The 60,948-nt window shown below is 41.7% G+C and overlaps 1 protein-coding gene across 5 annotated transcripts; it reads left to right on the top strand.

Moving 5' to 3' along the window:
• The first annotated feature begins 13,699 nt into the window (after nt 1-13,699).
• On the top strand, nt 13,700-37,233 carry alas1 (aminolevulinate, delta-, synthase 1). Of its 5 annotated transcripts, none has more exons than XM_068051857.1 (12): nt 13,700-13,831; nt 20,935-21,098; nt 22,974-23,053; nt 24,002-24,202; nt 24,632-24,778; nt 24,916-25,138; nt 25,629-25,813; nt 28,960-29,139; nt 30,675-30,839; nt 34,122-34,390; nt 34,975-35,137; nt 36,925-37,233. In XM_068051857.1, exons 2-12 carry the CDS (start codon nt 21,034-21,036, stop codon nt 37,083-37,085), a joined length of 1,839 nt encoding a protein of 612 aa, XP_067907958.1. In that variant the 5' UTR covers nt 13,700-13,831; nt 20,935-21,033; the 3' UTR covers nt 37,086-37,233. The 5 variants fall into 5 exon arrangements, with proteins under 5 accessions (XP_067907958.1, XP_067907955.1, XP_067907957.1 ...); XM_068051854.1 differs by having other exon boundaries at nt 22,974-23,218; XM_068051855.1 differs by having other exon boundaries at nt 13,701-13,831; nt 22,974-23,188.
• The last annotated feature ends 23,715 nt before the right edge of the window (nt 37,234-60,948 follow it).

Raw genomic sequence — 60,948 nt, 5'->3', positions numbered from 1 at the left:
AAAATGTGGGCATCAGCACAGGAGTGTGTGTTGATATGGCAAGCTGGAAGCTCAGGTTATGCTTTCAGACTAAGCGGAGGTGTTCCACAAGGCAGTCACCCAATCTGCATTTGGTCTCCCCAAAGCAGCGATACAGTATACTAAATTGAAGGAAGTAAAAGTAAATCGCTGCTTCACCTGGAAGGAGTGTTTGGGGCCTTGGATGGTGAGGAGAGAGGAGCTAAAAGGGCAGGTATTACACCTCCTGCAATTGCATGGGAAGGGGACAAGGGGTGATGGAGGAGTGGACCAGGGTGTCGCAGAGGGAATAATCCCTTCGGAATGCTGACGGGGAGGGGAAGGGAAGATGTTTGGTGGAGGCATTACGCTGGAGGTAGCAGAAATGGCTGAGGATGATCCTTTGGATGGGGAGGCTGGTGAGGTGGAAAGTGAGGACAAGGGAAACCCTGTCATGGTTCTGGGAGAGAGGGGAAGGGGTGAGGGCAGATGAGCGGGAAATGGGTTGGACACAGTTGAGGGCCCTGTCAACCACAGTGAGGGGAAATCCTTGGTTGAGCAAAAAGGAAGAGATATCAGAAGCGCTGTTGTGGAAGGTTGCATCATTAGAACAGATGCATCAGAGAGGGAGAAACTGGGAGAAGGGGATGGAGTCCTTACAGGAAACAGGGTGTGAGGAAGTGTAGTCAAGGTAGCCGTGGGAGTCAGTGGGCTCTGTATTTGTGGTGCCCTATTGTGTCTGTGGCCATGGGTTCTGCTTTGTAACATTTACACCAAGGAGCATACCCACCAGAACTTTTGTCCTAAATGTATAAACCTTTAAGCTTATTTCTATTATGTAAATATTGTGTTCATCGATGCTGCTATTTTCTGATCCTGGTGAGTTTCTTTCCTTCTTTATACTTTTCTTTGAAGCTGACTGTGAAGAGAAGTGAGGCAGAAAGCGATGTGCACTAGTTGTATGATATTTATATTTTAGTTAGATGGAGAACAGCGCATTACCTTTTAATTCACCATAGTTATGAACCCAGGGTTGAGTTTCTGTTAGTTATATTAGCACAATCTGGGTGGAATTGGCCAAGCCTGCGTAAAAGATTTGTGAATTTACAGTATAAGTTAATGCTTCCGTCTACTACACAATCTTCTTGTCACGCTCTGGAACTCTTCCCCTTAAACCTCTCGACTTTATTTCTTCCAATATTTGAAAACTTCATTAAAATCTATCGCTTCAACCCTGCTTTAATTCAGCTCCTCTAACTTCATTTGACTCTTGCTTGGGTCTGACCCCAACTGTGAATCACCTTGGATGATTTGCTTCATCAAAGATTACCACTGTTGGTTGCAGTTGATGTTCTGATTGTTTAAAGTCACATAGTGAATCATTCATACTGTGATTGCACTGTACTATATACAATTCCTATAAAGAACTTGCATTTTTATAGCAACTTTTATGACATCCCAAAGTGGTTCACTGCCAATGAAGTACTGTTGAATTGTGATCACTGCTTGTGCGTATGAAAATATGGCAGCTAATTTGCACGAAGCAAGATCTCACAAACAACCATGAGATACAATACTCAAAATATGTTTTACCCTATTCGTTTTCAAATAGTGACATGGAACCTTTTACATCCACTTGAGAGGACAGATAGGACCTTGGTTTAACATCCTTCCAAAAGATTGTCCCTCCACCAGTATAATATGCCCTCTGTACTGAACTGAAGTCTAAGGAGAAAGGGGGTTGAATCCACAATTTTCGAACAGAGATAAGAATGTTATCTTTCGTGTGGCTTTCGTTGGTATTCTTAAGGCCTTCTGTGACCATCATAGTTGACACAGGTGAAATAATGTATTTAACTTTTGTGTTTCCTTTATTTTTACAGTTTAGTTCTTTATTAGCTGTTGCCCTCTAAAAGGGGGCACCTTTGTATTTTTATTTGGTGACATAGGGCAACACAGTGTCTCCTTATAATTCTATTAAGAACAGAGAAACTTGATAAGAGCTAGAGTATAAATGCTTTCTTTGAACTCTCAACCCATCATATAGTTGAATGGTATGTTCTGCCCTTCAAACAAAATGCCTAATTTCAATGAGCATTTCATGCTGAGTTTAGATTTTAAATTGGTTGGAGAGGCTTGGGTTAGTTATAAGTGGAACAATTAATTAGATCAAAGTAACTCCTGATAACGCAGTGGCCCGCTGACGTCATCAGAGCGCTCCAAGCTGCGCACATGCACAGCCTACATCTTGCCAGGACTAAGTGATGCTTGCGCGGGATAACGTCATCTTGTATCCGCGCCTGGTCGGTCTTCACGCATGTGCCTGATCTTCATGCGATAAAGCATCATCGGGTATCCAGCCCCCCACTCGACTGGAGGGAGCAGCTGACTGGGAGACTTTGAGGCTGGTGCTCAATCCCCGCCACTCGCTCCCCCAACTCAACTATTCGGTCCCGCCCCACTAGCTGCTGTCCTCCCTTGGCAACTCGCTCCAGGTCTTGATGCTTCCCCCTCCTCATCCACTCGCTCCAGACCTCACCGCTCCCCCCCCCCCCCCCCCCACTCTCCTGGCTGACTGTTCCCCGGTCCTCGCATCGCGCCACCCCACTCTCTGGCCACTCGCTCCCACTCACCCCCCCCCCCCCCCCCCGCCCCCACAGCCGCTAGCTCTAGGCCGCACCGCTTCCCTGCGTTCGGCCACTCGCTCCCCGTCACCCTTCGCGGTCCACCTTGCTTCTTTGAGGGGCATACAGAGAACGATCAAACGTGGAAGTGAAGCGAGGAGCAGGGAACAATTGGCCAAGGGAGCTGGGGGAGCAGCGAGATCTGAGCAAGCAGCTGAGGGGGAAGAGCAGCCAGTGAGGCAGGAGCGAATAGCTGAGTTGGGGTGTCCTGGTCACTCATATAAAATGTGAATAACGAATTGGCAGCACATTTTATCCTCTTCTTCTCCATCGATTGGGGTGCCAATTCACTATCTCCCAAAAGAATCCGAACATGGAAATTCCATTATAAAATTCCTTTTGTATTTAATAGGATTACTGGAATATTAAATGGATCTGAGGATTACAGTTACTATTCTATACTACATACTAGTATATTACTGGGTTTCCATCCAACTTAATGTAAGGTTAGTTTGCTAGAACTAACTAGCCATCAGCGTTTCTTGTAATAAATTGAGCAGCACCATCTTTAACCCTGGCAGCTGCCTGAAAACCGCAGACAGTGATGTTTCAATGGAAGAGGCTGCATTTGTGCATGTGCTACTACTGCGCCATCTAGTGGCTACATTGTCAGCAAACACAACCTAATTTGATTGGTGTATATAATCTAGGAAAGACCATTCTTTTTTCCTAGTTCCCAATAGAATTTGTTCACAGCTTTAGTCACTAACCTTAACTCCATGCCCTTTATGGGAAGCATTTATTGTAGTTGTAATTAATGATCAGTATAATAAAAATGTACTGCAAATCCAGGTGTAATAGTGACTTAATCCAAGGACCTTGAAGCTGATTTGAATTCTAAATGAGTGCATACATTGAAACAGCTGTCTATTTGAAATGCTGATTGGCTCCTTTGTCGAATTTTAAATGGCAAGTTTTATTCTGGTCTTCTAAATTGGGCTAAATTACTTGGCAAATGCATCAAGAAAATGCCTCAAACTGCTAAGATGTCACATTGAAGTGCCACACATCATTGCCATGGTGCTGTAATGAAGGTAATGGAGAATTGTATGAAAGTGATGGAAGATTGTGCATTTCCTTAGAGAAAAAGGTTATTTTCTTCCTGGGAAACTGAGGAAATAGACGAGTAACCTTTTCTCTTTTATTAGATATAAGGAGGAAGGTGTTCAGTAGTTAGTGGTGCTGTACATAGTGAACTACAGTTGATTTAATGACTATTGCTTATTTTTTTATTATTCATTTCTTGGGATGTGGCCATTGTTGGCAAGGTCAATGTTTGTTTGTTTTTCCCAAAAATATACTTTATTCATACAAAACAGTTCCAAGTTGACATTCCAGAAAGTGTATTTTCTTCAATACAGAATGTGAGTTGCCTCACCAGCCTTCCATTCCATTTTACATGCAATGTACATTTGCATTACACAGAAAAACCATATTTGGTGCATACAGACTGAGGGATTTTACACAGGTTCCAGCCCCTCGGTATACTATGGAGGGAGGACCTTACAATGTGGCCTTTCCCCATTGAACCTTTGCGGCAGCTGCCCCAAGCTTTAGTGCATCCCTCAGCACGTAGTCCTGGACCTTGGAATGTGACAGTCTGCAACACTCGGTCGTGGACAACTCTTTGCACTGGAAGACCAGCAAGTTTCGGGCAGAGCAAAGAGCGTCTTTCACTGAGTTGATAGTCCTCCAGCAGCAGTTAATATTTATCTCAGTATGCTTCCCTGAGAACAGGCCATAGAGCACAGAGTCCTGTGTTACAGATCTGCTCAGAATGAACATCGACAAAAACCACAGCATCTCTTTCCACAGCTGGGGTGGGCAACAGTCTCTTCCCCACCACAGCCACCTCAAGGGTAGTGTGCGGAGGCGGTGAGACTCCGGGCGTACAGGAAGGATCTGACGGGGAGGGCCCTTCTCGCCACCAGCCAAGCTACGGCTTGGTGCTTGTTTGAAAGTTCTGGTGTTGCGGCATTCTGCCAAATGACTTTGGCGGTCTGCTTGGGGAATCATCCGACAGGATCCACCATCTCCTTTTCCCGTAGGGCCTTGAGGACATTCCGTGCAGACCATTGCCTGATGGGTTGGTGGTCAAAGGTGTTTTTCTGCACAAACCTTTCCTCAAAGGACAGGTGGTACAGCACGGTCCAACTGGATGGAGCATTCTGTGGTAATGTGGCCATACCCATCCTTTGCAACACCGGGGACAGATAAAACCTCAGCACATAGTGACACTTGGTGTTTGCGTACAGGGGTTCTATGCACAGTTTGATGCAGCCACACACAAAGGTGGCCATCAAGATGAGGGCAACATTGGGTACATTTTTTCTCCCTTTATCCAGAGGTTTGAACATCGTGTCCCTCCGGACAAGGTCCATTTTGGATCTCCAGATAAAGCGGAAAATGACTTGGGTGACCACCACAGCGTAGGAGTGGGGTATGGGCCAGACCTGCGCCAAGTACAGCAACAACGTGAGCGCCTCGCACCTGATGACCAGGTTCTTACCCACAATGGAAAGAGAACGCTGCTCCCACATGCTCAGTTTTTGGTGTACCATGGCTACTCGCTCCGTCCAGGTTTTGGCACACGCCCCGGCCCCTCCGAACCATATCCCCAGCACCTTCAGGTAGTCTGACCTGATGGTGAAGGGGACAAAGGATCGGTCAGCCCAGTTCCCAAAGAACATGGCCTCGCTCTTGCCGCGATTTACTTTGGCTCCCGAGGCCAGTTCGAACTGGTCGCAGATGCTCATCAGCCTGCGCACAGACAGCGGATCCGAGCAGAAGACAGTGACGTCGTCCATATACAGGGAGGCTTTGACCTGTGTGCCTCCGCTGCCTGGGATTGTCACTCCTCTTATGTCTGCATCCTACCTAATAGACTCAGTAAAAGGTTTGATACAGCAAACAAACAAGACAGGAGAGAGAGAACAGCCCTGTCTGACTCCAGATTTGATCGGGAAACTTTCTGATTCCCACCCATTGATTGAGACTGCTACTGATGTTTGTGTAGAGCAGTTGGATCCAGTTGTGGATTCCCTCCCCAAACCCCCATTTTGGAGAGCTTCCATCATGTATGTATACGATATCCTGTCAAAGGCCAGCATTTTTTTAAATTTCCAAAATATACTTTATTCATAAAAATCTGTAAAAGAAAAAATACATTACAAAACAGTTCCAAACAGCACCAAGTCAGACAATACAAGGAGTGCAGAGGAGATCAATTTCCTTCAATACAGGAGTGAGTTGCCTCACAACCCTTCCATTTCATTTTACAGCAAACAAATATTTTCCAGATACAGTTTGAGGGGTTTTCCATGGATCCAGCCCCTCAGTTCACCTTGGTGGGGGGACCTTACACTGTGGTCTTTCCCCATTGAGCCTTTGCCACAGTTGCCCCAAGCTTTAGTGCGTCCCTCAGCATATAGTCCTGGAACCTGGAATGTGCCAGTCTGAAACATTCGGTCGTGGACAATTCTTTGCGCTGGAAGACCAGCAAGTTTCGGGCAGATGAGGGCGTCTTTCACTGAATTGATAGTCCTCCAGCAGCAGTTGATGTTTATCTCTGTGTCCGTCCCTGGGAACAGCCCGTAGAGCACAGACTCGTGTGTTACAGAGCTGCTTGGGATGAACCTCGACAAAAACCACTGCATCTCTTTCCACACCTGCTTTGCAAAGACACATTCCAGAAGGAGGTGGGCAACCATCTCTTCCCCACCACAGCCACCTCGAGGGCATTGTGCGGAGGGGGTGAGACTTCGAGCGTGCAGGAAGGATCTGACGTGGAGGGCTCTTCTCACCACCAGCCAAGCTACATCTTGGTGCTTGTTTGAAAGTTCTGGTGATGAGGCATTCTGCCAAATGACTTTGGCAGTCTGCTCGGGGAACCATCCGACAGGATCCACCGTCTCCTTTTCCCCTAGGGCCTTGAGGACATTCCGTGCAGACCACTGCCTGATGGATTGGTGGTCAAAGGTGTTTTTCTGCAGAAACTTTCCCACGAAGGATAGGTGGTCTGGCACAGTCCAACTGGATGGAGCATTCCGCGGCAATGTGACCAGGCCCATCCTTCTCGACACCGGGAGCAGATAGAACCTCAGCACATAGTGACACTTGATGTTTGCGTACTGGGGATCGCCACACAGCTTGATGCACACGAAGGTAGTCATCAGGATGAGGGCGATGTTGGGTACATTTTTTCCACCCTTATCCAGAGGTTTGAACATCGTGTCCCTCCGGACCCGGTCCATTTTGGATCCCCAGATGAAGCGGAAAATGGCTCAGGTGACCGCCACAGCGCAGGAGTGGGGTATGGGCCAGACCTGCGCCACGTACAGCAACAACATGAGCGCCTCGCACCTGATGACCAGGTTCTTACCCATAATGGAGAGAGATCGCTGCTCCCACAGGCTCAGCTTGTGTTGTACCCTGGCTACTCGCTTCTTCCAGGTTTTGGTGCACGCCCTGGCCCTTCCGAACCCTATCCCCAGCACCTTCAGGTTGTCTGACCTGACGGTGAAGGGGACAAAGGATCGATCAGCCCAGTTCCCAAAGAACATGGCCTCGCTCTTACCGTGGTTAACTTTGGCTCCCGAGGCCAGTTCGAGCTGGTTGCAGATGCTCATCAGTCTGTGCACAGACAGCGGGTTCGAGCAGAAGACTGCGATGTCATCCATGTACAGGGAGGTTTTAACTTGAGTACCTCCATTGCCTGGGATTGTCAGCCCTCTTATGCTCACATCCTTCCTAATAGACTCAGCAAACGGTTCAATACAGCAAACAAAACAGAGAGGACAAATTTGTTGCCCATCCCTAATTGCCTTTGAGAAGGTGGTGATGAGCTGCCTTCTTGAATCGCCGTTGTCCATCTGCTGTGGGTGCACCTTACAGTGCTGGTAGGGAGGGATTTGACCATTGAGTGTAAGTGTTGAAGGAATGAAATTTTTACCAATGCCTTTCCTTTACACTTTTCAATTTGACATACTGGAATTTGAAACCACTGTGGACCTGCTAATTCAATGGAACACATAAATAACTGAATCTGGAAAGGACCACGAGAACGTAAATAATTAATTACTGATAATTAAAGTTAAGAATATAGAATTCAAGAAAGGGGATATAAATACTATGAGCTTTAAATGCTGTTTTGTTTTCTTTCAGTAGCTCTCAGCTATTTTGATAAAAGCAATGAGCCACCTGTTTTAGTTGTGGTTAACTCCTAATTTGAGGCCAAGAGACTTGATCAATGTAACCTGGCAATTGTTATGTGAAAGTAGTCCTCTGCAACTTAATTACATTGAAACATATTCAATTTGCATTGTTAGGTTGCTATTACCTCTAGTGTCAGTGGGGAATCTGATTTAAGCTAGTTGTTGACTAGTTGATCAATCAGTTGATTTGTCTATAAATACATATAACTAAAAGGACATGAGGTAGGAGTTAGTGTACTGGATTGTAAAGCTGTAAGAAGCAATTAGTTTGGTTTCTAATTGACACAATGTTTCAGGAATCCTTTTAGGAAAGTATTGTTTATAGGTAAATGATGGTTCCTGCTGACATAACCTCACCACTTTCCAATTGCTCTTCTCTCCTGAAGGGCTATTTTGTGAGAAATGCCAAGCAATTTTATCTTGTTTTGCTCGAGTAGCTGTACCTTAAAGTTGGGTACCATACCTGAAGACTTTAAACAGCCATCAGAGTAGCTGCAAACCTATTTTTGTTGTACATGTTATCAGCTTATTAATCTTCCTGGTGGCTTGAGAAGGGGTCTAAAATATGACTTCTATGTAGACTTTCCAGAGAACCATAGAAAAGTTACAGCGCAGAAAGAGGCCATTCATCCCATCGTGTCTGCACTGGCTGAAAAATCCTGACTCCCAATCTAATCCCACCTTCCAGCACCTGGTCTGTAGACTTGCAGGTTACAGCATTTCAGGTGCAGGTCCAGGTACCTCTTAAATGAGTTGAGGGGTTTCTGCCTCCACCATTGATCCAGGCACCCACCACCCTTCAGGTGAAGAGGTTTTTCCTCCTGTCTCCTTCTACCAATCACCTTAAATCTGTGCCCCCTGATAATTGACCTCTCTGCTAGGAGAAATAGGTCCTTCCTGTCTACTCTATCTGGGCCCCTCATAATTTTGTATGCCTCAATTAAGTCACCCCTCAGCCTCCTCTTCTAAGGAAAACAAGCCTAGTCGATCCAACCTTTCCTCATAGCTGCAATTTTCAAGCCCTGGCAACATTCTTGTAATTCTTCTCTGTACTCTCTCCAGAGCAATTATATCCTTCCTGTAATGTTACCAGAACTGTACACAATACTCCAGCTATGGTTTAACCAGTGTTTTATACCATTCCAGCATTACACTCCTGCTTTTGTATTCCACACCTTGGCCAATAAAGGCAAGCATTCCACATGCCTTCTTTGCTTTATCTACCTGTCCTGCCACCTTCAAGGACCTGTAGACATGTACTCTGAGGTCTCTCACTTCCTCTACCTCTTTCAATATCCTCTCATTTATTGTGTATTCCCTTGCTTTGTTTACCCTTCCCCAAATGTATTACCTTACACTTCTCTGGATTGAATTCCATTTGCCACTTTTCTGCCCACTCAACCAAACCATTGATGTCATTCTGGAGTCTACAGCTATCCTCGTCACTATCAACGACATAACCAATTTTTGTGTCATCTGCAAATTTCCCAATCATGCATCCCATATTTAAGTCCAGATCATTAATATGTACCACAAATAGCAAGGGACCCAACCCTGTGGACTGCCACTGGAAACCACCTACCATTTGCAAAGACATCCGTTGACTACTACTCTCTGTTTCCTGTCACTGAGCCAATTTTGGATCCAACTTGCCACATTCCCCTGTATTCCATGGGCTTTCATTTTTCTGACAAGTCTGCTATGTGGGACCTTGTCAAATGCCTTAATAGAAATCCATATAGACCACATTAACTGCACTACCCTCATCAATCCTCCTTGTTACTTCCTCAAAAAATTCAATTAAGTTAGTAAGACACGACCTCCCCGTAACAAATCCATGCTGACTATCCTTGATTAATTCGTGCCTTCCTAAGTGACAGTTTATCATATCTCTCAGAATTGATTCTAATAATTTGCCCACCACCGAGTTCAGAGTGATTGGCCTATAATTATTTGACCTATCCCTCTCACTCTTTTTTTTAAACAATGGTACAATGTTCACAGACCTCCAATTCCTCTGGTACCTCGCCTGTATCTAGTGAGGATTTGAAGATCATCCTGGGATACAATCCATCTGGCCCTGATAATTTATCCACTTTCAAGGATGTCAGACCCTCTAGTACTTCCTCTCTCATTATGCTTATCGTATCTAATATTCCATACTCCTCCTCTTTAACTACAATGTTTGCATCATCCCTCTCCTTTGTGAAGACCGAGACAAAGTGCTCATTAAGAACCCTGCCCACATCTTCTGCATCCACACTTATGTTCCCTTGTACATCTTTGATAGGCCCTACCCTTTCCTTACTTATCCTCTTGCTCTTGATGTATTGATAAAATATCTTTAGGTTTACCTTTATTTTCCCTGCCAATATTTTTTCATGTCCTCTCTTTGCTTTCCTAATTTCCTTTTCTACTTTACCTTTGCACTTTTTATACTCCTCTAAGCTTTTTAAAGTATTACCTTTACCTTTTTTTGACTGACATAAGCTTTCTTTTTCTGCTTTATTTTACCCTGTATGCTTCTAGATAACCAGGGGGCTCTAGATTTGGCAGTACCAGCCTTTTTCTTTGTGGGGACATGTCTCCACTGTGCTCGTAGAATCTCGCTGTTGAATGCCTCCCACTGGTTTGCCACTGATTTTCCTTTAAGTAGCTGTATCCAGTCCACTTTTGCCAGATCACCTTTCAGCTTCGTAAAATTTGCCTTCCCCCAATTTAGAAATTTTAGCTCCTGTTCTATCTTTGTCCTTTTCCATGATAATGCTAAAACTAACTGCATGATGTTTACTATCTCCAAAATGGTCTCCCACTGTTACTTCATCCACTTTCCCAGCTTCATTTCCTAAGACTAAATCTAGAATTGCACCCCCTCTTGTTGGGCTTGTTAAATGCTGGTTAAGAAAGTTCTCTTGAAAGAATTTTGTGCCCTTCACACTGTTTGTATGCCAGTTGATATTAGGATAGTTGAAATCCCCAACTATTATTACCCTATTGTTTTTGCACTCAGAAATTTGCCGACATATTTGTTCTTCTATCTCCCTCTCACTATTCACTATATAACTGCTTTCATTCAGTTATGAATATAATAGGTTATAATAAATGAAGCTAGTTGTCAGAAATTTCTAATCAACTTTGGCAATGTTTTGTGAGCTATAATGGGAGCGAGTTAAATAGATATGTGTAGCTGAATAGAATAAACAGAACTTTGCAGAGAAGTGGTGAGATATTTCCTATCTACAATTCTTAAGGAGGCCAGAAAGAGGGAAGCTGTGTAAAAAGAAAAATTGGTTAGCGTTTAATTATGCTGTTTTACTTTCTTTTTGAAGAAGCAAATTGGTTTTTACTGGAAATATGGTACTCTGTTGCTCAGTTGCTTGTTTGTTTAAATTTTGCTTAAGGTTAAAAGTAGAATAAAGTCTGACTTGATGTTCCAAGATTGACAGGACCAGAGATACATTTTGTGGGGGCGTAACAGGAATTCTAGTAGGTTTAAAAAAGTTTGGATTGTAAGGCTAGTGAAGACATTCTCATAAGTTTAGAAAGTTGGGACATAGCAATGAGAGTGATTAAAGGGGTGAGTCAAAAAACCTGGAGAACAAAGGGTTTAAAAAACCCCATAAAAGTAATGCTAATTCTACAGGGTACTATATGGGTAGGAAAGTTAAGTGGTGGAAACAACTGACTAGTCAGTGCTAGTGAATGGACATAACAATGTTTCCTATGGGAAACAAAGGTGGCTGACTGTAATAATTGAAAAACTTGTTTGTTGTCAGAGGGAATTATCGACGAAGGAGAAACATATTAATTTTGTTACATGGACATTAAATTTCAAATTGTTGTCAGGAGCACAAGGGCTGTCAGACTGGCTGGAAAGACATTTTTGCATATTGACAGACAGTACTTGAAAGGACAAAGGGTCTGTTCCCTGCTCCAATTTAATCCACAATGGACCTTTGATCATCAGGTATTGTGTGTAGAGGAAACATTCCAAGGTCTACTAGCACAAGACAATCCACAAGGGTCAGGACTGATTAGGCCAGTTGGTCACATGACTAACTGGCTGTTGCAGGTTTTTTTGAACTTGCCACAGAGAATTTGAACTCAGAAAGCTCTTGGCTCCTGGATTGAAAAGAGCCTCTTTTGTCTGCTCCTATCTTTTTCTCACCAGCTTTGGAATCCATTGAAGACACATGAATCCCAAGAGAGAAAAGTTTCCTACAGTGAATAAGGTTTAACAAGAATACTGGGGCCCCAATTAAAAGTAAGAATTACCTACAAGCAAGCACTCCTCAGTGAGTTTGAAGAACTGTAATAACTCTTCAGATATTGCCTCAAACCTTTCCACTTTATTTTTTCTTCTCTTTTCTGTATCGCGTATGCATGCTAGCGTGGGCACGTAGTGCATCTGTAGGCGTTAACTGAATTAGAGTTTATGTTTTAATGAAATTTTGCCTTTCTTCTTTAAACCTACGAAAGCCTGTTTGTGCTCATTTCTTTGCCTTATAATTGGAAAGTGGTGAACAAGGATTCACCAAGGGGGAAGCTATCGCGTATGCATGCTAGCGTGGGCACGTAGTGCATCTGTAGGCGTTAACTGAATTAGAGTTTATGTTTTAATGAAATTTTGCCTTTCTTCTTTAAACCTACGAAAGCCTGTTTGTGCTCATTTCTTTGCCTTATAATTGGAAAGTGGTGAACAAGGATTCACCAAGGGGGAAGCACAAAACACTGTTTATAATCAAACCCTGTTAAGTCAGACCAGGTGAAGGCTGAGAGGGACCCCGTGACACCTTTCTCACCTGGTCATAACACTAGACACCAGTGGCTTTGAAAGAACTTGCATTTATATTGCAGCTTTCACAATTTTGGGGTGTCCCAAAGTGCTTTACAACCAATTATGTAACTTTTTGAAGTGTAATCAAAGTTGTAATGTAACTCCACCCACCACTGATTCATTACCATTGCAACAAAAGTTGTTTTCCAGCTTCCCCTTATGTCAATTTCTATGCACGTACACTTCCAGCAAGTGGATGGCAATCAGCAGTGGAGTTTCCCTCCCACCCCCTTCAGCTGCTAAACTTAAATGAACTTGGCACTTTATTGCCCAATACACAGCTTTAAATATCTAAATGGCCTTGCTTTTGGTCTGTCGCTTTTAATACAAACTTCACTCCTAAATTTCCAGCTCTTTAAATATGAGGATTATGTTGCTGAGTAATAAAAGTTTGTGTTGACTTGAATTAGTGGATGGATGAATGGATAATTTGTATGTACATTTACTCCTGGGATCAGGTGCTGAGATGTCACGTGCAGATGGCATTCTGCAAGTTTTGAGGGAAACGTGTATTATTTCACAAACTTTTTTAACACTAATTATCCTTGAGTCATTGATGTGGTTTCAAATGGGTCACAGGGCAGAATATTTTCATGGGTGGGCCTTTCCTCCATGGTCTTGTCCTGGGCAGTGAGAGCATGTGATATCCTCTGGGACGTTTGAGGCCTCTGACCAGTGGGTACTGTAAGGACTGGAGTGCGTAGTGGGCAATAGTGGCATTATTATTAAAGTTTTCTAAGTTTACTTTGGTTTCATTGAGTTCTTTCATTTATTTGAGTGCCCTTTTTAAAAAAAAAAGTGAAGGGCACTTTATGCTGGGTTTGGGGTAAGTGACACCCAGAAAAGTTATTACAAGGAAGAGTACACTTGAGGGCGACTGAGCTGCAGAGGCCAGTGGAGCAGTGGAGCTAGAATGGGGCGGGGCTTTCCCGGGGGGGAATCTCGCGATGCTTGGTGGCTGGAGGTTATTAGCGGCGGCGCCGAGTGATTTCCGTCCAGTTCGTCCTCAGTGTAGGACAACCGCGGAGGGGCTCAGAGTTTAGCGTTTCCAGTCCGGTCACACGGAGCGCAGTCACCGCCATCAGCACCATTAATAGCGGGTAAGGCACCGCGGGGGCGATGTGTTTAAATAATATTTTCGATCCTTTCCTTAGACCGGCGGCTCGGCCTGGGGTCGGGCCCGGTTGCCTTGGCTACCCAGTGACAGACAGCAGCTGTGATGCGGGTGCCTTGAGCAGAGGCTGCGGCTTTGTAACAAGGCGAGGCTCCCCTCTGCAATGCTGCTGGCGAGGGCAAGGAGATTTTAAACTACTTTTCCAGCGGTCTGCTCATTGGGGCCCCTTTGGGGCTTCAGCTACAGTTTGATTGTAGGTTAACATCTGGTAAAGTGCCTGAAGTTGTGCAACACAGAGGAGGTGTGCGTGCGGGGTAGTGGTCTATGCTCCTCTGTGTAAAGTTGAAACATTCCTGAACTGAACTCTCATAAACCAGTTTAGTGACTGTTTTTTTTGTTCCTCTTCACATTGGAAAATATACCCGTCTTTACATAGGAACCATGGCAATTGATCTCTGTAACCAGAGCAAAGTAGCGTTGGAAATCTGAAAAGTTTTTTTTTAATTGTTTTTTTTTCTAAATAGTAAGGCAAGTACAGGAGAGATCAGAAAAAATGTTATAAACATTCTCTCCACAGCATCTGTGGAGAGAAAAAGAATTGGGAAGTTATCAACCTGAAATGTTAACTTTGTTTCATTCTCCCCTGAAGCTGCCTGACCTGCTGAGTGTCTTTTGACATTTTCTGATATCTTCTGTATTTTGTTAACTATTCCAAGAGAAGCTACTGGTTTTGTTTTCTAAATGAAGCACTTATCACCGTGTAATGAGAAATTGCTGAAGTTTTCTGTATTTTGTCTAGTGCTATGTGCTGATTTGTGTGTTTATAACAATGAGCATTTAAAAGGATTTAATGAGTATAACTTTTATTAATGGTTATATTCTTTGGATGAATAAAATATCCTCTGGAAAGTGTTCCATTTTACACCATGGTTCACAGTGCATGGACGAGGGAATACAAGGATAATACATCTGAGTGTACCTATTGGAAGGTGTGTACCCTCAGCTATATAAACTTGAAAATGGACAAATACACTAGTTTGTAGATTGAGAGTTGAGCTTGTTATCTACATAGAATTGGAGTGCAGTTAGGGTGTTATGCTTTCTAAGCACAATGTTTTTAAAAAAAGGCAAACAACTGGATAATGGTAGGCTGTGTGATTTTTGAAAGTGAAATGCATTAACCAGAAACTTAATAGACCAGCTGTATTAATACTGTGGTTGGGAATTCTGCAGTGAGTAACTCCCCTCCTGACTCCACAAAGCCTGTCCACCATCAACAAGGCACAAGTGCAGAGTGTGATGGAATACTCTCCACTTGCCTGGATGAGTGTAGCTCCCAACAACACTCGAGACACTTGACACCATCCAGGACAAAGTAACCTACTTGATCAATACCCCATCGACCAACTTAAGCAGTAACTCACCAAGGCTCCTTTGACAACACTTTCCAAATCTGCAACCTCTACCACCTAGAAGGGCAAGGGCAGCAGATTCATCAGAACCACCTGCAAGTTCCCCCTCCAAGCCATGTACCATCTTATATCACCGTTCCTTCACTTGCTGGATGCACCTTCTGTGATTCAAGAAGGCAGCTGACCACCACCACCACCTGCTCAAGGGCAACTAGGACTGGGCAACAAATGCCTGGCCTATGATGCCCATAACCCATAAAAGAATGAAAAAAAGTATTTTCAATAAAGACCAGTTTCAGTCCCTGAAAATTTAGTTTTACAGCAGAAAATGAATTTCTGTGAATTTCTTTGTTTAAAGATTTAGTCCTGCTTATGGAACAGTCAATGTTTCAGTTGTGAAATGATGTATGTTCTGTGTTTTATCAGTTTCAACTGTATTTAATTTTAAAAGTAGCAAATATTTTAATCTGTCCAATTTTTGTTTGGGTTCAAATTGATCAGTTGCATGTTGAGTTTTGCAGTTAGCAATGTCAGTGTTTCTCTTTCGTAACACTATTTATGTCCCTCAGCAATTTGCCACTGATTAACTTTACAGAGAGCCATGAGTAATATACTTAATCATCTTGCTGCATCATAAATATTATAAATCTAATATAATGAAGTAGACTAGCCCTGTGATGTAACTTAGGCACTTCTATGGGTTGAGTGGAAGAGGAAATATATTTTGGGGGGGTTTAAGAAGAAAAGCTGTAAACTTGTTTGCATAAAGTCATACTACTTTTTGAAACCTCCACTTTAGGAGGAAAGTCTGAAGTTTATTCTCTGTGCATATTCTAACTTGACATTATACAGTATGTCTCAATAGGCTGTTTGCCAGATGTCTGGGAACAGAATGTTTATTTGATGCATCCTGCTGGGAGTATAAATTTCTAATGCCTAAAAAAAAAAAAGCTTTCTTGAAATAATGAGAGCTTGCATTTTTTTCTAGACGTTCTGAACAGTGTATGCAACAATAGTTCTGGAAATCTTGTTGGTGTCTACGTGTAGTGTGAGTAGCTGAGAAGAATGTTCAATTGATAAACTTAGTGAAAGACAAGCTGTCTGAATGTAACCTAAACAATAATAGGATGTCGCTTATTGGAAGTCTTTCAGATGAAGTTCCTGGAAGCAGCTGATTTTGAGTTTACTACAGCCTTTTAAATACATGGACTACAAATACTGACCTTGTTTTCACTCGTTAACATTTTAAACTTGAGGGTGATTTCAGCCTGTAGCTGGTCTAAATGAGCTTTAGACAAATCTTGCTTTTTTTTTTATGATTCTCTTGGAGAATGAGCTTGAAATTTAGTCAACAGTATCTGGAAAATTGGTACTTGTAACTACTGATATAGTAGTTTACAACTGTCACAACTTGGCATGAATCAGCAGAAATGTTTTTTAAAAAGTGGTGACTTTAATTAAAATATATCCTTTTAAATCATGTGTTTTCCAACAGGGATTCTGAACCCTAGGGGTTCTGTGAGGAAATTGAGGTAATCAGATTTTGACCTTTGGCTGTTTCTGTCCCTGTATGTTAAAACAGCTTCATTACAATAACACATTCTACCTGCAGTTAAATAGGGCGTCCCTTTGATAAACCTCTTGCTTTTCAAAGTAAGTAGTAATGGTTATTTATCTTTTAGATAAGTACAATATTCCCTAGAGTTTGGTGTATTCACAGTGCAGGCACTAAACAGTACAAAGGAAGTCATCTGAGTGTACTTTTTTGTTCTTTACAGACTAACTCAGTAAAGGACGATCAAGTTGTTTGGCTGTATCAAACAGCATTTATTCTCTGGTCCTTGGAGCATTATTTTATCAAACTTTGAAATAAGAGGCTCAGAGCTGTTGGTTCTCAAACTCCTAACTATAATAAAACCCATGCCTGATATCTCTCGTAGCATGTATCTTTTTTTAAAAATAACTTCCAAAACCACCTCTAGTTGTGAAACCAATATCATGAGTCCAAGTGTGTATACATTTGAGATTCGCTACTTAAATGAAACAACTTACTGGTTGAAGTGATTGTTCACTTTGATTTATTTTTCAACAGGAAATGAAACGCCAAATTTAGTTTGTGGAGGAAAAATTGGATGGACTTGTGGAATTTGATCTCTCAGCTGCCAATAAAAATCCTGGGATGTCCCCTAATGAAGTGGAATTTCTCTTGCTCATTTACTGTAAATCAGTGCCCCTGAAAATTAAAAGTTTACAATGCAGTAGGAGAGGGCTACTGAATAAGCTAAGATCCTGCTCAATTGCAGGAATGATGTGCATAATTATTACTGGAGTACTCTGGTGGATTGGAGTTAGTAGTCTGAGGCTGATATAATTAGGAATGACTCTACTTGCCAGTTGGTCTCAACCTGTTGGTACAGTAGGGTTATAATTTTTATAATCTCTTTCCTGTTCCTCTTTCCACTCCTTTTTTTTCTTCCATTGTTTTTTTAAAAAAAAACTCTTGACAATAGTTGAAATTCCTGCGCTCCCTGTAATTATATAATTGTGTGTATACAATATACACACCATCTTTTTTCATGTCCACTTTTGGTGGAACACAATCACAGTTTATTTTAAACTGAGCATTTTATTTTAAAACCTTGCAAGATGACTTTATAGCACTGCTGTTGCAAAGCCATTATCCACATTTAGTAGTAGACTATAAATGCATACAATACGATGGGCCATATTTTGGCCACTTATTGTGTTTATATTTTGAAATCCAGCAATTTGTGATACCTGCGAATGTGAATCACCACAAAACCTGAACTACTTGCACTGCTCTGTTAGCCTTACAAAAATGCATTCCTGCTATCAATCTCATGAGTTTCAAGAAAATTACTGGATTTGTCATAAATAATGAAATTTGGGGCTGGTATTTCACTATGTAAGGACCCTTTTTTAATTGATATTTCTGCAATGCCACTTCACCTCAGATACCCAAGAAGGAAACAGTTGAAACTGAGGCGTCTTGCTCCTGCAGGTAGTAAATTGTTCCAAGGAATGCTTTAAATTTTAGTTGGTAATATTTTCATACTTTTTCTTTATCTTTCTCCCTCTTAATCCAGTCTGTCTTCCCGCTTTCTTCTATTTAATTTGACTTTAATTCTCCCTTTTTTCCTTCTCCATAGTTTACCCTTTCTTTCTCTATCCTTGCATTTAATTGATTTAAGGAGGTAGACTGTTGCTCTGATTCACCAAAGTCCCAGATATCCCATTTGACCTTGCCACCCCTATCAACTTGCATTTCCCAATAATTAGCAGGGCAGTTTTTTTTCGAGCTGAAGGGTGTGGGGGGGGGGGGGGGCCAAATCCAACTTGTGGGGAAGGAAGGAGAAATCCAGGTTATTACTAAACTGGTGTGCAAAAGTGCACCCCAATTTTGCTCCTGAATGGCCTAGCTCTAAGACAGAAAATAGGGTAAATACAGGGTAGCTGTCAAATTCTTTAACATTTTTAAATGCCTCAATTATATCAAATTCATGCAACCTGTCCTCAAAGGAACCTTCTAAACCCCATTATTCTGATTAGTATATTTTCAGATGGCTTTCCTTTTGCTGATTTTTGGTAGTTTTGATCCAACATTGCTTGTCTTAAGTGGCACTCCTTTTAGAAAGAAATTATTAAATGTGAACCATTTTGAAACATGGTGGGTTTAATAGATAGCACATTGTACAGATTTAAGAGCATCTGCACTTCCCATGAATTCATCTACACAGCCAGTAACAGCAAGAAACTCTAGCGTTAATCAGCCAGTACCTGTTCTACAATAGCAACTTTAGGCCATCCACTGAGTTGAATTGCTATTACTGAAATTGGGTATAACTAGATTGTACTGATGTGTTTTGATGTAATTTAACTGACCTATTTGATTTCTTCTGGAGAAACTGCCAGTGTATTTTTGTCATGTAGTTCTTTTAAGGATATCACATTTCTCTTTCCTTTCGACCTCTGATGTGGATTAGCTGTTAGGTGCAGGTGGACTAACTGCTCTCACGCTACCTTTTTAATTATGCTGTGGACTAGTTGCTAGGAATTGTAAGAGGAGCTCCGAACTGTGTTCCCTTTTCTTTCACTGTGGGGAATTTACCAAGCTGTACAGCTGACATTGGGAACTCATGATATAGGTTCAAACCTGTGGAGAGAGAGAGAGAAAAACACGAGTTAAGGCATCAGGTCCATAACCATTCACCAGAACTTTCTGATGAAAGGACATTGACCTGAAATGTTAACTGTTTCTCTCCACAGATGCTGTCTGCCCTGCTCAGTATTTCCAGCATTTTTGTTTTTTTATTTCAGCATCTTGCAGGATTTTGCTTTTGCTTTAGGATGAAACCTGTTGTCTTATCTGCTAAATGTGTATCATTTTATTTTTTTAAAAACGTGCAGTTGTTCACTTTGTCCGTGTTTTCCCAATGTATTTAAATTATGCAGTATGCCGGTAAATGTTCTCCGAGCCTGTTTTGGAGACTGGCTCTTTCTGGCAGTGTTTCTTCTAAAGTAAAAGCAAGCTACTACAGATGCTGGAAATCTGAAATAAAAACAAGAAATTCTGGAACCACTCAGCAGGTCTGTCAGCATTTGTGGAAAGAGAAGCAGAGTTAACGTTTTGGGTCAGTGACCCGTCTTTGGAACTAGCAAATATTAGAAATGTCTCAGGTTATAAGCAAGTGAGCCGGCAAGAGATAACGAAGGAGAAGGTGTAGACTGGACAAGGCCACACAGCTGACCAAGAGGTCATGGAGCAATGACCACATTGTCCAGGCCCCAAACACTCCTTTCAGGTGAAGCAGCGATTTACTTGTACATCTTTCAATGTAGTACACTGTATTCGCTGCTCACAATGTGGTCTCCTCCTACATTTGGGAGACCAAACGCAGACTGGATGACCGCTTTGCGGAACACCTCCGCTCAGTCCACAAGCAGGACCCTGAATTTCCTGTTTCTTGCCATTTCAACACTCGCCCCTGCTCTCATGCTCACATCTCTGTCCTGGGCTTGCTGCAGTGTTCCACTGAACATCAACGCAAGCTCGAGGAACAGCATCTCCTTTTCCGATTAGGCACACTACAGCCTGCCGGACTGAACATTGAGTTCAATAATTTCAGAGTATGACAGGCCCCCCCCCATTTTACTTTTTATTTTTAGTTATTCTTTTTTACATTTTTAAAGTTTTTTTTTTTTTTGTTTGTTTCATTTCATTGTAGTTTGTTCAGTTTGCTTACCCATTTTTTTTTTTCATGTTTGTGCTTGCTGCTGCTCAAGCTTCAGTTCGTTAACACCCTATCTGTACTAATGCTTTGTCTTTCAACACACCATTAACATATTGTTTGCCTTAGCTGACCAAGAGGTCATGGAGCAATGTGGCCTTGTCCAATCTACACCACCTCCTTTATCTTTTGCTGGCTCTTTTGCTTATAACTTTTGACATTTCTAATATTTGTCAGTTCCAAAGAAGGGTCGCTGACCCGAAATGTTAACTCTGCTTCCCTTTCCACAGATGCTGACAGACCTGCTGAGTGGTTCCAGCATTTCATGTTTTTATTTCTTCTAAAGTAACCTCTGCACCATTGTCTCAGTGCATGAAAAGATAAGGATGTCAAAACCAGCTGGCTAATTCTGGAGTCTTATTTCAAAGCTCTGGACAGTAGCCATTTCAGACGGCAGCTTGTGTACCCGAGCTTAAAGCTAAATATTTCCTCTTGCGTCTGAAGAAGTTATTCAGAGTACAATAAACATGAGCTTTTTGAAGTCTGGATTTTCTGTTCAGTATCTGAATTACCAGTGGAACTCTTTATTCAGGTGGGTTTACTTCTGAGAACTGGTCAGTTTAATAAAACTGAAGTTTTTCATTTATTTTGGGTTATAGATACTGTGAGTGGCTCAACGGAGTTTGCTCTAGATTGAGCAACCTACTGATTTCTTAAAGATGTAGTTTTCTTTTTTCTATATTCGTGGTGTGCTGGTTTGGTAACTATGATCTGATTGAGAAATCACAATCCCCAGCAGTTTTTATTTCCTCATGAACAGTAAAGATCGACTGCAATGTGCTGAAAAAAATAGTTTTTCATAAATCTATTGTTTGAAAGGTGCAATCTGTAGCTCGAATTTAAAATGCTGTATAAATTTTATACTGGAAGCAAGACTTTTGGTTGAAATAGCTCTTATTTGGGATATGATCTGAGCTATTCATACCAACCAAGATCCTAGAGGTGAAAATTGTCAAGCTACTGTGCCACTTAATTCAAAAAGAAAATCAGCATGGTTTAGTGGATATGCCTGCTATTCCCATCGTTTTGTACTGCAGCTAGATTTTATATTCTGCGTTTCCAAGAAATGCCGATCAGTTTGAAAGGAGAATTTCAAGACTTAAATTTTGTCTGGGGGTGAGGAATGGTGGGAAGATTTCATACGCTGTGTCTTTTTAATATGGGTTGAATGGCACATTTTGCAAGCGTGAACTACCTGTAGAGTTTTTCAGTGAATACTTTCTACAGGTTGCATTTAATATGTTGTAAAACGCTAATATTGTTCCAAAGAGCAGACATTAATGCATAAAGATCTAGATTTTTTTTTTTTTGAATCTGATGGAGTGGGATACTTCACTCTGCATCCATCAATGCAAAAAGTGTTTTGTGCCGTAACTTGCTAGAAGTGTGGCCTAGGCAATGTGACATTTAGTGAATAGGGCCAGCTTATTCGCTGTCTCTTGAATGTCTCTTACTCAGTAGACCCTTCCATGTACTAACATTTTGTGTGAAGTGCTTGCTGGTATTGGTCCCAAACCTGCTGTTTACCAGTTTTCATTAATTGTTTCCTTATCCTGCAGTTGAAATAGTACTGAAGATTTTTTGTTCTATTCCACTTACTAACTTTTTTTTTAAGTTGCTGTCAGTCATCTTTCAAGGTTGAAAATTGTTTTTTTACCTAGCCTTTTTCCTTTATTGCCTTGTGATGAGCAGTCTACCCTGTTTCTATATCTGGATTCAGGCCCTCAAGTTGATTTTTTTAAAAGCACAGCATACAATTCTTGTGCTTTAATTTCTTTTTGTTCCCCACTTGCGTATGAAATGTGCTTGTCACATATCTGACTTTATCTTTGAGTAACGGTTTGTGTTCCTCTGTCAGTAAACTTCAGGTTTACATTGGGCCATAATTTGCTAGCAGAGTGAACCTAACATCTGCCATTAGTTAGACTTACCCCTGCGCATTTTTTTTGTGTGACAAGTTGCTGGTGTTGGCAGTGAGGGGGAAACTGGGCATCTGAGTCCTGAGTGAACAAGGCAAGCAATTGTGTATCTCTTTAATCAGACTGAGGGATTGTGAAATTAACAGCACAAGGACTGAAAGGAAGTGCAAATAGGTGAATTAAATGCAGGTACAGATGGGGAAAAAAGGGAGGGAGAACATTTTAAAATGCATTTAAAATATGGGAAACACTGGTTTGAATGCTTTTAAGTTGCACACTAATTAACTTTTGTATTATCATTGTGTATTCTTGGTTAGTTTAATAAAGATATGACTAAAGTGTAATCTTTTTGGGCAATGTTAAAAGTTACAGGATGACTTTTCTGTAAATCTGACACCATGTGGGTGTTACCTGTCCAGGATGATGAGTTAACTCTTGTTTCCCTTAACAAAAAAGACTTCATACTAAACCATTTACTTTCCCTATAGGTTAAGAACTACAATGGAGGCTGTTGTTCGTCGCTGCCCATTCCTTTCGCGTGTGTCTCAGACTTTTCTTCAGAAGGCTGGCAAGTCATTGATCTACTATGCACAACACTGTCCCATTATGATGATGAAGGCAGGAGCCAAACCTGTAACACGCAGTGTAGCCACCTCTGCTGTTCACTGTCAACAAACCAAAGAAACCACACCAGTGAATGAGAGTAAGGAGTTGGGCGCTGCTTGTACTTTCAGTAGGGATAATTTAAATTATTTTTACATACTCCCAAGACAGTTGGGAAATAGTCAAAAGGAGCAAAATGTCATTTTAGACCACAATGTGTTTTTTTGTGAGGTTTATTAATGGATTAAATGGGCAAAATTGACTAAATTGATTACTGCAAAGCTGTCATCTGAAATCTGTTGATTTTTAAGCCGTTCATTCATTAACTCGATGTTAAATGTTTCTTTGCTATCCCTTTTTAATTGCCAAGCTAAAGTAATGTGTAACCTTTCTTGGCACCAATGTCAACCACCACCACCTCTTTCACCCTCTTTCCTCCCCCCCCCCCCCCCCCCCCAATTCAGCTGTATGCCCATGTCTAAAATAATAGACTGCAGTGAGATTCCAGCTCGGACCTTGTGATTGTGGGTTCTAAAAGGCATAGCTAAAACAAACTGAATTAGTACAGCTCAGTAATTAGAGGTGGCAACAATTTTTGTGTGGGTTCATTTGGGCAGTGGATGTGGAAAAACACCATTGATGCCATCCATCAATTTGGACTAACGTTTTAAATCTATTTTCTGTAAATACAGTATTTGTAATCCTAATCGGCACAGGTCCTAAAACATTTCATGTTGGTTTGCATAATTGCTTAAGATACTGACATTGCACTAAATTTATAACAATTTGATTTAGAATCTGTTAGCCTGTTTTTTAAGTTCTTGTAGCTCTGGATTTTTTTTTCTAAGTTTTTAAAATCTTATATTTTGATTTAGTTTCAAACCTGACGTTAAATATACTTAATGTACCACAGAACCTACTACTTTGGCTTCAACTCCAAGCTTCGCAGCTTCCCAGCTTCCCCCAGGACACCCAGTCCCAAATGCTGGACAGGCCGTTGCTTCCAAGTGTCCATTCCTTGCTGGTGAGATGAGCCATGGTAAGAGCACCGTAGTCCGAAAAGCTAGTGTGGAGCTTTCAGAGGATGTACAACAGATGCATGCAGTGAGAAAAGGTAAGATGATCTAGGTTTTTAGCAAAATTTCATTTTGGCACACATCAATTTTGAAGGTTTGCTGTCAATCTTTCTGGAAGAGAATGAGCAAACTTGAATTTATATAATGCCATTTGTCATCAGGATGTACCAAAGTGCTTTACAGCCATTTTAATTACTTTCCTTCGAGTGCAGTCATTGTTTTGCGGGCAGATGTGGCAGCCACTTTCTGTACTGCAAAGTCCCATGATGTAAATAAGCAGTTAGTCTCCCATTACTGTGCATGACCTAGTCACTTCACAATTGAATCTTGCAGCATGAAGTCTAAAGATAGCTACTGTCCAAGTACCTTAGGCTACTATATAGTTAAAATTGTATTTATTTGTTTTAGGCATGGGCTGTATACCTAATGTGTTTTAATGATGAGCTAAAATATTGATTATCCTCTAGAATTAGCTGTGACATCTGTTAATACAACTGTTGCTGACATCAAAAAGACAGATGGACAAGCGGAAGCTGGCCTAATGAAGAACCTGAATAGTGTGGCGAAGCAAAAGCCTTTAATTTCTCATCTCATTCAGGATAACATGCCAAAATGTAGGTGCACAACAAAACAAATAAGCATGCAATATGCCAAAAGTAGTACCAAATCCTACAAATTTCATTACATTTTTGAAGAAACATGGTCATGTTACTTGGATTTATTTCTAAAGTTTAAAACTTTATTTTTGCAGCTGTTCCAGCCTTCAAATATGATGGATTTTTTGAGAAAAAAATTGATGAAAAGAAAAAGGATCATACTTATCGTGTCTTCAAAACTGTGAACCGTCGTGCTGATGTATTTCCCATAGCAGATGATTACTCAAATTCTGTGAGTGTCAAGAAGGAGGTTTTTGTTTGGTGCAGCAATGATTACCTTGGAATGAGTCGCCACCCACAAGTTGTGGGGGCTATCATGTGAGTTTCTGAATTTAACTATCTTGTAAGTAAAATCGACCTATATTGATGCCATAATGTCTCAACTTGAGCACCTTCTGGTTGTTTTAAAGAATGTTTCACTCTTGGAATTTTTTTTATTGAACTTGAGCCATTCCATGTCTGTTGCATTTAACTTTTGTAGGATATAGGGATCTGGCAGTAGATTAGTGTGGATAAAGTATCAGAAGTGTACCATGGTTTCTAAATAAGTGACTTTTCCCCCTCATCCATATCAAGGTTTGTGTATAAAGAAGCAAGAGTTAGTGTTTGACACCAATCTCTGCCATGACTCTTCCCCTACCATTTACAAATATGTAGGCAAATAAAGTTTATTAAACATCAAATGCATAATGGTGATAATTGAGTGTGTAAATATATTGCTTTTTGGTAGCACGCATGTCTGTTTATTTGCCTTGTTTATAGACTAAATAACAATTCTCCATTATTACTATCTCATTTTTGTATCTAGGGATACCCTTCGGTGCCATGGCGCTGGGGCTGGTGGGACCAGAAATATTTCTGGAACCAGCAAGTATCATGTTGATTTAGAGAGTGAATTAGCTGATCTCCACGGCAAAGATGCAGCCCTGCTGTTTTCGTCCTGCTTTGTGGCAAATGATTCTACCCTCTTTACATTGGCCAAAATGCTCCCAGGTATGAGTTGTTTAATATACCATAGTTGACGCTCCGTTTAGATTCTGCCAGGGCCACTCGGCTCCTGACCTCATTACAGCCTTTGTCCAAACATGGACAGAAGAGCTGAACTCCAGAGGCAAGGTGAGAATGATTGCCCTTGACATCAAGGCAGCATTTGGCAGAGTATGGCATCAAGGAGCCCTAGCAAAACTGGAGTCCATGGGAATCAGGGAAAACTGTCTGGTTGGAGTCATAGCTAGCACAAAGGAAGATGGTTGTGGTTGTTGGAGGTCAGTCATCTCAGTCCCAGGACATCACTGCAGGAGTTCCTCAGGAGAATGTCCTAGGCCCAACCATCTTCAGCTGCTTCGTCAATGACCTTCTCTCGACCATAAAGTCAGAAGTGGGGATGTTTGATTGCACAGTGTTCACCATTTGCGACAACTCAGGTACTAAAGCAGCCAGTGTCCAAATGCAGCAAGACCTGGACAACATCCAGGCTTGGGCAGATAAGTGGCAAGTAAAATTTGTGCCACAAGTGCCAGACAATGACCATCTCCAACAAGACATAATCTAACCATCATGCCATGACTTTCAATGGCATTACTGTCACTGAATCCCCCCCACTACCAACATCCTCAGGGTTGCCATTGACCAAAAACCTGAACTGGATCAGCCCCATAAATAATGTGGATATAAGAGTAAGTCAGAGGCTGGGAATTCTGTGGCGAGTAACTCTCCCTCCCGTCTACCATCTACAAGGCACAAGTCAAGAATGTGATGGAATACTCTCCACTTGCCTGGGTGGGTGCAGCTCCAACAACACAAGCTTGAAAGCAGCCTGCTTAATTAGCATCCCATCCACCATCTTTTAAAATTCACTCCCTTCATCAATGCACAGTGGCAGCAGTGTGTACCATCTACAAGATGCACTGCAGCTACTCACCAAGGCTCCTTCAATAGCACCTTCCAAACCCATGATTTCTACCACCTAGAAAGACGAGGGCAGCAGATGCATAGGAACGCCATACGCCGTTCTGACTTGGAACTATATCGCCCTTCCTTCACTGTTGCTGGGTCAAAATCCTGGATGTCTCTTCCCTAACAGCACTCTGGGTGTACCTACACCATAAAAACTGCAACAGTTCAAGACAGCTCACTACCTCCTCGAGGGCAATTACGGATGGGCAATAAATGCTGGCCTAGCCATCCATGTCCATATCCCATGAACAAATTCAAAAAAAATTGGCTATCCTTGGGCAGCATTTTCGACACTGTCTCCTGGAGCTGCTGATTTCTTGCTAGGTTTTTTTAAGGGTGGGAGTACCTGAGTACCTGCCACTAACCCTGTAGTGATCATTCTTCATGTGTGAGCTGGGGGAATCGGGGCTTCAATGAATCCTTCATTCTTTCCAGGAAGAGTCACTGGATATAACTCAAAAGTGGGTCAGCTGAATTTTCCCTTCGTTATCTCTGGGATGTGAGAGGTCAGTTATAGAGTCCCTGCAAATCCTGGCTCAGGTCTGCTGATTCAGCACAAACAGGAATCGTACCTGATTTGTATGACACAAGTGTGGTCTGTCTGTCTCCAACTACTGGGGAGTCCAAATTCACATTTTTGAAACTTGCTGGGGGCGCCTTACCCCTTTTATCAAAGCCTCTCCAAGTTATACTTTCCTTTGCCTACCAAACTGCCACAGTGACGATGCCATTAAATCCCCTCTCCCTACCTTCAAGAACCTTGCCTTGTTACATCCCTGTTTTTCCCAACCCCCACACTTTTTTTTTCCCTCAAGATTTTCATTTATCTACTGCCCCCAATTCTGAGTTTCCCACCAATATTATCCCCTGCCCTCAACCCCTCAGTCCTCACTAGTTACCACCCAATCTCCAATCTTGCTTTCCTCAATCCTTGAGCATGCTTCCATCTCCCAAATCCATGCCAGTCTTTCCTGCAGCTCTGTTTGAATCTACATTCTGGTTTCCATCCCTGCCACAGTGCTGAAACATTTCAAACAAAGGTCACAAATTATATCCTGTAACTATGACCATGGTGCATCTCTTTTCAACCCATCTGTAGTCTTTAACACCGTCAAGCACACCATCCTCCTTGTCCTCTGAGCACCTTTTTCCTGTCTCCGGCTCACTGGGATTTCCCTTGCTTGGTTCTTGTCTAGCCAGTTATAGTCAGACCATCTCCAGCAATTGATTCTCTGCCTGCTGCTTCACCACTGTCTTGAGTCCTCCCAAATCCTCTTATCATTGGACTGCTTCCCCTTGTCTCATAGAAACTGCTTTCTCCTTCCTATGCATTTTGGTGCTATCTAGACCCCACCCTCTGGAATTCCCTCCAGCTCCCTCTTCATAAAACCTTTTATTGAAATGCATGTCGCCCCTTCTAATATCCTTGGCTCGTCAATGTTTTTTTTTTGATTTTATGCTTCTGTGAAACACCTTGGGACTTTATTAAATCTCCATGTAAATGCCGTTTGTTTTCCCATCACTCATGGAATTTAGAAGCCAAGCTTGTGTAATTATTTCCTCTGACTTTAGTACTTGGAAATCTGGTCGAAACCGTGACTAGATGGTCTGTGCTGTTCTCAGCAAGAGCTGGGCTGCAGTAACCCTCACGTTAGCTAGACAAGATAGGCCAGAGTCAGTCCCATCTAGTGTCTGTGCAGATCCAGCACATGTGTAAGTAGATGAGAATAGGATTGGCTTTGCTTTTGATTCTATAGCCTGATTTGTCGTCTAGGCTTGTTCATGAGGACTGGCCTCTTTGGGGAAGGTACTGGAGGATGTTTCTACAGGCCCTAATGTATGTGAGCAAGAGAAGGACAAACGTGTGTGGGCTTGGGAACAGAAGGAAGGGGAAAAGTCATTTTCCCATTTCTGGAATTTGTAACAGATCATTTATTTTCATCAATACAAAATAAAAATATAGGATCGTATTAAATGAACATGGTAAAGAATTTTTTGTAGATGTTCACTGTTACATAATTCTCATTGTGCATCTTTGGGCAATATTGAAATTCAGTCTTGTCAACATCCCCAGTTTTTGCATTGATACACTGATCTCTTAAAATATGTTAATTTCTTTGTAATGCTTCAAATGTTAACCAGAGGCTCTTTTTTACTTTATATAAAAAAAAAAAAATGGTTAGGATGTGAAATCTACTCTGATGCTGGAAATCATGCCTCCATGATTCAAGGAATACGGAATAGTGGAGTTCCTAAGTTTATATTCCGTCACAATGATGTTAACCACCTACGGGAGCTGTTGAAGAAGTCAGACCCAGCCACTCCAAAGATTGTAGCCTTTGAGACAGTTCATTCAATGGATGGTATGCAATGCATTCAGACTTGAACTTAAAGTAGTTTTACAGGATGGGGAACTGCTGTTACTAAACAATTTACAGTAACAAATTAAGCCTTAAATTGCAAATGTTTACCAAGCTGGTTTGGCAACATTTGTATTTCCTAACAATATACGCAAGTAGTTTGGTTTACTGATGCTTGTAGGATTTAAGGTCTAACTTGATTTTCAGCTTGTAAGAATTCAGTATCAAACCAGTGTTGGTGCAACATGTTGTAAATTTGTAATCCTTTTTTAAAAGCTCTACATGTAGCTGAAACTTAATTTGCTGTGAACACCCGAGATGTTTTTGTTTGGGTTGGGAAAAGAGCTTTACTTAATTTTTCCAAGACCACCTATTTGGCATTCTGGTTACAGTCATTTGCTTCTAATAGCTCTGTATTAACTTGTTTATGAATTGAGATTCATTTTTAAAAAAAAAAACTAAGCATTTAATATTGCCATTAAATTCAAGTATTCCAGTGATTCCTTCACTATGCTGCATCTATAGATTGAAACTATGGTCTTGTTCTTTAAAAAATCCAACCGGATCCTTCTCCTTCGCACTGTTTCTTAATGCTGCAGTTAGTGTAAGGATTCCTTACACTATTTGCTATAGGCCAGAGCTCTGGTGTTCCAGAGAATTCCTGCCTACTATACAGAGATCGGAACTCTTCTACTTATGCAGCATTGCTGAAGGAGAGGATCCTTTTCTGTTAGCAGGATTTTGATAGAACTGGTACTGCGGGAAGAATGGAGAAGAGTAAAAGGATTGCAATTAAGATCAGTTGGGAGTAGAATTTTGGGATGGGGAGAAGGATAGGGCCTTCATTACGTGGTTTGAAGGGATTCGGGTGCCCATTTGGAAGAGTACCAGCTTGAACTAGGATTGGTGGGGAGGAGAATGCCAGTATTTACCAGTAGGATTGGAGGGGGCACGTGTTTCTGAAAATTTGGGGAGTTGGATGGGATATGAAGTACAGTTTAAACTAGAGGTTACTACTTATAGGAAACTAATCCAGTTGAAAATCCAAGTACCACTTTTTGTTCGTTTTGAGATTTTTTAAAAAAAAATGCAGTTGTGAAATATTGAGGATCTTAAAATTGTTTAGAATGAATCATTTATTTAAAAAAATTTTAACTTATTTTGAGATGCACAACCCCAAACTTCTCTAGAAATGAACTGCAGATTTGTACCTTTTCAATATTTGAATATCCCCTTTCAAATATTTGCAAACTCAAATATTTTTCAAAGTAAAGAAATACTGGGTAACTGACCATTTAAGTTACCAAGCCTGTGCTTATAAATTAGGCACCTGTTCTTGAATTGTCAGCTTTTAGGCTTTTTTGTAAACCATTCCTCAGTATTTGGCTTACTGGGTTGGTGTGTATGGATTCATGCAGTTGTAGCAGCAGAATGTTTTTCCGTTTTTTTTTAATGACCGTGGGATCGTTGCGCGCTTGAAATTTTGTACTTGTTAAAGCTGAATTAAGCAAGTTTCTCACGTTCAAATATGTTCTTAGGTGCAGTCTGTCCTTTGGAGGAGATGTGTGATGTAGCACATGAATATGGTGCAATAACTTTTGTTGATGAAGTCCATGCTGTTGGCCTTTATGGCTCTTGTGGAGGAGGAATAGGAGATCGCGATGGAATCATGCATAAAATGGATATAATATCTGGAACACTGGGTAAGGTATATTAAGTGCATACAAAAATTGGGTCAAGTACTATGGTCTCATTAAGCAAGCAATAGTGCATGTGAACACGAGAGGTTATAATTGAAGACTTTGATCTGAAGATTGAGTTTTTTTTCCTAGTATGGGTGTCCATTATAATCAGCCTGAATGTTTTAGTTTTTTTTTTTTTGCATGTCTGTCTCAAGGAGCATAATAAAGCAGTAACAAATCTTTTGAGTGTCATGGCTGAGTTACTAGTTTGGGGTAATCACTAGATAAAAGGAAGAAAAGATTGAAACAAAACCTTTTTAAATATTTAGGGGAAGGAAAGGTTGGGTTGGGTGGGGGCAGGGAGTAAAATTTGAGCTGGGCAATTAAGACACTAGTTTGAGAGAATGGGTGATCGGAACAACAGAAGAGCAGAATTAAAACTTGACATTTTTAGTTTAAAATTGGGCTTTCTGTTCTTGAAGTAACTAACTGTAGTGTTTTAAAATCTATTTCAGCATCCCAGTATGTGGGCTAAAGATTTTGAAACAATTCAGCAATGAAAGATGGGCTTGCACTAGGCCTATTGGGAATGAAATGGTTAAAGCTAAGTAGTCTGTTATCTCAAATCAAGGGGAGGGGGATTCTTACTCTGCAGTTACAGCTTCACTGCACAGTAGCAAATAGTCATGCAGGGGTGTTGCAGGTTTCTTTTTGCAATAAAAAGCAATGAGGGAAGATATACAAATATATAATCCTTGCAAAACAAAAGACGACAAAATCACAAGTGCAATGTTAGCTGAAAAATTCTTTAGTTCTAAGGCTCAAATCTTCAAATCCAAGCTACATGACCTAACATAACTAATGCAATTTATTCAAGGCATGAGAACCTTCTAAATTGAAGCCTCACATCCTAAGGAGTAATCTGATCTTTTTTAAACTTCAGTTAAAATATGGTTGCCAAGATACTCAAACTGTTCACATTCCCATGAGTAGTTTGAGGGCTGATCCATCTGCAGGTTTAAATAACAGATATTGTTATGAGATCAGCTTGACCCTTTCTTTATTTATACTATGTGTGCACCACTGTTCTCTGGCAGCTGGCTGCAGTCCAAGAGTAGCTCTGCTAGGATTCACTTCAGGCCAGTGATGGGGAAAAGCATGCACTGCTGATTCCTGACGCACTGGTCTTTGGCAACTGGCTGCAATCCATAGATAACACTGCCAGGATTTACCAATGCCAGTGACTGGGAAGAGCTGATCTATTTGTTAAAAATGTCATCCAAAAGGTTTACCTTCTGGGTTCCAAACCACTGTATAAAGCTGTGCTTCAACTGGTGTCGGCCTGGATTGCTTTGTCGTTTTTTGTTTTAAAGCAGCTTCTAAGTTAGTACTATGACTAAATTTATAAAATTACGTGGGGCATATGTGCAAAAAAAATTGTCTAAATGGCTCAAGCTCTGTTATAGGATTTTTACAAATTATGCACACCAGTGTTTTCGCTGGCATTTTGGATATTTCAAATTCAAAGTAACTGATCTGGAAGATGTAAAGTGGGATTTTAGAGAAGTGAAAACTTGGCTGGTAACTCATTGGGTGAAAGGTTCTTGCTTGTTCTAGAAGCATTGGTGATGTGAACACCATGAAGTCAGCACCCACCCCCCCACCCCCACCCCTGAGAAAAAGCTGATGTACTATATTGCAATTATTGAAAAATGGAACACTTGCTGTGTAAGTACTGCTGCTTAGTTTACTGATTTCTTGCATCACCAGTTTGGTGACTTCATGGCCCATGTTACATGTAAACTGGTAAGGAACCAACAATGTAAGTGGAACAGCTGAGTTACTGATTAATCTAGATCATCTTGCCTCTTGAGAACCTCTTGTACTGGTCTGACAAAATGAGTTGCCAACACTCCTTTTCAAACCAAAATCTTCTATGGTCCCAAAATTGTATTGAAATTTGAGGGGTGATCTGGAGAGTATAACAGCACTGGGCGTTGCTTTTGATCTTGAGTAATCAGATCAATTTGACCTTGTACCAAATGCATTAATTTTTATTGGTATGAAATTCTGCTAAATTATTGATTGTGGGGTCTGTTAGTTATAATCCATGTTCCAACATAAACCTTTCCCTCATCCACCCATCTATAACATGCACAAAATAGGGATGTTGTGCCTAACAGTGAAAGTGTACCTTTTTAGTGCTATTTGGAGAGTTGCTGACATCATCTTTTTTGTAGGAATTCTGAATTGAGATTTGTGAAGGGTTATATTTTGGATAATGGATTGATTTTATTCTGCTGCTTGAAAGTTCTTGCATGAAATGTGGCAATGACCTAGAAAGCTGTTTAGCTTCGAAGAGAAGTGTAAACAAGGTTCTTGTTACTGAATCTGCCTGAAGCCTTGTAACTTCAAGCAATAGCACCACTTATCAAGATCTTAACTGTCGTGGAGCCAGCGATACAGAATGTGTAGATTGGTTACACCAGAATTTAAAACTTCAAAAGTAGAAGTCTGGCCAAATAGCTCATTTGTAATCAGTTTTGTTAGGCAGGTGGGGCAAATATGAACTGTGATAGCAAAGGGGTGTCTTTTGAAGATTATTTTATTAATGAGTATCTTTCATATTTTGGCATCAGCTTTTCATGGTTTACTATCATTAAGTTGAAATTATAAGCTTTTTGTAAGGGGAGGTGGGAATGCCTCAGTTGTGCAATTTGATATTTCCAAATTTTGAGGATATTGCCCAATTTTTTACATTTTGGATAGCATGTAGTTCTGCCATACTAAGGCCACTTGTTCATGTGATTCCAGATACTGTCCAGTGAGGGGTACAGAAGGAGGATGGCATAAATTTAATGTTTAGCACTACTTGCATAGAAAACTATTGGCAGTGAGCCCATGAAATTTATAAGGAGCATGTAAATGCATCTAAAAGCAAGTGTAGCAGTTGGTCCATATATGACCTGCAAAGCTTTCAATTCTTAAAGTGCAACTTAAATGTGTGTGGGATTCAGCACTAACTGTGCTTTCCTCATGTTTTAATGAGCTTAAAATAGCTTCATCGGTATGTTGAGACAAATGAAACTGAAGTGTTCTGCATTTTCATGTTGATCTGACAAACTTTAATTAAAAAAAAATAATTGAAACTGTAAATCCTTAAGCAGTTTGATTTTTTGATTTTTTTTTTGTTTGCCTTGATGTCCTCTTTGTGTTTGGGCTAATAGTTATCTGTCCTGCCGCTGAAGTGCATTAATGCTACTTGAATAACATGTAGTAAATGTTTTTTTGTTTTTGCTACAGGAAAAGCATTTGGTTGTGTTGGAGGCTACATAGCCAGTACTGCATCTCTTATAGACACTGTACGGTCGTACGCTGCTGGCTTCATCTTCACGACCTCACTGCCACCTATGTTACTGTCTGGTGCTTTGCAGTCTGTCCAAGTGCTGAAAAGTGAAGAAGGACGAGCTTTGCGCCGCATACACCAACGCAATGTTAAACACATGCGCCAGTTACTTATGGATGCTGGTTTCCCTGTAGTCCATTGCCCCAGTCACATCATCCCAATTAGAGTAGGTATTGATTTTAAAATCTGCATGTACACAATTTTTGTTCAGTACCCATAGTTTGCCTGCTTTCTGTTTTCTTCCTCCTTTCTCCCCACCCATCCCGTCACACTCAACCATGCCAAAACTACTTCCTAACCAAATTCCTGTGGTCCCATTTAAACATAGCAAAATAAAAATGTGATTAAATGTTGCAAAATTACTGGGTTGTGCAGGATTGCCTTGATCATATTTTATAATCAACTTTGGAAAACCGGAATTGATAAAATATACAATTTTGGGGGTGGTGCACAAAAACATTTTTTTCTAAATTGCCCTGGGCAGGTTTGAACTGCATTGGAGTAATTTAAAGGCCAAGTTATTTCATCCTCATTTGACTAGTGAATCGTTTGTGATGAGTGGAGAAAATTGGAAGTGGAGTTGGAGTAGAAAATAAAAGATGCCAAAAAAGACAGCAGTCACAGTCCTCTTACCAATGCAAATCAAATGAAATTGAATGAAGAAATAGCATTTTACAGTGTTACTCAGTTTGTTTTGAAAGCTTTGGCAAGACATTCATTGCTTTTTGTGTATATTTATCCTGTCTTTAGGTTGCAAATGCTGCTAAAAACACTCAGATCTGTGATGAACTGCTCAATAAATACAACATTTATGTCCAAGCTATCAACTACCCCACTGTTGCGCGTGGTGAGGAGCTCTTGCGTATTGCCCCAACCCCTCATCACACCCCTCAGTTGATGAATTATTTTGTTGGTAAGTAGATTTCACATCAATGATGTAAAAGAATGTAGCAAGGATAGCAAACTGGATTAAATGTTGTTTTGAGAGGGGCATAATAGTGTAGGAGTTGAGGGCAGTTTTTGAGTGGTTGGAAATGGGTCCCCAAGGGTTCAGTTCTGTGGCTATTTCAGTCGACTGATTTGGTAATAGACTTGGAGAGAGTGATGATAAATTGCAGACTGTACCAAAATAGGTTTATTTCTTTAGAAAGACCAAAAACTGCAAAAGGTTATTGGTGCAATGGGAGAAGAGACTTTAAAAAGTCACAGATGGAATTTCATGTCAGCAAGTCTTGCATTACTGGACTAGTAATCCAGAGAACAGACGTTTAAGTCCCAGCATGACCATTTGAGCAACTAATTTGCTAATTCCCTAGTCCTTCAGGGAGGAGCCCTGCTGTACCTATCTAGTCTAGCTGACATGTGCCTAGTTCCATGCATGATTGACTCTCAATCATCCTCTGAAGTGGTCTAGCATACTACACCTTTTGTATCAAACTGCTACCAGTGTTTCAATAAAGCCCAGTACCGCTACTTCAGGGCAACAAGGGATGGCCAATAAATGATGGCCTTGCCAGCACTGCCCACATCCCAAGAATGAGTAAAAGAAAAAATGTTGAATGCATTTTTAAAATGTAATTTATACCCAATGGAGGTAGGCTTGGTGATGTGGAAATGCAGAGGTAATTGCAGGTATAGGTTCACAAAGCATTAAAGGCAGCACTTCAGGTTGATGAAGCTACAGGGGGGAAGAAAAGTAATAGAATTCTAGGTTTTATCTCTAGATCCAGAATATAAAAGCCAACAGTTATTGAGCTTAATGTAAAACAATAAAACCTTAGTACTGAGAATAATTGGGCTCCACACTATAGGAGGCGTATTGAGGTTTTGGAGCAGGTACAGTGCTAGGCCAGTGCCAAGTCTCAGGAAATACAAAAGACTTCCAGTTGTCTTTGTTAGAATTTTGGGGTGGTGATAATGGTGCTAATGAAAGAATGAGACAGGATTGATGGAAGAAGGCTGATTCTAATAGTTGGGTGAATAATGAGGGGGTCATAGATACATATAATCAATTTTGAACTGAGTGGAAGAAATTTGTAAGGCTAGGAAATTTACTTCCTTGGTGGCTAAATCAGACAGTCAGCGGTCAAGACTGGATTGATAGATTGTTATTGGGATCTAGGAATGCGGTGAGTAAATGCGATTTAGAATTATTTGACTGCATTAAGTGTAAACACCAAACCAGATTGGTTCAGCTGAATGATCTGTTTCTGTGATGTCACTTTGTATTTCTAAATACAGAAGCCTACATGATCCCACAATTATGTAATTTCTTACGAGTGGGATGGCATGGGCTTGAGTAATCACAAGTTGCCCATCCTAATGTAAAATTAGGATTTCTTGGACCAACAATACAGATTAAATTTATGTAATTGTACATATTTCCCCCAAATATTTTCATTCGTTCTCCATCCCCCCACAAGTTCATTGTTCAGTAAAGATTTAGATTGTATAAGTTTAACTTTTTTTTTGAAGCAGTTACTGTGCATAAATTCCATAACTCATTGACCTGAAAACCTGCTATGTTTTATATATTGCTTTGCTACTTAGTACATGTATATTTACAGTAGCTTTATAGTAACTATTCTTGGTTTTGGTTACTTCTAGATGGATTAATTTTTTTGCCTAAATTAGAATATAATTGAAACATCCAGTTTAGAATTACTGCAGAAATGGAATAAATTATTTTTTTATAAACAGAAAAACTGCTGATTACATGGAAGAATGTTGGATTGGAGTTGAAGCCCCATTCCTCTGCGGAATGTAACTTCTGCAGAAGACCTCTACATTTTGAGCTGATGAGTGAGAGGGAACGATCCTACTTCAGTGGAATGAGCCACCTGATATCTGTGAATGCCTAGATCCCTGTGACTTTTTTTTTTGAACTGTCTTTGTATTAGAATTTAAAGTTAAATCATATAATGTATGTTTTTACAGGACTTAACTACATATTTAATTATATAAAATTATTTCCATAGACAGAAAAATCTTAATAAAAACAAAACTATATTCATGGCTCACTGAATGTTTTGAAATATAATAATGGTTTGAAAGTTCTTTCTGCTCGTGAAAATAGAAGAGAAACTGAATGAATAATATCAATCTCTACAAAATTAGAAGGCTGAAGGATGACCTAATAGAGATAATAACAAATGAAGGGGTGTTAGGTTACACTTAGTTATGGGGAAGTCCAAAACTCAGTCATTATTAAGTCACTAAATCCAGTAAAATAAAAAATTTGGAAGAAACTTTTGTCCAGAGAGTGGTTAGAATGTAGAACTTGGTACTACATGGAGTAGTTGAGTTAAATAACATTAACGCACTTATCTAGCTCTTCTCTTAAATGCATGAGGGAGAAAGGAATGGAAGGATATGTTGATGGGGTTGGATGAAGTAGAGGCTCGTTTGGAGCAGTAACGCTGGCAGGGACCAGTTTAGGTGTGGTCTGCTTCTGTGCTGAAAATTCTATGTCCTACTTGTGGATTACATTCACAGAAGCAACAAGCTTAATTTGTGGAATATTTCCAGCATGATTGAAAGTCAGAGAAATACTTCAGTATACAATTTAAAACCACTGAGTCTGAATACAGAGTGCACCTTTGGAAATGAGTTGTATAGTCTCAAACCCAACACTTTTGCTGGTACTACCCTGAATTTGTGGTATCTAGAACTATGACTTGCATCCAGTAATGCACCACAATGATTTTTAATTTGATACCAAGCTGACTTTTAGTGCTGTCACTTTTTAAAAATAAAAATGTGGTTGGAAAGAAGATAAAGAATTTTACAGCTTCAATAGGCCATTTGGCCCACCGAAGATTAGAATCTAAGCTTAACATGCTAAACCAATCAAGACTGTCAAAGTCTTAACTGGGTCTAAGATGGCAAGCAAGACAGGTGCAAAAGTTCAGCCTTTGGAGGAGGCACAAATAATATTTTTTATTTCATTCATTCATGGAATGTGGGTGTCGCTGGCCAGGCCAGCATTTATTGCCCATCCCGAATTGCCCTTGAGAAGGTGGTGGTGTGCTGCTGCTGCCATAAACCGCTGCAGTCCATGTGAGGTAGGTACACTCACAGTGCTGTTAGGAAGGGAGTTCCAGGATTTTGACCCAGCAACAGTGAGGGAACGGCGATATATTTCCAAGTCAGGGTGGTTTCTGACTTGGAGGGGAACTTGCAGGTGGTGGTGTTCCCATATATTTGCTGCCCTTGTCCTTCCAGTTGATCGAGGTCGTGGGTTTGGAAGGTGCTGTCTAAGGAGCCTTGGTGCGTTGCTGCAGTGCATCTTGTAGATGGTACACACTCTGCTGTATGTTGGTGGTGGAGGGAGTGAATGTTTGTAGATGGTGTGCCAATCAAGTGGGCTGCTTTGTCCTGGATGGTGTCGAGCTTGAGTGTTGGAGCTGCACCCATCCAGGCAAGTGGAGAGTATTCCATCACACTCCTGACTTGTGCCTTGTAGATGGTGGACAGGCTTTGGGGTGTCAGGAGGTGAGTTGCTCGCTGCAGATTTCCTAGTCTCTGACCTCTTTTAGCCATGGTACTTTCTGGCTACTCCAGTTTGGTTTCTGGTCGATAGCCCCTAGGATGTTCAGAGTGGGAGATTCAGCGATGGTAATGCCGTTGAATGTCATGGGGAGATGGTTTCTCTCTTGGAGATGGTCATTGCCTGCCACTTGTGTGGCGCGAATGTTACTTGCCACTTATCAGTCCAAGCCTGGATATTGTCCAGGTCTTGCTGCATTTCTACACTGACTGCTTCAGTATCTGAGGAGTCACGAATGGTGCTGAACATTGTGCAATCATCAGCGAACATCTCCACTTCTGACCTTATGATTGAAGGAAGGTCATTGATGAAGCAGCTGAAGATGGTTGGGCCTAGGACACTACCCTGAGGAACTTCTGCAGTGATGTCCTGTAGCTCAGATGATTGACCTGCAAAAGCCACAACCATCTTCCTTTGCGCTAGGTATGACTCCAGCCAGCGGAGCGTTTCCTCCTGATTCCCATTGACCTCTGTTTTTCTAGGGCTCCTTGAGGCCTGACTCGGTCAAATGCTGCCTTGATGTCAAGGGCAGTCACTCTCACCTTGCCTCTCGAGTTCAGCTCTGTTGTCCATGTTTGAACCAAGGCTGTAATGAGGTCAGGAGCTGAGTGGCCCTGGCGGAACCCAAACTGAGCGTCACTGAGCAGGTTATTGCTAAGCAAGTGCCACTTGATAGCACTGTTGATGACACCTTCCATCACTTTACTGATTGAGAGTAGGCTGATCGGGCGGTAATTGGCCGGGTTGGATTTGTCCTGCTTTTTGTGTACAGGACATACCTGGGCAATTTTCCACCTTGCAGGATAGATGCTAGTGTTGTAGCTGTACTGGAACAGCTTGGCTAGGGGCGCAGCAAGTTCTGGAGCACAGGTCTTCAGTACTATTGCTGAAATATTGTCAGGGCCCATAGCTTTTGCAGTATCCAGTGCCTTCAGTCATTTCTTGATATCACGCGGAGTGAATCGAATTGGCTGCAGTCTGGCATCTGTGATGCTGGGGACTTCAGGAGGAGGCTGAGATGGATCATCAACTCGGAATTTCTGGCTGAAGATTGTTGCAAATGCTTCAGCCTTGTCTTTTGCGCTGATGTGCTGGGCTTCCCCCATCATTGAGGATGGGGCTATTTGTGGAGCCACCTCCTCCAGTTAGTTGTTTAACTGTCCACCACCATTCACGGCTGGATGTGGCAGGACTGTAGAGCTTAGATCTGGTCTGTTGGTTATGGGATCGCTTAGCTCTGTCCAGCACATGCTGCTTACGCAGTTTGGTATGCAAGTAGTCCTGGGTTGTAGCTTCACCAGGTTGACACCTCATTTTGAGGTATGCCTGGTGCTGCTCCTGGCATACCCTCCTGCACTCTTCATTGAACCAGGGTTGGTCTAACGCATAATGCATGTTTCCTCTCTGCTTTTGTTTTAGGAGAGTTGAGGAATGTTTAGTCAATGTTCCTCTTGTTCTTTCAGATGTGGGCATTGAGTCTGCCGAAACAGACACAATTATTGAGTTTCACAGTATCAGTAGAGGCCATTTAACCATCCAGTCTGTCTTCTGCTTGAACTATTCAATTTTTTTCCTTTTTTTAAAAGATGCAATGGTCTCCGGTTCAACAACTACTGTGGCATAGCATTTCATGGTCTAACAACTAATATTTCTCCTAACCCATTTGCTCTTGACAAATTAATGATCCCTTGTCTTACCTCTCCAAATTCACCTGTCAAAACTCTTAGAAATGGAAACTTTTGTAAAATCTCTTCTTGTCATGCTCTGCTCAAGTGGCAATAGTTTTAGTGTATTAAGCCGCCTCATAACTTACAGCTTCCTATCCCAAGTATCCTTATAGCAAACCACATGACCAGCAATGACTTTGATGCCTTTTCTATCAATGGGGTTCACTAATATTGTGGTTTTATTTATTACAGCTTTCTCAACCTCTTGCTGTTGTATGCCCCTTAGTTATGAAACTAAAATGCTGTTTGCCACTTTAATGGCCATATCTACGTCCTCCTGCTTTCAGAAAATTGCTTTTTGAGTGCTCAATTTCTATTCATCCACATCCTTTAGTCCCTTTCCCTTTGAGTGTAGGCTCCCATTCTTTGTTTACTCCCCACAATAAATTTCCACAGAGGTGGGTACCATGTGAGTAGTTTGATCCTCAAACGTGCAGCTCGGCCTTTTAAAACTAAAGGCAAAGTCTTTTGATGGATAAGACTGGCTAAAATTTTAGAACACAATTTAAGGTAGGATTCACCAGGTTATAATCTGAAGACGAGAGTCCTGTCCTGAGGAGGGTTCCCAAAAGTATTGAGCAAATCTCCAGTGTCAAACAAAAACCTAGTTGCAGCTTTTCTTTCAGGTATCTGCTTGGTTGAATTGGTGGCATGCTTGCTTTCATCCCTGAATATTGTGGATTTAAGCCCCACTCCATGACTTGCTGTAAAAGCCAGGTTGACTTGCTGCATTGTTGGTGTTGCTGTCCACCCGCTGCTGGTTGACATGGTAAACTCTATAAAAAGTAATGTATCCTGGTGTCCTAACTACCATTCCCTCTTAGGCCAGTGTCACCAAAAATGTTTGCCCTTGGATCTCATTGCTGTTTGTGAGATTGTGTTTTTGCATAAAATGCCTGCTGTATATGCTGTTATGACCACTCCAGTCAAAGCCCCCAATCGAAATATATGATTGTGGTGGGAGAAATGCACTGTTAATTTCAATCCCGTCCCTCCACATATCATTTTAAACTTTCCAAATTAAAGACCCAGCCAAATTGTACCATCTATAATCCCTGAATGAAGCTGGTGTCTTTAAATCAACAAATTAATTGTTTAAGAATTTAGTTTTTCTCATTAAACACTACAAAAAGTTAAACATTTAAAATAGAAAAATTAGTCCTTGCAAATTTACATTCCTGCCAGAGGTGACAAAGTCCAAGGTTGCTTGAAGTTGTCACAGCCGTCCCATGGGGTAAAAAAAGTTTCTTCAACAGTAGAACAAGCTGTAGTCTAATTCCAGCAGTAAATGATTAAATTCATCGTTGGCGAAGGAAAGCAACAATTAATGACTTGCAAACACTTTTTAATGAATCAGTTTGGTTTTAGAATTTTTGAGGGATAAAAGATTGTCAGTCTAACTTCCCTTCCTTCAGTTCAAATTATCAGAGATCTCTGTTTTTTTTTAAAGAGTTTTGAGAATAATAAACAGACTAAATTCTCTTCCTTCAGTTCAAATGGGCCGAGAGATCATCTTTCAGGTGCTAATACACAGCTGTCTGTGTCTCCTGTTAGAACAGGCTGTTTGCACTATAAGCCAGTTCAAAATTGTAACAAATATATCTCTAGATGCTCAGTCTGAGTGGCTGTATCCAAGGCAACAAGGATGCACTCTTTGACTCAGTCTTTAGAGCTTGCTGCCTTAAACCAGTATGGCTCTTTTCCAGCCTTAAAGGCACACTGCATTCTTCGCAAAAAAAAAAACTACAGGATCCTAATGTGTATATAATTACAACTGAATGCTTTGAGTTGTGATGAGGCTCCATATAAATATTTACTTTATCCCTTCTTGGGACGGTTGAATTCAAATTCTTTTTCTAAAAGCTAATCACTTAAATTTGTGCCTTTTCCCAATAGGAAGTAGATTGGCACCTGAAATTTTCATGGCCCTCTTAATCTCCTACTGTAGTTACAGCAGAAATGTTAGAGAAACAGTATTATACTTCTGTGTGGTTTCTGCCAAGGTTATGGCAGGAAAGCATAGAAATTCTTAGCTAAGTCTTTTGGATTTCTATTTTGTGCAAATGCCAGAAACACACAGCATATTATTCTAATACCATATATCACCCAGAATATGTTTTTGGGTCCATATATATCTGCTGCAATGGCCTGGAGATTGTACCTGCCGATCCTTTTCTGAAGGACAGAGCTGGGCAATGCCAAATCATTGAATCAAATCTCCATTTCTGCACCACAGCTCCAACATTTCTACTCTTGAACACTTTCCTTCAGACAGCCTTTCTCCAGTATAATCCTTGTAGTGTGGTATTTTTGTTTGAATTAATTGGATCTTCATACTTTTAACAATAGTGTTCAGCCTGATCTCAGTAAATTCCGTCCCTTCATCGGAACCACATTTCTACTGTATGCTGATAAATAACTTGCATACTGAACCTCATCTCAGCCCCAGGAAATTGCTACAGGAGTTCCTCAGGATAGTGTTTTCAGCCCATCTTTGGCTGCTTCATCAATTACTTCTCTCCATCAGCAGGGCAGAAGTCGCTGATGATTGCAGAGTGTTCAGTATCATTTGCAACTCCTCAGATACTTAAGTAGTCTGTGCCTGCATGCATCAAGACCTGGACAGGATTGAGGCTTAGGCTGATAAGTGGCAAGTAACATTGGCCGCACAAGTGCCAGGCAATATCCACCTCAAACAAGTGAGAGTCTGTCTCCCCTTGATATTCAAGGGCATTATCATTGCTAAATTCCTCCACTGTCAACATCCTGCAGGCTGCCATTGACCAGGAACTTAACTGGACCTGCCCTATAAATACTGTGGCGACAAGAACAGGTCAGAGCCTGGAAATTCTGCAGTCAATAACTCACCTCATGACTCCCCAAAGCCTGTCTACCATTTACAAGACACAAGTCAGGAATGTGATGGAATGCTCCCCACTTGCCTGGATGAGTGTTCTAACCACACTCAAGAAGCTCAGCACAATCCAGGACAAGGCAGCCTGCTTGATTGGCATCCCATCCACCACCTTAAACACAAACTCCCTCAACCACCAGTGCACAATGGCATCAGTGTGTGCCATCTACAAGATGCACTGCAGCAACTCACCAAGGCTCCTTCAACAGCACCTTCCAAACACCACCACCTGCAAGTTCCCCTCCAAGCTACACACCATCCTGACTTGGAAATGTATCACTGCTCCTTCACTGTCACTGGGTCAAAATCCTGGAATTTCCTTTCCAACAGCACTGCAGGTACCTACACCACATGGACTGTGCAGTTCAAGAAAGCGGCTCACCACCACCCCCTCAAGGGCAATTAGGTCTGGGCAATAAATGTTGGCCTTGCCAGTGAGAAGTTCACATCCCATGAACAAGTGAAAAACACACAAATCTAGGCTAATGATAGAAAAGAAGATTAAACCAAACGTAGAAAATGCAGCAAAAAAGCAAAACAAAACCATTAGGTTGAGAAGAGGTATGAAAAAAAATCACAACAAACAGGGAAATGGGATAGTATTTAATAAACATAAATTTAAGGAAAGCGCAGAGCTAACTGGAGATGTGGAAGGAAATCCTACAGAAGTTGGAGGAATAACAAAGATATTAAATGAGTTCTTTGATTTCATGGAAGAGTATAATGGTGGGATAAAATGGTACAGGAAAAAGTGGTGTGGCAGTTAGATAGTATAACTAGAAAAGTAATACTGAAAAAAATGGTGATGTCTTGCCTGATATCCACATTTACACTTTCCAGAAGAAATTTCTGGATAGTAAACATGTGTTGGATGTCCTGGCAGATATTTCCCTGTTTCTCATGACCCAAATTGTTGCGATGGATTAGATCAACTAACACTGTAGGAAACAAAATCCAACAGAGGGCCTTGCTGGTCTGTACTGTATTCACTGATCTAAGAGTTCTGATGAAAGGTCCAGATCTGAAATGTTAACTCTGCTTCACCGATGCTGCCAGACCTGCTGGGTATTTCCAGCATTTCTTTGTTTTTATTCCAATAAGAGTATTTGTTTTGTCAGATGGATGATGTGATTGCTGGGAAAGGCTCTTTTGGCAATTTCATAACTTCCTTCTTAGATTCAAAGAATCATAGAAAGTTTAAGGCACAGAAAGAGGCCACTGTGCTGGCCAAAAAATGATCCACCTATTCTAAATCCCACCTTCCAGCATTTGGTCTGTAGCTCTGCAGCTTACGGCACTTGAGGTGCACATCCAGACTCCTTTTGAACGAGTTGAGGGTTTCTGCCTCAACTACCCTTTCAGGCAGTGAGTTCCAGACCATCACCACCCTCTGGGTGAAAAAGTTTTTCCTCATCTCCCCTCTAATTTTTCTACCTATCACTTTAAATCCATGCCCCCTCGTCGCTGACCTCTCTGCTAAGGTGAATAGACCCTTCACCTCCACTCTATCCAGACCCCTCAAAATTTTGTACATTTCAATCAAATCTCCCCTCAGCCTTCTCTGTTCCAAGGAGAACAACCCCAGCCTATCCAATCTTTCCTCATAGCTGCATTTTTCCAGTCCCGACAACATCCTTGTAAATCTCCTCTGTACCCTCTCTAGTGCAATTACATCCTTTCTGTAATGAGGTGACCAGAACTGCACACAGTACTCAAGTTGTAGCCTAACCAATGAGTTATTCAGTTCCAGCATAACTTCCCTGCTCTTGTATTCTATACCTTGGCTAATAAAGGAAAGGATTCCATATGCCTTCTTGACCACCTTATCGACCTGTCCTGCTACCTTCAGGGATCTGTGGACATTCACTCCAAGGTCCCTTACTTCCTCTACACTTCTCAGTATTTTCCCATTAATCGTGTATTCCCTTGACTTGTTTGACCTCCCCAAATGCATCACCTCAGACTCCTCCAAGTTGAATTCCATTTGCTACTTTTCTGCCCATCTGACCAGACCATCAATATCTTCCTGCAGCCTACAGCTATCCTCCTTGTTATCTACCATGCGGCCAATCTTTGTGTCGTCCACAAACTTCTTGATCATGCCCCCTACATTTACGTCCAAGGGTAAATCTTTTCTTGGAATGAGTCATATGTTCATTTAAAACTGAGAAGAGCTTAGCTTATGGGAAATTGATATTACTAATTCTAATAGTTTAGTGAATAAATTATTTTTTCTTTGCATGTGAAAATTGCTTCAGAAGATCATAAGACAAATACAGATGAGGAAAATCATTACATCACAGCATACAAAGGTCTCATAGATTTTGCCTGCAGTGTTCTTTCCAGTGTTGCTTACACATTGTGTGAAAAAGAACTTCCTGGCTTCAATCCTGAATTTGCCTTTCACAAGTTTGAACTTAGACACCCTAATCCTACTGTCAAAGTTTACCTTGAAGGGCTGTTCTGACTTATCTATGTTTTTTTTTATCCTATATACTTCACGAAGACCTCTCTGTCACCTCCTTTCAAGGGTATATCGCTGAGGTTTTATCCAATCTTTCTGTACCCTGTGACATTAGGGATCAGCCTCATAACTCTTCTTTGCATTGTTTCCACCATTGAATATTCCCCTTATGTCTACATGATCAAAATTGAAGATAGTATTTATGATGCAGTACAACCAAAATATTATACAGTTTCAACACAGGCATAGGGAAGGAAGAAGGGAGTGGGGGTGGGATAGCTTCACTAATTACAGATAACAAAATGACAATAGAAAAAAGGGACATCTTGAGTGTTGTTGGAGCTACACCCATTCAGGCAAGTGGACAGCATTCCAGTATACTCCTGACTTGTGCCTTGTAGATGGTGGACAGGCTTTGGGGTGTCAGGAGGTGAGTTGCTCGCTGCAGAATTCCTAGCCTCTGACCTGCTCTTGTAGCCATGGTACTTATATGGCTACAGTTCAGTTTCTGGTCAATGGTAACCCCCAGGATGTTGAGAGTGAGGGATTCAGAAATCGTAATGCCATTGAATGTCATGGGGAGATAGTTAGATTCTCTCTTGTTTGAGATAGTAATTGCCTGGCACTTGTGTGGTGCGCATGTTACTTGCCACATATCAGCTCAAGCCTGCATATTGTCCAGGTCTTGCTGCATTTCTACATGGACTGCTTCAGTATCTGAGGAGTCGCGAATGGTGCTGAACATTGTGCAATCATCAACGAACATGCCCACTTCTGACCTTATGATTGAAGGAAGGTCATTGATAAAGCAGCTGAAGATGTTGGGCCTAGGACGCTACCCTGAGGAATTCATAGAAACATAGAAAATAGGAGCAGGAGTAGGCTATTTGGCCCTTCGAGCCTGCTCCGCCATTCATTATGATCATGGCTGATCATCCAACTCAGTAGCCTGTTCTGGCTTTTGCCCCATACCCTTTGATCCCTTTAGACCCAAGAGCTATATCTAACTCCTTTTTGAAAACATTCAATGTTTTGGCCTCAACTGCTTTCTGTGGTAGCGAATTCCACAGGTTCACCACTCTCATCTCATTCTCTACATCTCAGTCCTGAAAGGTTTACCCCATATCCTGAGACTATGACCCCTGGTTCTGGACTCCCCCACCATCGGGAACATCCTTCCTGCATCTACCCTGTCAAGTCCTGTTAGAATTGTATAGGTTTCTATGAGATCCCCCCTCACTCTTCTGATCTCCAGCGAATATAATCCTAACTGAGTCAATCTCTCCTCATATGTCAGTCCCGCCATCCCAGGAATCAGTCTGGTAAACCTTTGCTGCACTCCCTCTATAGCAAGAACATCCTTCCTCAGATAAGGAGACCAAAACTGCACACAATATTCCAGGTGTGGCCTCACCAAGGCCCTGTATAATTGCAGCAAGACATCCCTGCTTCAGTACTCGAATCCTCTCGCTATGAAGGCTGACATACCATTTGCCTTTTTTACCGCCTGTTGCACCTGCATGCTTACCTTCAGCGACTGGTGTATGAGAGCACCCTGGTCTCGCTGCATATTTCCCTGTCTCAGTTTATACCATTCAGATAATAATCTGCCTTCCTGTTTTTGCTACCAAAGTGGATAACCTCACATTTATCCACATTATACTGCATCTGCCATGCATTAGCCCACTCACTCAACTTGTCCAAATCACCCTGAAGCCTCTCTGCATCCTCCTCACAACTCACCCTCCCACCCAGTTTTGTATCATCTGCAAATTTGCAGATATTACATTTAATTCCCTCATCTAAATCATTAATGTATATTGTGACTAGCTGGGGTCCTAGCACCGATCCCTGTGGTACCCCACTAGTCATTGCCTGCCATTCGGAAAAAAACCCATTTATCCCTACTCTTTCACAGAATCACAGAATCACAGAATACAGTGCAGAAGAGGCCCTTTGGCCCATCAGGTCTGCACCGATGCATTAAAACACCTGACCTGTCCATCTAATCCCATTTGCCAGCACTTGGCCCATAGCCTTGAATGTTATGACGTGTCAAGTGCTCATCCAGGTACTTTTTAAAGGATGTGAGGTAACCTGCATCTACCACCCTCCAAAGCAGGGCATTCCAGACCGTCACCACTCTCTGGGTAAAAAAGTTCTTCCTCAAGTCCCCCTTAAACCTTCCGCCCTTCACCTTAAGCTTGTGACCCCTCGTAACTGACCCTTCAACAAAGGGGAACAGCTGCTCCCTCTCCACCATGTCCATGCCCCTCATAATCTTGTACACCTCGATCAGGTCACCCCTCAGTCTTCTCTGCTCCAGCAAAAACAACTTAAGCCTATCCAACCTCTCTTCATAGCTTAAATGTTCCATCCCAAAAAACATCCTTGTGAATCACCTCTGCGCCCCCTCCAATGCAAGCACATCCTTCCTATAATGTGGCAACCAGAATTGCACACAGTACTCCAGCTGTGGCCTTACCAAAGTTCTGTACTACTCCAACATGACCTCCCTGCTTTTGTAATCTATGCCTCGATTGATAAAGGCAAGTGTCCCATATGCCTTTTTCACCACCATATTAACCTGCCCTTCTGTCTTCAGAGATTTATGGACAAACACACCAAGGTCCCTTTGTTCCTCGGAATTCCCCAGTGTCAGGCCATTCATTGAATACTTCCGTGTCACATTACTCCTTCCAAAGTGTATCACCTCACACTTTTCAGCGTTAAATTCCATCTGCCACTTTTCTGCCCATTTGACCATCCCATCTATATCTTCCTGTAACCTAAGACATTCCACCTCACTGTTAACCACTCGGCCAATCTTTGTGTCATCTGCGAACTTATTGATCCTACCCCCCACATAGTCATCTATGTCGTTTATATAAATGACAAACAATAGGGGACCCAGCACAGATCCCTGTGGTACGCCACTGGACACTGGCTTCCAGTCACTAAAACAGCTGTCTGTCATCACTCTCTGTCTCCTACAGCTAAGCCAATTTTGAATCCACCTTATCAAGTTACCTTGTATCCCATGTGTATTTGCTTTCTTGATAAGTCTCCCATGTGGGACCTTGTCAAAGGCTTTGCTGAAATCCATGTAAACTACATCAACTGCACTACCCTCATCTACACACCTGGTCACATGCTCAAAAAACTCAATCAAATTTGTTAGGCATGACCTCCCTCTGACAAAGCTATGCTGACTATTCCTAATCAAATTTTGCCTCTCCTAGTGGAGATAGATTCTCTCCTTCAGAATTTTCTCCAATAGTTTCCCTACCACTGACGTGAGTCTCACTGGTCTGTAGTTCCCTGGCTTATCACTACAACCTTTCTTAAATAGTGGGACCACATTAGCTGTTCTTCAGTCCTCTGGCACCTCCCCCGTGGTCAGAGAGGATTTAAAAATTAGGGTCAGAGCCCCTGCAATCTCCACCCTGGCCTCCCACAGCATCCTGGGACACAAATCGTCCGGACCTGGAGATTTGTCCACTTTTAAGCCTTCCAAAACTTCCAATACCTTGTCACTCCCTATGACAATTTGCTAAAGAACCTCACAGTCTCTCTCTCTAAGTTCCATATCTACATACTCTTTGTTTCCTGTCCACCAACCAATTTTCAATCCATCGCAATACACTACTCCCAATCCCATGCGCTTTAATTTTACATGCTAATCTCTTACATGCGACTTTGTCGAAAGCCTTCTGAAAGTCCAAATAAACTGCATCCACCGGCTGCCCCTCATCAACTCTACCATTTACATCCTCGAAGAATTCTAGTAGATTTGTCAAGCATGATTTCCTCTCATAAATCCATGCTGACTGTCCGATTCTACCACTGTTCTCCAACTGCTCTGCTATAAAATCTTTGATAATGGATTCTAGAATTTTCCCCACTACCGATGTCAGACTGACTGGTCAAGAATTCCCTGCTTTCTCTCCACAAAGAATAAAGAACAAAGAACAGTACAGCACAGGAACAGGCCATTCGGCCCTCCAAGCCTGTGCCAATCTTGATGCCTGCCTAAAATAACATCTTCTGCACTTCCGGGGCCCATATCCCTCTATTCCCTTCCTATTCATGTATTTGTCAAGATGTCTCTTAAACGTCGCTATCGTATCTGCTTCCACCACCTCCCCCGGCAACAAGTTCCAGGCACTCACCACCCTCTGTGTAAAAAACTTGCCTCGCACATCCCCTCTAAACTTTGACCCTCGCACCTTAAACCTATGTCCCCTAGTAACTGATTCTTCCACCCTGGGAAAAAGCTTCTGACTATCCACTCTGTCCATGCTGCTTATAACTTTGTAAACCTCTATCATGTCGCCCCTCCACCTCCGTCGTTCCAGCGAAAACAATCTGAGTTTTTCCAACCTCTCCTCATAGCTAATGCCCTCCAGACCAGGCAACATCCTGGTAAACCTCTTCTGTACCCTCTCCAAAGCCTGCACGTCCTTCTGGTAGTGTGGCGACCAGAATTGCACGCAATATTCTAAGTGTGGCCTAACTAAGGTTCTGTACAGCTGCAACATGACTTGCCAATTTTTATACTCTATGCCCCGACCAATGAAGGCAAGCATGCCGTATGCCTTCTTGACTACCTTATCCACCTGCGTTGCCAATTTCAGTGACCTGTGGACCTGTACGCCCAGATCTCTCTGCCTGTCAATACTCCTAAGGGTTCTGCCATTTACTGTATACCTCCCACCTGCATTAGACCTTCCAAAATGCATTATCTCACATTTGTCCAGATTAAACTCCATCTGGCATTTCTCCGCCCAAGTCTCCAACCGATCTATATCCTGCTGTATCCTCTGACAATCCTCATCATTATCTGCAACTCCACCAACCTTTGTGCAAACTTACTAACCAGACCAGCTAAATTTTCCTCCAAATCATTTATATATACTACAAACAGCAAAGGTCCCAGCACTGATCACTGCGGAACACCACTAGTCACATCCCTCCATTCAGAAAAACACCCATCCACTGATACCCTCTGTCTTCTATGACCGAGCCAGTTCTGTATCCATCTTGCCAGCTCACCTCTGATCCCGTGTGACTTCACCTTTTGTACCAGTCTGCCATGCGGGACCTTGTCAAAGGCTTTACTGAAGTCCATATAGATAACATCCACTGCCCTTCCTTCATCAATCATCTTCGTCACTTCCTCAAAAAACTCAATCAAATTAGTAAGACACGACCTCCCCTTCACAAAACCATGCTGTCTCTCGCTAATAAGTTTGTTTGATTCCAAATGGGAGTAAATCCTGTCCCGAATAATCCTCTCTAATAATTTCCCTACCACTGACGTAAGGCTCACCGGCTTATAATTTCCTGGATTATCCTTGCCACCCTTCTTAAACAAAGGAACAACATTGGCTATTCTCCAGTCCTCTGGGACCTCACCTGTAGCCAATGAGGATGCAAAGATTTCTCTCTTTTTAAATAGTGAGGTTACATTAGCTACCATCCAATCTGTAGGAACTGTCCCAGAGTCTATAGAGTCTTGGAAGATGACCACCAATGCATCCACTATTTCTAGGGCCACTTCCTTAAGTACTCTGGGATGCATACCATCAGGCCCTGGGGATTTATTGGCCTTCAATCCCATCAATTTCCCCAACACCATTTCTCTACTAATACTGATTTCTTTAAGTTCCTCTCTCTCACTATTCCCTGTGTTCTCCAACATTTCTGGTATGATATTTGTGTCCTCCTTTGTAAAGACATAACCAAAGTATGCATTTAGTTGGTCAGCCATGTCTTTATTCCCCATCATAAATTCCCCTGTTTCTGACTGTAAGGGACCTACATTTGTCTTCACCAATCTTTTTCTCTTCACAGACCTATAGAAACTTTTACAGTCAGTTTTTATGTTCCCCGCAAGCTTGCTCTCGTACTCTATTTTCCCCTTCTTAATCAATCCCTTGGTCCTCCTTTGTTGAATTCTAAACTGCTCCCAATCCTCAGGTCTGTTGTTCTTCCTGGCAAATTTATACGTCTCTTCCTTGGATCTTATGCTATCTTTAATTTCCCTTGTAAGCCATGGTTTGGCTACCTTTCCCGTTTTACATTTGCGGCAGACAGGGATAAACAATTGTTGCAGTTCATCCATGAGCTCTTTGAATGTTTGCCATTGCCTATCCACCATCATCCCTTTAAGTAACGTTTCCCAATCCGTCATGGCCAACTCGCGCCTCATACCTTTGTAGTTTCCTTTACTAAGATTCAGGACCCTTGTCTCAGAATCAACAATGTCACTCTCCATCTTGATGAAGAATTCGTCCCCAATGGCTCTTGCACCACTAGATTGTCAATTATTCCTCTCTCATTACACAACTCCTGCAGTGATCTCCTGGAGCTGAGATGATTGACCTCCAACAACCACAACTAGTAATGTAGTAGACATAATATATTTGGATTTCCAAAAGGCTTTCAATAAGGTATCACATGACTCATGATTAAGGCCAGAATATGTGGAGTCAAAGGACAAGTAGTAGAATGGATAGCAACCTGGCTACAAAACAGAAAGCAAAAAGTAGGGGTTAAAGCCACCTAGACTGGCAAAAGGTGGGAAGTGGTGTTCCAGAAGGATCAGTGCTGGGATCACTTGTTTACTATTTGCATAAACGATTGGGACTCAATAATTGGATGTACAATTTCCAAATTTGCAGATGACAACAAATTGGGGAGTGTGGTTATTACAGAAAAGGATTGCAACAAAATATAGGAAAACATTCATAAACCTGAAGAATGGGTGTGTAATTGGTAGTAACTCTGAGCTGAATTTCCTTGCAATACAGACACTGCAGATGTGGTTGCCTGGGATTGTGATGGTCTCCACAAACTTCCACATGCTGCAGTTGTGGCACAACACCCTGAGCTTCCTGCTGAGAGCCTTTCTCCTCCTCTCTCTTCAAGCAGGCTGCCCCACTCTGTGTGCCTTCTGCTCATTCTCCCTGTCATGTTATATTCAAAGGGCAATACTGCACCCATGTCTCGGTGTAACTGATTGCTGATGTTTTGAAGGCAAGATCAACTCCTTCAGTATGTGCCATACCATTCCCTGTAGACTTTAGCAACTTAAAAGAACTATAGAAAGCACCAAAGACTTGTACAATTGTAGCAACAGCCAGCAGAAATTGATCAGCAATTAACCTAAATGTAATTGATGGTCCCTTTAAGTATTCCTGGTCCTTCCTGTTGTTGAATGCATTTTCAGCCGTGTGATTAAGCGACGGGATTAGCTGCAGTGTTGAGCTCCAAAGTGGCAGTGCTGGCGACAAATCAACGTTACATGCCGATGGATGCCACGATCTGCCTACATTTCATACTTCTGTCTGATGCTTACTGTGCATGGACTCAACAATATGGGTCTGGCGAGAATCCCATCAGATGTTTGTGCGCATTGCAGATGCCATTTTGGACCTCTAAGTCCACTTGTAGTATTGAATAAACTGGAGCTATACATTCAACTTTGCACCAGAAGTTTCCATTTGCATGGGAGACCAGAACTAGGGGCCATAAATATAAGATTGTCACTAATAAATCCAAAAAGTAGCAGAAGAAACTTCTTTACCCAGAGAATGGTGTGATCGCTGAGGTCGCCTTGATCACTCAAAAGGATGCCTTTGGCTGAGGATATTATGTCAAGTGTAGGGATAGTGTGAATTTTCAGAAAGAAAGCCACACCTCATGGTGTTTACCAGTTCTCTGTATAACCTTTACATCTCCATCCACAGTGTATTATTAGATACCTGTTAAGTTGGATTTATATCCACACCCACCTCTGAATCAGGGGTGTAAGTTATATCCAATTAAATAACTATTCTTAGATGCCCAAGCTATGTAATGCAAGAAATAAGAAATTCCAGAATGTGCACAAGCAAGAACTTGATCTGCACAAAAACTGATGTGGTTCTTTTAGAGTTTGGATTTTTCTTGCTTCCTGGAAGATTTGTATGCAATGCTTGCAAATATGCAAGTATTGTGCAAGGCTTTGTCAAGAAGGAAATAAAAGGTCAAAAAAAAAACATACAAACTATTCCAAGAATAGAATTGAGACATACTGCACCTTGTAATATCATATTACAATTATCACTAATTGCTGCCCCTGCCCCTTTTCTTCTGCTTTGGGCATGACAGGCACTGGTTTGACCTTTGTGCATCTTTCAACCATTTTTTGAATAGTTTCAGGTTTACTATAGATGCAAAATCAGGCAGGGACTGGTAATGCCATATCCACAAGAAAGTCAATGATGATTTTCTGTTGGAAGTGACAGCAGTGGCCAGAACCTTCAGCCTAATATAGGCAGACATATAAAATGATATATAAATTGTGTGGTGACATCAAAGGCAGTAGTTCCCCTCTGTGATCCCACCCAAAATTGAACAAGATCGCAGAGGAGAATTTTGGAAGATTCAGGCAGTGAGGCCTACCATCACCTCAGAAATCAGAGTGGGATTTCCGACTCTCCTTCCTCGCCCATTGTGTGTGAATAATGGCGAAGGCCTGGTTTCAGATCAGATTTCCCTCCTTTCCGCCCTAGTTACTGCTGCCTGCCAGGGTCACCAAGGTGTCTATGCCATCCAATTTTCTATAAGATTAATTTGGTTTTTCCATTTTCCATCTGTCTAAAGTGGAGCATTTTGCTTTCAACTTTGCTCCATCTGGCAGAAAATTCAAAAACCCACCCAATGAAATTCAAGGTTCAGGTTTTTCAAACTGGCAGCATGAATCCGCTCTGACCCTGTTGAATTTTTTGCGGTCAGTCTCATTATCATATTGGGTGTAGACTTCAAGTCCTACTAATGCTACCAATTGGGAGCTCATCTCTGGGAGGCTCCCAGTGGGATTTCTGTTGTCACAAAGAAGTCTACCAGTGTGAGCAATGAAAATCCAGCAGTGTTGCAGCAGCGACTACATTGCAATATGGGAAGAGCTGGCAAAGGATCATAAAGATGCAGAAGATCATCAGACTGAGGCCTTGACTGAGGATGGGGCTTTCAGTAGGTAGGTGGCCACTACAAAGGCCTGCTTCCTACAGTAGGAGAACTCTGGCCCTTTAATGCTGCTTCTTGGGGCCTACTGCCACCTTGGTGACCCTGGCAGGCAGCAGTAACCGGGGCGGAAAGGAGGGAAATCTGAACTGAAACCAGGCCTTCGCCATTATTCACATACAATGGGCGAGGAAGGAGAGTAGAAAATCCCACTCTGATTTCTGAGGTGATGGTAGGCCTCACTGCCTGAACTTTCCAAAATTCTCTGCTGCGAGCTTGTTCAATTTTGGGTGGGATCGCAGAGGAGAATTCTTGCCCTTGATGTCACCACACAATTTAAATATCATTTTATACGTCTGCCTATATTAGGCTGAATGTTCTGGCCACTGCTGTCACTTCCAACAGAAAATCATCATTGGCCTTCTTGTGGATGTGGCATTACAAGTCCCTGCCCGATTTGTATCTATAGTCAACCTGAAACTACTTGAAAAACAGTTGAAAGAAAATCAAAAAATCTAGCCCCAACTGTCAACCAAGGTTAAGGTGATGTCATTAATGTACTGGCTGCTTTTTCTCATTTGTTTTCCACCCTTTCACGGCTGTTCATTTCAATGTTCCAATTTAGCCCATAGAAATGCAAATAATAATTGCATTCTTTTACAAGCTATCACTCTGACTGTGACAATGGTACACTATGCCTTCTTATCCTCCTCGATATTTCTGCGGCTTTTGAAACAGTCAAACACACCATTCCTTCCAATGCCTCTCCTCTGTCATTCAGCTCAGTGGGACTGTTTTTGTTTGGTTCTACTTTTATCTATCCAAATGTAGCCAGAGTCCTGTCTTCTTTGCCTATGTGTTGCCCCAAGGCAACATCATCCACAGATGTGAGGTTGGTTTCCGCATGCAAGCTGATGTCACCCAGTTCTACCCTGCACTGCCTCATTGCTATCAACCTGCTAGTCTAGCATCTAGTCTTGGATGATCTGTAATATCCTCCAGCTAAACAATGGGAGGATCAAAGACTTTGGCCCTAGCACGAACTTGAATAGATGATCTGTGCTACTCTCCAGTGCAATACTGTTGGTGCAGTCTTTCAGAGTCTGCCCTGTCTGCCCTCTCAGGTGATTGTAATAGGTTCCATGGCACTATTCAAAGAATAGCAGGCCAATATTTATCACTAAAACAGATTATTTGGTCATTATCACATTGTTGTTTGTGGCACCTTGCTGTGCATCATCATCAGTATCAGTGTATAGGTTCTAATTAAAGTAGATTTTCATTTTGGCATAGATGCAACTCCAATGTGCATTACAAGAATTAGACCTGAAGTATTATCCAGTGTTGATCAGCTCAGTATGTTTACCAATGGTAGGTTTACACACTGTTTGCAGATAGATTAACTGTTTTTGTTTGGTTCTACTTTTATCTATCCAAATGTAGCCAGAGTACTGTCTTCTTTGCCTATGTGTTGCCCCAAGGCAACAATATTCATTGTGGAATTTCTGTTTGTTGTGCAGTTAAAATTGCCACATGCCATAATGAATCTTGCTACCCCTGTGACTGCATGAGTTTTGTTTACACATTGATTTAGTAGTTCCAATTAATAACCTTGTGAGCAATTATTTACATTAGGTACTTTGCAGAAAAATGCTACAGTACTTTAAATGCAAAAATGACTTCTGGGTAGGTTGGCATCCTTCCATCTACGAGAAATGATGGGTATGTAGCAAACAATCCATTTAGGTGGGGTGTCTTCTCTTGGTGCACCTTTGCTGATGGCTGTGAAGGTCAATCCTTGAAAGGCAGGTTCTGCCACAAGTGCTGCATGTGAAGCTGCCAAGAGACACTGTGAGTTGTTGTTTTTGATGTTGGCACCTGTTGCCAAGCTGCTGTAGCAACTGTTCGTCATGGTAGTGCACACCAGTCCACAGGATGTGTCGCCATTTCTCTCTTTCACCAGCTAGTAACTCCCAAGTGTGATAGTCGACATTTAGGGCCTACATGCCACGCTTGCAAGCAACCTTGAAGCGGAGCTTTGGGCGCCCCTCTGATCATCTGTCCCCGGCTACCTCATCATACAGAAGGTCCTTGGGTACGCAACCCTCTCCCATCCTGTGGAACTGTCCAATCGGACACAATCGGTTCGGAGACAGAGCAGGATGAGGAGAAAAGTAGACAATGAAAAGATGCATTTTTAATCTATATGACAAGCACAGTTTTAAAGGAAAGAATGTCTCTGAAATGCCTGGAACCTCAAAATGGCAATGGAAGTGCAATGGAGCAGAACCTATGTCAACCAACCTAGGAGGCTGACCTCCCTCAGAAATCCTACGGTCAGCTGATTTCCACAATGCTACTAGCAGCAGGCCAAATATCCCAGGGGGGAGACCTGTTCAAGATTGGAGCAGAACCAGGGCACAACTTTCTCCTACAAAGGAGTTAGCAAATTCTGGTAAGAGGGAGTGTAAAGGCAGCTGAAAGAGAAGGACAAGGGTGAGCATCTATCTTCTGTCAGAAATTAGGGAAAGGAGGAAAACAATTGTTGAAATAGCTACTAAGAAGCTATCAGCAGGCAGTAGCATGGCTCATATGCAAAGAGGTGACTGTAGTTAGGAGTGGTAATTCCATAACTCCACAGAGCTCCTTAGAAATATTCAAAGTTTAATACCCACCAGACCCCATCCCCACACCTCTCCCCCAAGGCCAGTCAGTTAAATCAGAGGACAGCTTATTGAAACACAGAGAAATAAGTGGGTACTTAGAAGGAGCATTAGGATAAGTGATAGAAAGGCACATGTAGGCATGCAGGGAAAGCATGGTGTTAGGCAAGAGTACACTGACTGTTTCCACTTAGCAATTATTGGATTAAAGTAGACAGTGCACTTATGTTATGCTTTGTTATTCATGGAGATTGCAGTCAAACAGGAAGGGTGTACCCATCTGATGCTGACGTATTCAGGTGATGGTTACTGGCAACATCATGTTGAGGCAAAGAGGGATGATGTGTCGTCATGTAGTAGGATGGGTTTTCATTTGAGGGAATATCTCTTTATTTCAAAGTGGGAGAGAAGGAGGTCAGTTGTAGCGACTGAATAGAAAAAAGTCACGAAGACATCTTAAAGTGTCTGGCCCGTGTTATCCCTTGCAACCGTCAACAAGGACTCTTCAAGTGGGTGCCATCAGGATGTTTTGTTCTCTGAAGTTTAGGCTCCTCTGGAGCCACAGCCTCTACTTCAGCCATGTCAAATTGCAGCCATTCCTGAATGGCAAAGTTGTGAAGGACAGAGCAGGCAGTCATGCTTCTGAAAATCTTCTCTGGTGCATACTGTAGATTCTCAACTGAGCTCTCCAGGCAGCAAAAGTGCATTTTCCACTCCCCCCATGGTTTTCTCGATCATCAGTTAGCTACATGTGCCTCATTTTCCTGCTCCTCTGCTTCTGCTCAGTCCAGACGGATTGGAGTCATCAGTCATGGCAGCAGGGAGCATGCCTTGATACTCAGAATCCATCATTGATGTGGTTTTCTTCCTTGAAGGGGCCAGGGAGGGCTGAATTGCAGAGGATGAAGGCATCATGACAATGTTTTGCAGATCAGGCATTCACATGAATTATCCTCAGAGTGAGGGTAGGGGTCTGAAAACCTTTGAATAGTCTGAACCTGAAGCAAGAAATGAAAATTGTATAAGCCTCAGTAGCAATAAATCAAAAAAAGGGTAGAAAAAACATCTCCAAACCACTCAAATCACTAGCCAAACCCTTCAGGCTCTTCAAAGCTCATAAGCTCCTCACGCCTGTCTTGATTAGTTGATAACATCAGGAAATGTATGTGGGCTACAGGTGAAGACAGGATCAAGCTCAGTTATGATGAACCCACTGTTAAACAGTCTGCTACTGCTCACTGTTGAAGTTCACAACTCAAAAATGGCCATTTGGACAGAGTACTGGGTACAACAGCACCAATAGAATTGTACGCTCGTCTAAATCTGTATCTTCAGCAGGAACAGAAAAAAAAACTGAGAAGGAAAAGGGATGGAGAATTTTATATATGTATTTTACTGAACCTGCTTTGGTTTCCCTTTTTTACATTTTCAAGGGGTTTGTGTACATACCTATACATTATATAAATATTAGTCTAATATGTAAACAAATTTTGTGCTTACACAATCTGCCTTTTGCTTTTTCTTGTTCCTTTATGTGTCTAAAATCAAAGCTGTCTCTTTGCTGCAGTACAAGAATTTTACCTTGTTCTTTCATGTCAGTAATTTATGCCAGTGGTAGTTAGGGGAGGGGGACATTACAGAGGTGTGCAGCAATATTTCCTACAGTACAGTACTGAAAGAGTGCTAAGCTGTCTTCATGAGGAGATGTTCAAGTGAGGCACTGTCTGCCCTTTCAGATGAATCTCATGGCACGATTCAAAGAAGGATTGAGAGTTTTCAGTTTTCCATTGTCAGAGTCAACATTCCTCTCTCGTCCAATGCCACTACAGACAGATTAATTGGTCATCTGTCTCAATTGATGTTTGTCGGACCTTGCTGTCTGTAAGTTGACTGCCATGTCTGTCTGCATAACAGTGACTATATTTCAAAAGTAATTTATTCTCTGTGAAGTGCTCTGGGATATCCTGGATAAGCGATAAAGCACTTTGGTTATGCAATTTGCCTCTTTCCGTGGCCTTGTCAACATTCACCAAACACTTAGCAATCAGTTGTTGTGAACTTGTGAAATAGTTCTAGCTTGAATATTTTTTTTGAAGCTGTGGCTATGGCTAGCTACCCTAAGTGGAATTAGCATACCATTGTGTTTTACTTTGCTTCTTTGAATTATCCTTCCTTGTGCCTGTGTCTTCTGTAATTGGAGGTTCACCTTCTCTGAATTGCTTTCACTGGGACTGTTGACATAATGTTTGTTGTCTCATTTGTTTGTCCGTTAAGTTGCACTAATATATATCTAAGAAGGGAAACTGTTGCCCATAGCACCTGATCAAGACAAGAGTGAGCAATTTGTGAGCTTTGAAGAGTTTGGAGGGTTTATCTAATGATTTCAACGGTTTAAAGGTGCTTTTTCCTGCACCAGTCAAAGAACATTGAGGCCCATTTAGTGTCCTAAATATGGCCAATGATTTCACATGGGACTTTCTGATTTGTATGGCATAGTGTCACCTGAGGCAGTGCATTTCCCCACTAAACAAAATATAAATTACTAACAAGCATTGCTTGAAGTCTTTTCTTTTACAATATTCATACTCAGGATGTGCGTGTCGCTAGCAAGGCAATCATTTGTTGCCTCATCTCAACTGCCAACATTTGGAAACAGGCAATTGGTGGGTTTGAAGAAAGAGCAACATGTGGAGCAATATTTGCAAGTGAGGAGAGCAAATGAACCGATCAGGAGAGGAAGATAACATGTGAGTGGACTGCAAGCCAACATTATGGCCTCAATATTAATTTGGAAATGTGTTAGGAGCCAGGGGTTTGGGGATGGTGGGGGAAGACGGGTGTGATGTGGTAAGTCCAGAAATAGGTCCAACTCCTGTCAGCGACTTTCTAACTCTACCAGCTCATTACCATTTTACTTCTGGATTTGGCACAACAATTAACATGATGAGATCCCCCAAAATAACTCCAATATTCAAAGAACTGATTCCAAAGTGGAACTTGGAGGAATTGGAGTCGCAATTAGCAGAACAGGAAATTTAAGAACAGTCAAAGGTTGTGCAGCATTCTAATGAAGCCTTGCTTGATCTGCTGCTGGGGTCAGTGGCGAGCTGGAGAGGGATACCTTTCCCCAACAATAGGAGGAAGAAACTTACTGCTAACACCAAGAAGGCGTGGCTGGAGGTGGCCGGGAGGTGAGCATCAGGTGCAGTGTCATGTTCATGGGTTTGGTGCAGAAAGCATTATAATGATTTAACCAGGTCAGGAAAGGTGAATATATTTGTATATTCCCCCTCATCCTGCTGTACTCATCACCCCACCTCTTCAGTCTGTCTTCTCATGCCTACTGCTTCACATCACTCCTCATACCCATTTGCCTCGCCTTATCTTCGATGTGC

Source organism: Heterodontus francisci, chromosome 19 (assembly GCF_036365525.1).
Source record: "Heterodontus francisci isolate sHetFra1 chromosome 19, sHetFra1.hap1, whole genome shotgun sequence".
Taxonomy (NCBI): domain Eukaryota; kingdom Metazoa; phylum Chordata; class Chondrichthyes; order Heterodontiformes; family Heterodontidae; genus Heterodontus; species Heterodontus francisci.
Note: the sequence above shows the minus strand (reverse complement) of the source record. Positions and strands in the feature narration are given on the sequence as shown.

Excerpts from the sequence above, each read along its gene's own strand:
- alas1 (XM_068051854.1), top strand. The coding sequence starts at position 21,034 with ATGAGCTTTTTGAAGTCTGGATTTTCTGTTCAGTATCTGAATTACCAG. Across the intron at positions 24,779-24,915 it reads TCAGGATAACATGCCAAAAT|CTGTTCCAGCCTTCAAATAT; the intron begins GTAGGTGCACAA and ends TTATTTTTGCAG. Across the intron at positions 30,840-34,121 it reads TATAATATCTGGAACACTGG|GAAAAGCATTTGGTTGTGTT; the intron begins GTAAGGTATATT and ends TTTTTGCTACAG.